The sequence below is a fragment of the Piliocolobus tephrosceles genome, chromosome 11 (genome assembly GCF_002776525.5).
Source record: "Piliocolobus tephrosceles isolate RC106 chromosome 11, ASM277652v3, whole genome shotgun sequence".
NCBI classification, from domain to species: Eukaryota; Metazoa; Chordata; class Mammalia; order Primates; family Cercopithecidae; genus Piliocolobus; species Piliocolobus tephrosceles.
In genome coordinates, this window is record NC_045444.1 from 107,507,358 (window position 1) to 107,579,446 (window position 72,089).

Genomic DNA, 72,089 nt, shown 5'->3' on the forward strand with positions numbered 1-72,089 from the left:
ATATTCAATTTTAATTCAATAATTAGGTAGATTCCTAATCTTGCCTACTAGCAAATATTTTCCAAATGTTGTAAGAAAAATTAGTTATAACCTCTATTAGCATTTTTATTTGTTTGTAGTTGTCTTGGGAAGCCAAGAACTGAACCCATATGTAATGGTGAACTTAATCAAGAAATGTATGTGTTCTGACTGCTCCACCAACTGGCCATTTCCTTGTCCATCTCCCTCTCATCACGCCTCCCTATTCTCTGAGACACAACATTATTAAAATTAGGTTAATCAATAATCCTACAATATCCTGTAAATGTTCAAGTGAAAGGACGAGTTGCATGCCTCTCAGTGTAAATTAAAAGCTAGAAATGGATAAGCTTAGTGAGGAAGACATGTGAAAAGCTAGGCCTCTCGCACCAAATAGCCAAGTTGTGAATGCAAAGGAAAAGTTAGTGAAGGAAATTAAAATTGCTACTATTTGAGCACACACATGATGAGAAAGCAAAACAGCCTTATTGCTGATATGAAGCATGTTTTAGTGGTCTGGATAAAAGATCAAACCAGCCATAACCCTCCTTTAAGCAAAAGCCTAATTCAGAACAAGGCCCTAATTGTCTGCCATTCTATGAAGGCTGAGAGAGGTGAGGAAGCTAAAGAAGAAAATTTGGAAACTAGCAGAGGTTGAGTTTGTGAGGTCTCTGTGACATAGGAGTTATAGAAATAAGCGGTTTCCATACCATAAAAGTGCAAGGTGAAGCAGTAAGTGCTGATGTAGAAGCTCTAAAAAGTTATCTAGAAAATCTAAGATCATTCACAAATGTGGCTACACTAAACAACAGCTTTTCAGAGTAGACACAACACCCTTATATTGGAAAAAGATGTCTTCTAGGACTTTCATAGCTTGAGAAGACAAGCAATGACTGTCGTCAAAGATTCAAAGAACAGGCTGATTTTCCTGTTAGGGGTTAATGCATCTGATGACTTTAAGTTGAAGCCAATGCTCATTTACCACTTCAAAAGTTCCAGGGCTATTAAGAATTGTGCTAAATCTACTCTACCTGTGTTCTATAAATTCAACAACAAAGCCTGGATGCACATTTGTTTACAGCATGGTGTACTGAATATTTTAAGCACACAGTTGTGACCTACTGATCAGAAAAATATGTTTCTTTTAAAATATTACTACTCATTGACAATCCACCTGGTTACCCAAGAGCTCTGATATCAATGTACAAGGAGATTAATGTTGTTCTCATGCCTGCTAACATAACATTTATTCTACAGCCCATGGATCAAGGAATAATGTTAACTTTCAAGTCATTAGCTAAGGAATACACTTCATAAGGCTAAAGTTGCCACAGATACTGATTCCTGTGATGGATTTGGTCCAAGTAAATTGAAAACCTTCTGGAAAGGGTTCATCATTCTAGATGCCAATATGGACATTCATGATTCATGGGAGGAGGTCAAAATATCAACATTAATAGGAGTTTGGAAGAAGTTGATTCTAGCCCTCATGGATCACTTTGAGGGGTTCAAGATTTCAGTGGAGGAAGTCACTGGCAATGTGGTAGAAATAGCAAGAGAACTAGAATTAGACCTGGAGCCTGAAGATGCAACTGAATTGCTGCAATCTTATGATGAAACATTAATCAATGAGAATTCACTTTTCATGGATAAGCAAAGTGGTTTTTTGAGATGGAAACTACTTCAGGTGAAGATTCTGTGAACATTGTTGAAATGACAATAAAGGATTTAGAATATTATATAAACTTGATAAAGCAGTGGCAGGGTTTGAGAGGATTAACTCTAGTTTTGAAAAATGTTCTGCTGTGGATAAAATGCTAACAAATAGCATCGCAAGCTACAGAAAAATCTTAGGTGAAAGAAAAAGTCCATAGATGCAGCAAACTTTATTGTTGTCTTATTTTAAGAAAATTCTACAGTCATGCTAACCTTCAGTAAACACCATCTTGATTGGTCAGCAATCATCAACATTGAGATAAGACCCTCTACCAACCAAAAGATTATGACTTGCTGAAGAGTCACGTAATGATGGCCCTTTTAAAAGGGCCATGTAATGATGTTTTAGCAATGAAATATTTTTTAATTAAGGTATATACATTTTTAGATACAATGCTATTGAACACTCATTAGACTCCAGTATAGTGTAAACATAACTTTTATGTGCATTGAGAAACTGAAAACATTATGTGACTCACTTTGTTGCAATATTTGCTTTATTGCAGTGACCTGGAACCCAAACTCAATATCTTCAAGTTATGCCTGTATTTCTTAATCTCTTGATTATGGAATGGCCTTGTGACTTGCTTTGTCTCAAAAGAATATGGTTGAAATGACAGCATGATGACCTTATGCCTTATGATATCCTGCAGTCTTCCCTTCTTCCTCTTGAATTCCTGATTGCTGTTAGATTAAGTCATAGTCGGTGCTTAAGAAAGGAGAAACAAAATCAAGGAGATCTCAACTGCCCCAGCCAATATCTTCCTACATAAGTCTACAGGAAGGTGACCTGCAGAGATGTGAGAGTCCAGTCAAGATCAGCAGATACTCTAGCTGACTTGTAGCCCATCACGAACACATAAGCAACCCTAGTGTATTAGTATATTCTCACACTGCTATGAAGAAATACCTGAGACTGGGTAATTTATAAAGGAAAGAGGTTTAATTGACTCACAGTTCTGCATGGTTGGAAGGGCCTCAGGAAACATAAAAGCATAGCAGAAGGGGAATCTAACGTGTCCTTCTTCACATTGCAAAAGGAAGGAGAAGTGCAGAGTGTAGGGCAGAAAAGCCCCTTATAAAACCATCAGAGCTCATGAGAACTCACTCACTTGAATGGCATGGCGGAACCACCCCAGTGATCTAATCACCTCCCATGAGTTCCTTCCCCTCTCCCACAACAGGTGGGGATTACAATTTAGATCACAATTCACGATGAGATTTGTGTGGGGAAACAGAGCCAGACAACATCAGTCTGCCCCTGGTCGCTCCCAAATCTCATCTTTCCCACATTTGAGAGCACAATTATGCCTTCACAACGTTCCACAGAGTCTTAACTCATTTCAGCATTAACCCAGAAATCCAAGTTCATAGCCTCATCTGAGATGAGGCAAGTCCCTTCCACCTATCACCCTGTAAAATCAAAAGCAAGTTAGTTACTTCCAAGATACAATGGGAGTACAGGCATTGGATAAATGCACCCATTTCAAATGAGAGAAATTGGCCCAAAAAGGGGGGCTACATGCCCCATTCAAGTTTGAAATCCAGCAGGGCAGTCATTAAAACTTAAAGTTCCAAAATGATCTCCTTTGACTCCATATTTCACATCTAGGTTATGCTGACGCAAGGAGTGGGCTCTCTTGGCCTTGGGCAGCTCTGCCCCTGTGGCTTTGCAGGGGATAGCCTCCCTCCCAGCTTCCTTCGCAGGCTAGTGTTGAGTGTCTATGGCTTTTCCGGGTGTATGACGCAAGCTATTGGTGGATCTACCACTCTGGGGCCTAGAGGAGAGTGGCCCCCTTCTTAAAGCTCCACTAGGCAGTGTCCCAGTGGAGATTCCATGTGGGACCTCCAACCCTACACTTCCCTTCCACACTGCCCTAGCAGAGGTTCAGCATGAGGGCTCTGTCCCACATCAGACTTCTGCCTGGACATCCAGGCATTTCCATACATCCTCTGAAATCTAGGTGGAGGTTTCCAAACCTCAATTTTTGTCTTCTGCACACCTGCAAGACCACATGAAGGCTACCAAGGCTTGCATGCTCTGAAGCAATGGCATGAGCTGTACCTTGGCCCCTTTTAGCCATAACTGGAGTGGCTGGGACAGAGGGCACCAAGTACCAAAGGTGCATACAGCAGGGGGACCCTGGACCTGGCCCAGGGAACCATTTTTCCCTCCTAGAACTTTGGGCCTCTGATGGGAGGGGCACAAAGATATCTGACATGCCCTGGAGATATTTTTCCCATTGTCTTGGCTATTAACATTTGGCTCCTTGTTACTCATGCACAGTTTTGCAGCAATTTCTCCCCAGAAAATGGGTTTTTCTTTTCTACTGCATCATAAAAAGACACATTTTCCAAAATTTATGCTCTGCCACCTCTTGAATGTTTTGCTGCTTAGATATGTCTTCTGCCAGATACCCTAAATAATCTTTTTCAATTTCAAAATTCCACAGATCTCCAGGGTAGAGACAAAAAACTGCCAGTCTCTTTGCTAACACATAGCCAGAGTTACCTTTATTCCAGTTCCCAACAAGTTTCTAATCTACATCTGAGACCACCTCAGCCTGGACTACATTGTCCATATCACTATCAACATTTTGGTCAAAGCCATTCAACAAGTCTCTAGGAAGTTCCACACTTTCCCACATCTTTCTGTCTTCTTCTGAGTCCTCCAAACGGTTCCAACCTCTGCCTGTTACCCAGTTCCAAAGTTGCTTCCATATTTTCAGGTATCCCTACAGCAGCACCCAACTCTTTGTGGTACCAATTTACTGTATTAGTCTATTCTCATGCAGCTACGAAGAAATACCTGAGACTGGGCAATTTATAAAGGAAAGAGGTTTAATTGACTCACAGTTCTGCAGGATTGGAAAGGCCTCAGGAAACTTACAATCTGGTGGAAGGGGAGTCAAACATGTCCTTCTTCATATGACAGCAGAAGAAGTGCAAAGTGGGGGAAAATCCCCTTATAAAACCATCAGATTTGATGAGAACTTATTTACTATCATGAGAACAGCATAGGGGAACCACCCCCATGATTTAGTCACCTCCTACGAGTCCCCTCCCCCAACACATGGGTATTACAATTCAGATTACAATTCAAGATTTGGGTGGGGACACAGAGCCAGACCATATCACCTAGTCTACTCTAAAAGAATCACCCAGTTGACTCAAAAACTCATAAGCAGTGATAAACATTTGTGTTATGCCACAAAGTTTTAGGTATTTTGTTAGGCAATAGCTCATTGGATATTGTTGTTTATATTAAAAAATCAGGAAGTGAATGGAAGGAAACAAAGATATGATTTTCTCTTTTCAAGAGGAAAAAATTTCTATGTTGTGTTTTCAGACTACCTATTATATTTGATGAGGGCCAGTGCTTATGTTCTGTTAGCTTTGGATATAAGAAATAACCATGACAAAGATGACAATAGCATTGAGAAATGACAAGCTAAAAATTCCAAAGAAATGTGGGTGGAGCTTATGCAGATGGGAGAAATTTTTGCATGCCTAGTCATATTTTGTAAAAGGATTTTCGAAACTGTACCATACATTCGGGCTATGCATCTCATTATGCTATACATTTCATTAGGCTATAGGCTTCATTAGACACTTGAATCAAGAATCTCATTACACACTCCAGACACACATCTCATTATGCCATGCATCTCATTAAGCTCCCAGCTAGGAACAGATGTAAAATAGACAAATTTTAGCAAGGCTTTGATTCCAGCCCACATGGCATTCTCATCAACAGCCGAGCAAGGGTGGACCAACAATTGGGTGATTTTTGAATGACACTTGACAAAGAGGAATGAGCTCAATCAGGCACTATTAAATAACAGGAGAAAAAAATAACTTGGTGTTACATTCCACTTTGCTGTCCACTCTAGGAATGTGTTTCTACTGTCAATCAGGAATCATCTATCAGTAAAAAGCCAGAGATGGGGTAGAAGAGGGCATGTGTCTGTAACACTGCAATCATCTGTCATGAGGCAGGCACTCAACAAAGGGTAACATCAATGTCACCTTGGGTTTGGCTTCAACACAATTGTATCTGTTCTGTGTCCCTAGCTGTAATTCATTGTTTGGCATCTTCAAGGATAGGTTCCCTGATGACGTTCCTGGTTAAGTAGTACTTTGGTCACAAATGATAAAAACCTAACTGACTAATTCAAGACTAGCATGTACTGTACTGAGGAGCCCAGAGGGGTGGCAGATTTCAAACCCGACTTTATGCAAAGGCTGAAACATCAGTAAGATACATGTCTCCCTATCTTTCAGTTCTCCTTTGCTTTGTGTTGGCTTCATTCTTATGCATGTTTTCCCCATGAGATGGTTTCAGGAGGCTGCAAGCTTCCATCATCCTAACAGATATCAGTTCCAGTGAAAGATAGTGTCTTCTAGGAAGAGATAATCAAATCCTAGGGGATGACTCTCACTGGTCAATTGTGGGTAAAATGATTGTTCAGCCACCAATCTCTTTGTGTCACAGGGATGGAGTAACCTGAGTTCCCAGCTTTGTGTTGTATGCCCTCTCTAAATGTAGTCATGAATTAACACTGAAAGGAGGGCTGGACAAACAGAGAATGTGCAGTCTGAGAACTTGTGAATTCTTTCCTTGGTCACCTAGAAAATATTTGTCATTAATATTCAAATAAGTGATATATTTTAAGCGATTAACAGGGTAGATAAGTGCCATGGATGTTTCTGGGGCTCTTGTGATGACACCAAATGTAAATATGGTCATTCTGTGGAAAGTAGGCTAGACAGTAAACCACCAACAGGTAGTATAATTTCCATGTGCCAGCAAGTATTTTATTTCGAAAGGCTAAAATATTTCATCTTACCACTGGCTTATGCTTGAATGTCTTTAGAAAGGGTTAAATTGGGGAACATAAAAAACACAAAAAAATAGAGGAAAGATAGTTGATTTACTTTCACACGCAGGTGCAATTGTTAAGTTGAATGCCTTCTTGAGAGTAAGTTTGGGTAGAAAAAGTAAAGGAGAGTCCTCAAGAATTTCAGATATTTAATGGTAAAGGTAGAAGGGCAGGTAAGAAGACGTGGAATAAAATGGAAGAAAAGAAGTGTGGAGAAGGTCAGACAGAACTGAAGGCAAAATTCCTCAGCTTTATGGTTTGCCGAGGGCTGTCCCCAGGTAGCACTCTGCAACTCTGAATAAATAAAAATTTAATCTGAAAGGAGAGTAGTTTTGTTAGATAGGACTATAAAATGATGTCCAACCAGAACCAGTTATTAAATATTTTCACTGGACTTTTCTAGACAGTATGAGTCTGAAAAGAGTGGGTATCAATACAGTCTTGACCTTCCGGGTCCTTGTGAAGCTCTTTGCCTGTGAAAATATTACAGTTTAAACATTCCCTCCACATTCTTTTGACATGAAGTGCTGTATCTCTGATTGCCCAGAGTAGACAAAGCGGTTTCCTTTTCTAGCTTAGTGGGGTTTTTTTTTTCTTTTCTTTAAAAGATTATTTAGCAGGAAGATGTTAAAGCAGAAGAGAGGTTGGAGTAACTGTTATGGGTCAAATTCTAACTTCATGTCATCATGGGCTCCCTCTGGTACCAAGTTGCACTGAAAACAAAGGCATGAACTACTTCTAATCTTCAGTTGATTTTTTTTTTACCTTAAGAACACCCTAGAATAGAGGAATTCAATACATTCATGGCCACAGAAGCAGCAGACTTCTCACATACTTAAAAAAAACTCTCAAGTCTTATTTATTAATAAATAATAAACACAAGGACTAATGAAGTACAAATGATAAAAATTTTTGAATGATCGTTCTTTTCCTTTTGTTTGGTATGATTTGTCTTTGAGCTCTATTGGTTTTACTCTTTCAATTAAAATGCTTGGGTTCTCATCACACCATTCCTGAATGCAAATATCAGTTGGTTTAGTATTTAGCTTCCTAGCTCTTTCTTGGCTCTTGGAAACATACCCTTATTCTCTGGTCCATTCCTCACCTACAGATGATTAAGAAAGAGAATTTTTATGTAGTTAAAAAAATAGGACACATGTTCCTTATAGACATTTTACTACAGATTCAGAATCAGAAGCAAGCTATTCTCCCATCTTTGTTTTATAAGTGCAATTTTGAACACACAGACTGAGTTGTAATTACAGGATTAAGGATAAAAGTCAATTTGTTTGCCTGTGAGATTTGTTCCCCAAATTGTCCTGAATACAAGGACATGAAATCCTGAAAGTCTATGCATGGCATATCACCTCCTTACTTCCAAGTTTCCGGACAATTGGGTAGATGGATTTTGCAATGGATGTTCATGATAGTAACAAGACAGCCCACAACTCCATTTCCAAATAAGGCATAGGAGATGATTATTTTGTTTTTCTCCTGCCATCTTCTTTATGCAGGAAAAAAAGAGTAAAGGATAAAATTAATGATTATGCAGCCAGTAAATTTCAAGGCAATAGTGAGAGATGAAAGGGTCTTATCTGATTGTCCATCTCATGCCTTTCAGGAGAACCTATTAACTTGGAACACAGTCACCTGCTGGTATATGTGGCACATACACATACACACAAATAAAATAGAGACTCTCTGGGTTTGGAGTCCTGGACCTATGCAATATCCTTGCTCTTCAAAACAGTCCCAGGATGGCACTTTCCTGTCTCCATTTTGTTGTGAAGCACTTGGATTTTATACTACACAAACTATAAATAATATTTAGACAATTAAAGCTAAAAGGATTTCTTCACTTAAGGTGGAAGCATATGTAGGCATTTAAAAAAAAAGGCATTCTGACCTTTGAGTGAACAGTAGAACTTAAAATGCTATTGTTAGAATGTGGCATGGGGAAAAGCATGATTTAAATGTAAATCTTTTATCTCAAAAGCCATAAAAGACTATGCCTTGGAGGTATGAGAAAATACAAGCTCTAATGTGAAGCATATAAAAAAAAATTAAAACATTTAGCACAGCACCAAATCTACTTTTCTGAACTGCATTCTTGCTCACAAAATACTTAGAGTAGACGGCATTTTATTTATGTTTAAAATGAACTGTTCTTTAACTGTTTAGTCTCTGGTTCCTTGGCCTGGTTCTAGAACTCAGGACATCAGTGCACCCTGAGAATGCCACCTTTCTCCTTCTCTTTACCTCCAAGCTCCTGATGTGCCTTTCAGCCTGTCCCATGAATGTCCCCATGGGTGGACCCACCCTCTGAAAACTCTCCAGTCTGTCTCTCACCTCCGGGAGCTGCAGAGATACCAGGAAGGACGGTGTCAGTGTTGAAGGTCATATCTCTATTTTCAAATTCCTTGACTTGCCCTATACCTTTGAGAGAAAACAAATAAAATCCTGCAAACATTTGGACCAAGGCTTAGGTAGGACTGGGCTTATGACAGGTTTTGTATATGGGCCACAGATTGGACACAGTTGGAACTGAGGCTCTTGCCCAGATTTCACTCACTATTTTCCATATGGCTTTGTTGGTGCTGATCATACCTTTTCCAGGACCAAATGGGCCCTCCCCTTTAGGAGCATCCTGCCGGTTCCTCATGTTTTCACCACCTGCTGGCTTTTCTAGGCCTGGCACCAGTTCCCCACGCTTTTCTCCCTGCTACCGCGTGTGGACCAGGCAGAAGTCTTTTCTCCCTGCTCCTAAAAGAAACCAAGGTCTTATGCAGCTCTGAGTCTGATATTTGTTTCCCTTGGGGTCAAGTCCTCTGGGAGCTCTTTGATTTAAAAATCCTGTCTTTTGCATTCCCTACATGGGCATGTAACACTTACTAAGTTTGTTTAGTGAATGAATGAATGAATGAATGTATTTCCCATGCTTTTGAATTTTAGATGTATTTCTTTAACCCTTTACATAACCTGAAGTAGGCATAAACTTTCAAATCATTTCCTGCTTCCTCTGCCTGGAATCCTCTTCTGTCCTACACCACCTTCTAATCACTGCCACATCCCAGATTAGAAGTGGTTCCCTTTTGTAAACTCCTACCACACCAGTGTGTTCCTTCTTAGCCCTAGTTCAGTTTATTAAATGATGATGTCTGCAATTTAACGTGGGTTGTTCTCTCACCTGTAGAGTAAGCCCGTGAGAACTAAAGATCATATCATATTCTTCACTTTATTTACACCACAAAAACAATGTTTGATGTATAAAAGATATTATTTTTATTAGATGAAAAATGAAGAATAAATCATTGACTTTCAAGGTGCATATATGTTTGATTGTTTCCTAGTTTGCCTAATATATCTTTAGTTATTCCTTCAAAATCTTTTGAAATTTTTCCCCAAATCTCTGCCACTGGCTCTGACTGTCTTTCTCTGCTCAGAGTTCTTTGCGCCTCAAGTTCTAACCCTTTATTTGGTTGCTATGCCCTTGGCTTTCACACAAATAGATTCTAGGCAACCTCAATATATTCCCCACGCATGTTCTTGTCCACTCATGAAATTTTCTCCTGAATTCTATCTTCATGAAAATGAAACATAGCCCAGAAGGTTTTTTTGTTATTCCTAAGTATATACAATAACATGCATGCCAATTAGTTATCACTTTATATTTAAGACAATTAACCCTTTGAGGTAGCCATTCATATCTATTGGGTAGTTAAGGAAACTGAGGTTCCCTAATATGCAACAGAGCAGTCACTGATTCCCTCCACGCTGTACCAAGGATGCTTAGGTCCAGTCATGGATGACCAGCCAGGGATGCCTAGGTCAGATGGCTACCACTTTCAGCGATTTGTACCAACGGCCATAAAAATGTCTATGTCTAATTACCCAATAATTCTCCTTTCAGGAATCTAACCTAGGAAGATCATCATAAACTGAAAAAAAATTTCACATATGAAAATTCTACACTGTGCTAGATTAGGTCCCAGGCAACACTATTCACAATAGTGAAAAACATGGAATCAACCTAAATGTTTGTAAATGGTAGACTGGATAAAGGAAATGTGGTACATATATACCATGGAACACTATGCAGCCATTCAAAAGAACAAGATCATATTTTCTGGAGGAATAGATGGAGTTGGAGGCCCTTATCCTTAGCAAACTTCCTCAGGAATGGGAAATTAAATACTGCATGTTTTCACTTGTAAGTGGGAGCTAGATGATGAGAACCAATGGGTACAAAGAGGTGGAACAACAGGCACTGGAGCCTATCAAAGAGAGGAGGATGGGAGGAGGGAGAGGATGAGAAAATAATAACTAATGGGTACTAGGCTTAGTACCGGGGTGACAAAGTGATCTGTATAAGAAACCCCTGTGACACAAGTTTACCTATATAACAATCCTGCATATATACCCCTGAACTTAAAATAAAAGTTAAAGATAAAATAAAATTTTAAAATAACAGAAAAAAGAATTTGGAAATAAACTAGAAATTAAATAAAGATATTATAGTAATATTAAATTTCCAAATGTTGAAAACTGGTGTTATGTTAGAGAAAATTCTTGCTTTTAGAACATATGCACTTAAGTGTTAAAGAGTAAAGGGACAATTTACTCTCAAATAGTTTAGGGAAAAAAAGTCATGTGCATGTGTGCGCGTGCGCGCGTGTGTATGCATGACAGAGAGAAAGAAAAAGAGAGAAAAAGAGGATAATAAAGCAAATGAGTAAAAGTATAAATGATTTGTAAATCTGAGTAAAAGTTATATGGGAGTTTCCTGTAATAAACTCACAATTTTTCTGTAAGCTTGAAATTATAGCAAAATTAAAAGTAACAAAACATGCTCTTTGCTTTGTTATTTATAAAAGTGGGAATAAAATGAAAACAACGCATGTTAAAAATAGAAGAAAGGGTAATTAAATTATGATATATCCACATGATGGAAAATAAAGAAGCCATTAAAATTCTTTACAAAAATAATTATTAAGGAAATGGAAGAATGCTTAATTTATAGCATAAAAAGAGTTGAATAAAAATGGCAAATATGCAATGTTGGTGATCCAAAAACAATAGAAATTGTTGATGGAATTATGGATGAGTTTTATTTATTGCTGTTTTGTTTTTATTACTTTTCCTTATTTTTGCATATATAAAATACTAAGAATATATTAACTATATATAAAATTTTCAATTTTTAGTCTTTTTTTCTGATTATTTGTTAAATAATAAGAAATAATTGTGGGCCGGGCATGGTGGCTCACAGGTGTAATCCCAGCACTTTGGGAGGCCAAGGCGGGCGAATAACCTGAGGTCAGGAGTTCGAGACCAGCCTGGCCAACATGGTGAAACCCTGTCTCTACTAAAAAAACAAAAAATATCTGGGCATAGTGGCATAAGCCTGTAATCCCAGCTACTAGGGAGGCTGAGGCAGGAGAATCCCTTGAACCTGGGAGGCGGAGGTTGCAGTGAGCCGAGATCGTGCCACTGCACTCCAGCCTGGTGACAGAGTGAGACTCCATCTCAAATAATAATAATGATAATAATAATAATTGTGCACCTTGTCCCATGAAATATTTCTCTAGAAGGGTGAGATCAGGGCCCAGTGATGTAATACAATCCTATGTCAGGATGTGTCAGTCAGTTTTTCAGTTGCATTTCCACGCCCATGCTTTCTACTCTCATTGTAAACTTCCAGTGTGGGAAAGCACCATTTTGCTATCATGTTCTAATAGCTCACAGTTGAATGCAGGAAGCTCCTTCTTGATAATGGAGGTGTTTTCCTTTCTGAGCCCTTGGCAGCATATTGAACATGGAGGCTTGGGGGCCAGGAAAATCTGAGTGTGAAAACTGACTCCTAACTAACCCTATGACCTTGAGGAAATTTCTAAAACTCTCCAAGCTTCAGTTTTCTCACCCCTAAGATTGGAATGTTAGTACTTACCTTGTAGTGTAGCTGTAAAAATTAAATGGCAACATGCATGTCTGAGTGGTGCCCAGAGCCCCTCTAACCTGTTAGAGATGGGTGTCGCTGTTGTCATCATCTTGATTTTGTACACCCTGAGATGCCAACAGGAAATGCACTTATAATTCCCTCTAACTGATGAGGAAGAAATTAAAGCCTCAAGGTCTGCACACACATCCTATGTTGGTTTTGGTCATTAAAGAGAGCACAAAGGAGGGCAAATTCGAATTATCATATTGATAACTTTGAGGTTTCAAGAAGTCATATTCTTTCTTGAAATTCAAAACCACTCACCTAACTCTAAAGGAAGAGTGCTTCTGTGCCTTTCGGATAAGTCAGGCCATTAAAAAAATCCACAAGACTAACATAGGTCTCTCTTTATTTCCAATAATGCTGCTCATAGAGGAGCTACTTACTGACAGTCTCCTCCTTTCATACTTTCAGGTTTTCATGGCACACAATTGCTTTCTCCAGAAGATCACACTGGAGTCTACCAAGTTTCCCGACCAAAGCAGCACATCCCTCCTGCTGAATAAACTGAGATGCGGCAGACAGGGGCCACAGACTAGTGAGCAGAGGCTGAAGACCCCTTCCTCAACACCCCACCCCAGCCAGCAGCATCATGCTGCATCTCCTCCCAAGTCATCTGGGTGAGACTGAAAGAATCTGGAAAAGGTAAGAATTTAAAGACCAAAAATGTAAACATTGCAAGCCCTTTGACTTATTTTCATTTCTCTCTGCAAAAGAGTACAATCAATTCATAATGTTTCTTAAAGAAATAGTGTAACCATTTGGCTTGTAGAAAAGCACAAGTAATATTTAGGTTCCTAAGGAAGATGAGGTCCCTTCTTAGTTCTTTTTGTTTTTTTTTTTTTGTTTTTGTTCTTGTTTTTTTTGACTCTGTCGCCCAGGCTGGAGTACAGTGGCATGATCTTGGCTCACTGCAACTTCCGCCTCCTGGATTCAAGCAATTCTCCTGCCCCAGCCTCCCGAATAGCTGGGATTACAGGAACACACCACCACACCCAGCTAATTTTTATATTTTTAGTATAGACGGGATTTCACCATGTTGGCCAGGCTGGTCTCGAACTCCTTACCTCAGGTGATTCGCCTGCCTTGGCCTCCCAAAGTGCTGGGATTACAGGTATGAGCCACCGTGCCCAGCCCTAGTTTTTGTTGTTGTTGTTGTTGTTGCTTGTTTGTTTGAGGCAGAGTCTCACTCTGTCACCCAGGCTGGAGCGCACTGGGGCAATCTCGGCTCACTGCAACCTCTACCTCTTAGGTTCAAGCGATTCTCATGTCTCAGTCTGCCAAGTAGCTGGGATTTCAGGCACCCAACACCATGCCCAGCTAATTTTTTCTAAAGAGAAGTTTTCACCATGTTGGGCAGGCTGGTCTCAAACTCCTGACCTCAAGTGATCCACCTGCCTCAGCCTCCTAAAGTGCTGGGATTATAGGCAGGAGCCACCATGCCCAGCCCCTTAGGTTTGAATTATTGCCATCTACTGATAAGAAACCATCTTTTGCATGAAGTAGAACACCCTAGCGTAGATTCATCCAAAATTGTGTCTGGAAATCAAATCATTCAGTGATGGAAGCAGAGTGACCGAATAGCACCAGTGGTCAGGAATGTGATAAGAATGGGGTTCCTGGGTACAGATCATAATCCCAGCTTCCAGGGCCTTTCTGCCTCACCAGAAACTGTTTTTCCTGGCGTCTCAGGTTCACTCTGCAAGTTACTAGTTCCTGTCCTCTCACAGATCAGCTGACAGTCTATAAATTCCCCATAAATATTAGCTAACAATAATGATGTGCTCTGCTTCTCCCGAAGGGCATTTGCATCTAAGAATAAATAAACTTTCATGATCCAAGAAAATGAAGCTGTAATGATAGAATAATCAGCACTGAGTCTGAGATTTAATATTATGCTTATTCATTCCACAAACTTTATTCTAGGTATTTACATAGGCTCCAAATCTCGAGGAACTATAGCATAGTGAGAGAAAGCTTATGCTCTAGTCAGAAAGTATTTTACCTAGTGATAAAATATCCTATAACCATCTTTAGTACAGATATGTGCAGGGTTACACAGAAGACGGCACCTGAGATGGGGAGATCAGCAATGCTTAAGGGTTATCAACCAGCTGCGGTGACTCACACCTGTAATTTCAGCACTTTGAGAGGACGAGGTGGGTGGATCACCTGAGGTCAGGAGTTCAAGACCAGCTTGACCAATACATGAAACCTCGTCTCTACTAAAAACACAAAAATTAGCAGGGCGGGGTGGCATGTACCTGTAGTCCCAGATACTTGGGAGGCTGAGACAGGAGAATTGCTTGAACCCAGGAGGTGGAGGTTTCAGTGAGCCAAGATCGTGCCAATGCACTCCAGCCTGGGCTACAGAGGGAGACTCAGTCTCCAAAAAAAAAAAGAAGAGTTATCACAGGGCACTGTCACGTGGGGAACATTGTCAATTACACATCTCTGTGAGCATTCTTAGGGGCCTGCATCAGGTGTCATGTTCATTTCACAGGTGATTATACAGAAGCACAGAGTGGGTTATTGGCTTAGCCAAAGCAAAACAACCAGTCATGACGGCGCCACTATTGACACAAATCCATGCCGCTTCTAACTACCCAGTTAGGGCCCATTTTCCCGGCCATATTGTGCGTTCAGCCCACCCTCTTCTAAACTCTGATAAGTGTATATACACTCATGATAGGATTCAGACTTCTTAGGAACAGAATCCATCAGTTTGGTTTAAGTGACTCAAAAGTTTTAGGACAAATCTAAATAGAATAATTGTAATATGGACTAAGGCTTCTTTTATTTTTCTTCTGGAAAACAATGGGAAGTGGTAGTCAAAGAAGGAACACTGCATGGTTTAACTCCAACCCAACCCTTGTTCTAGAAAAAAAAAAAGAAAACAAACAAACAAAAAACCCTGACTTACTGGAAAATAAATGATATATTAGTCATACTTATAAATATAAATCAAAATGAAAATAACAATAATATTTTTATTATTTCTATTTTAAAGAAAAAATTAGGTGAGGTGTAATTTTACCAAAACCCATGAAGCAAGATCATGACGATATCTTCATTCTTTAAATTCTGCAAGAGTCCATTTATTTAGTCCTTTAACAAATACTTGAAGCCTACTGTGTCCAGGTAGAGGCACAGGCCACCAGGGTTAGAAAGATTCATGCTATAAAGTTCTAGGGTTCGAATAACCCAAATCCTGATGGCAGAGCATCCAGGGAAAAGTAAAACTCAAATTCAGTTAAGTTAGTTAAGTTCTGTCAGGGAACATGCTAGTGAGTAGTCACCTGATCTAGACCTGGAGGCATGGATCAAAGTGAACCACCTAGGCAAGGAGGTGAAGCTGACACATGGGTAGCAGGTAGCCAGATGCAGAGACAGCAAAGAGGTGCTGGGCACAGGAGCTGCAAAGAATTGAGGGGAGGCATTAGGAGGGACAAAGCAGGACGGGAAACTGAGGCCAGTAACAAAAAGTTGCAGCATCTGAACTTTGTGTTGAGATCCACGGGGAGCCACTGAAAAATCGAAAAGAGACATGCAGCATATCAGATGTTCAGGGTTTTTGTTTTGCTTTGTTTTTTGGGACAGACTCTTGCTCTGTCACCCACACTGAAGTGCAGTGGTGCTATCTTAGCTCACTGTAACCTCTGCTTCCCAGGTTCAAGTGATTCTCCTTCCTCAGCCTCACAAGAAGCTCTGGGATTACAGGTGCCCACCACCATGCCCAGCTAATTTAGTAGAGACAGGGTTTCACCATGTTGACCAGGCTGGTCACAAACTCCTGGCCTCAAGTGATCTGCCCACCTCGGCTTCCCATAGTGCTGGGATTACAGGTGTGAGCCACTGTGCTCGGCCCAGATTTTCACTTTAGACAGATTACACAGCAGAGTTAGGGAGGACAACAAACAATGACACAGCTGATTGTAGTGGGAAGAGTTACCACACTCCATTCTGTGGGTAGAAACTGCAAGAGAAAAAGAGACAGTTCTACCTAGATAGAATCAGACCCTGCTATTAAGAAAATTGGTATGACTCAACCTAGATTGAACTAAAATTTACCTTCCCATTGTTGCACAATTTAAAAAGTATTTAAAGTGAGAAAATACTGTGCAAACAAGATTGCTGTGAGATTGTTTTTAAAGAACAAACTCTTTTCCTGGTTTTGTTGAACAAGTAGAGTATTCATTTATGTCTCAAAAGTGTCCTCGGATAATTACGAATGAGTATTATTTATTCATTAAAGCAGACTTGACAGTTCAGTGATCTTAAAATTATAAAAGTGCATTTTTTAAAAAAATAATAAAGAACATTTCAGTAATTTGGACTGGCTTCTCTCCAATTTGAGGATTTACTCTATCAGCTTTAACTGATTTATTCACAACATTAGCAAGCAATTTTGGAATTGTGTAATCAAAATCTAAATAGATCTTAATAGCCCCAAAGAATTAATATGCCTGCTACAATGTGAGCAATTTATTCCTTTCACACCAGTAGATTATGGTTCAATGATTGTGAAATTCCAGATTATTTGCAGGAAAAAACATTATATGAACAAAGTCATCTTTTAGATTTGTCTTTTTTGTTGGATTTTGTTTATCTTTGTTGGGTCTCCTCCACCAATAGTAAGACATTCATTTTTCAAATATTGGGCATGACTATGTACCAGACACTGCCATTCATTGCAGGGACCTGGATGCGGAGGGCTTGGCTTCTGCTTTTAAAGGAATCACCATCTGGTGAGGGATACCAGGATATAAACAAACCACTATTGAATGATGCAATCAGTCCCTTAATAGGAGCTTACTTCAGGAGTTATGACAACGTAAAAGAGTAAGAACTTGACTGTCCAGAGAGTTTAGGGAAGGTTTCTCTGAGCAGAAGTTTCCTTTGAGGTGATTTGAACAGCCTGATGAAAAGATGTAGCAGATAAATAGCATTTCAGGGAAAATAAATGAGACATGGAATAATACTGGACGCATTACAGAAAGTATGATTAGTTGAGACTGGACAGAGATGTCTTATGTAGACAAGATATGGGGGGAGAGAATAAGAATGTAGGTATAACACCTTACAATGGGCTTCACATTTCATAGTAGGGATCTTGAAGGCAGCTTTCAAAGCATCTATGTGCGAATTTTATGCAGGCCACTACTTTCTCTACTCTTGGCGTGTTGTCTGTTTCCGTCCCCATCATTCCCACAGGTGTTAACATCCTTATCAAATGACGGCAGTGATAGATTCTGGAATATTCTGGAGTGAAGCTTGGTGTCTGCCCTCACATTGCTTACAATATTATCAAATTGTGCTCAGCATATTTCAGTTATTTTTCAGTCCCCCAGTGTGCCCACTCAGAGAAGATGAATTAAAACTTTTTTTTGTTTTTGTAGAGCTGGGGTCTTACCATGTTGCCCAGGAGTTGGAGACCAATCTGGGCAACATACTGAGACCCTGTCTGTACAAAACATAAAACAAATGACATGAATGTATTAGTCTGTTCTCAGACTGCTATAAAGAACTGCCTGACACTGGGTAATTTAGAGAGGAAAGAAGTTGAATTGATTCACTATTCCACATGGCTGGGGAGGCCTCAGGAAACTTACAATCATGGCAGAAGGGGAAGCAGGTATGTCTTACATGGTGGCAGGAGAGAAGCATGTGAAGGAAGAACTGTCAAATGCTTATGAAACCATCTGATCTCACGACATCTCCCTATCAGGAGAACAGCATGGGGAAACTGTCCCCATGATCCAATCACTTCCTACCAGGTCCCCCTCCTTTGACACCATTCAATGGACCTTGCTTGTGAAACCATTTTTCCCTCCTAGGTCTCTGGGCCTGTAATAGGAGGGGCTACTGTGAAGGCCTCTGATATGCCCTGGAGACATTCTCCCCATTGTGTTGACTATTAACATTCAGCTCCTCATAACTTCAATTCCTTTCCAGAAAATGGGTTTTTCTTTTCTACCACATGGTCGGGCTACAAGTTTTCCAAACCTTTATGCTCCGCTTCCCTTTTAAACATAAGTGTCAATTTCAGATCATTTCTTGCAAGTTCAAAGTTTCACAGATCACCAGGGCAGGGACAAAATGCCACCAGCCTCTTTGCTAAAACATAGCAAGAGTGACCTTTGCTCCAGTTCCCAGTAAGTTCTTCATCTTCATCTGAGATCACCTCAGCCTGGAATTCACTGTTGTTCTCATTATCAGCATTTTGGTGGAAACCATTCAGTAAGTCTCCAGGAAGTTTCAAACTTTCTCACATCTTTCTGTCTTCTTCTGAGCCCTCCAAACTGTTCCAATCTCTGTCCGTTACCCAATTCCAAAGTCACTTCCATACTTTCTGGTATCTTTATAGCAGTGCCCCAAGCTCCTGGTACCAATTTTCTGTATTAGTCCATTCTCACACTGCTATAAAGAACTGCATGAGACTGGGTAATTTAGAAAACAAAGAGGTTGATTTGACTCACAGTTCCAAATAGCTGGGGAAGCCTCAGGCAACTTACAATTGTGGCAGAAGAGGAACTGTCAAACACTTATAAAACCATCAGATCTCATGAGAACTCACTCACTATCAGGAAAACATCATGGGGGAACCACTCCCATGATCCAGTCACCTCCCTCCCACCAGTTCCTTCCCTCAACATGTGGAAATTATGGGGATTACAATTCTAAATTAAATTTAGGTGGGGACCCAGAGTCAGACCATATCATTGAGTGTGGTGGCATGTACCTGTAGTCCCAGCTACTCAGGAGGCTGAATTAGGAGGATCACTTGAGCCTAGGAGGTTAAGGCTACAGTGAGCCATGATTGTGCCAGCACACTGCAGCCTGGGTGACAGAGTGAGACCCTGTCTCAAGAAAAAAAAAAAAGAAAAAGCAACTGAGATTTAATACCAATAATTTTAATCACAAAAAAAAGCATAATTAGAAATAAGAGCAAATGAGGTGGGAAAAGATATTCAAAATCACACATACGTGTGTATGTGTGCGCCTGTGTATATGTGTGCATGCATATGAACATATGTACACACGTGTGTACATGTGTGTGTTTACTTTCTTTTGCACCCAACTATTTAAGCAGAAGTAGGCTTTTTAAGGTGTGCTATCTTTGGAGTAAGGTATTAACTACAAATATGCAAGGAAAAGCAGTATCAAAGTTGATTTAAATATTAAGACCAAACATAATGTGGGAAAACCCAGAGAAAAGTGTTTATGTTATAATTCTAAGAATGAGAAAGAGTTCAGGTTGATGCAAGAGCTGTTTTCTGGCCATCATATAAAGATATTTAAATCTTCTTTGTGAAGAAAGAGAGAGGGAGAGAGAAAATGGAGAAGAGAGCCTAGTGTGACATTTCTGGGGTTGGATTTCTACCCCTGAAGCTGTGTCTCCAGTTGTGGGATAAAAGAAGCCCCTGATATATTCTGGGAGATCGTAGATTACAAATTTAGCCAGAGAAAGAAAACCTTCTTAGAAAAGCCACCCATTCTTAGAAAAGTCAAGCCCTTCTCCTGCAGGTGGGAGAAAACTGGCAGAGCAGACCTAACTGAAGAAGAGACTGAAAGAATTCCCAATTTTTCTATGGCCACAGAACAATATGAAAAAGGAGACAAAAGCTTTCTGTGTCCCCCAAGAGCAATACAGAGAAATCTGGAAGGCCATCGACTAGTTGAAACTCATGGTGGGGCAAGAAGGAAGCAGTGTGAGAACCCAACACAAGTGGCCACAGCAGGAGGGCACAGTGACAGCTGAGGCAACACAAGTAGGGAGTGATGACACAGGACTGGTCACTGCTCAGAGAGGCCATTGTGTTGAAAGATGTGCACAGACCAATGCAAACCTGCCCCAGATCAGAAGGACTAGGAGAGAAGGGACACTGAATTGACTGAGGAGCTGCCCAAAAGTGCACTCACTTTTAAACCGGAAGTGATTGAATTACCTTAATTTGTTAAAACTGTTATCCGCCACCAGTAGAAATGGGATCTTACGAGCTGAGTTGACCTCAGTAACACAGAAATAAAGTAAGTTTTATTTTGCACACCTGAGCTCATCACTGCACAACTTATCTCCACATCACCTGTGTATCATCTTAAAAAAGGCAAGTGGGACACCCAATATTGTATCCTCTAAACTAAGTGAAATATCAAGAGGCTTAATTGGTAGGAGTAAAATCAGTGCAGACAGCTATGCATTGGCAAAGCAGGAAATGAACAAGTTCATTCTAGAATCAATCCAACAAGTTTGAGTTCATTGACCCTTTCCTGTAATACTTTTCAAACTGGGTTAGCATCAGACTGTACTTACAATGAATGATATTTTATGATAACGTATTCAAAGGAAAAATGACATTACCAACAAACAGGATGATGGGTATGGAGGACGTTTTTAATAGCTGTAAGAAACAGTTACTGTCTCTCTTAATACTGACTTGTACCAGTGATGCTATTGAAGATAGAAGTTCTACTTGATGGTCCGGTCATAGAAATCCTCTTTATCTAGGGTGGAAACATGAAATAAGAGGCCTTAAATCTCTTGACTTCAGCTGGTCCCACTCCAATCCTGCCTTCCTGGTAGGATGAAGACACTTAGGGGCCAGAGAAAATAGTCAATTGATTCCACATGTTGCCTCAGGGGCTGTGGGTAGAATAAGATTATTTCATCCCAACTATCTGAAGAGTCCTCCAGAGATCTAATTTCCTAATGGTCACATCCATGATCCCTCCCATTATGAGACATAAAACACTTTTGAAAAGGGTATGGAGGAAACCAGTCCCATCTTAAAAGACAAGCAAAATGTACAGTGGTTTTGGAGGTCTGTTCACATCACACCTTTTGTAATAAGCCCAGATATCAACAAACACCCTTCTGTATGACACAAACTAACCTTGCTGCCCAAAGCCAAATGTGCCAAACAGAAAAATTCATTCCCACACTCTAAATATCTAAGGTGTAAACCAATTGCCAGGGGGAAAAAAGGTGTCACGAAACCTTCCATTACTCTTAACTAGAAAGCAACCAGGCCAAGTGGTCAACTATAGAAAGATTTTTTTTTTTTTTTCAATGCAGTCATTGTGTTTTAACTGGAGAAAACGAAATTGATCTGTACAAGTCAGGACCTAGAAACAAGTGTGTAATTACTAATTATACACTTAGGGGTTTATTCTCCCCTAGATACAGATGCCCAACTCCCACCAAAATTAATCCGAGTCGCATTCAAGTGTGGAGGGGAGGATGGCTTTCATGGCTGCTCTGCAGAAGTAATGAAATTCCCTTATAAGCCCATGTTGCCTCATAATAATACTCCAATATTGAACCTCAAGTTTGTTAAGTAGCAAAGACTCAATACAACTATTCACTGAGAAGCTTTCCAGGGAAAAGACCCCAGTGTGTATTGAATATTTCAGTATTTTCTCAGAAATGATTAGCTTTTTAATTACTTTAAGTAAGGGGAGGAAAATTCCTTTCATGATTATTCAGGTAAGTAGTGGAGTCAGGAAATGAGCAGAAACAGAATTTTACCAAATCCTTAATTTGGTCCTTTACTTTTCAACTGCATAGAATCAAATATTTCTTAATGAAGAAAATAATGAAATAATATACTGAGAAGTGTATGAGGTGAAGAAATTGTTGCATACTGTCTACAATGGAGACTTGGAGAGTGGAAACAATGTAAAAAAAAGAGAATAATGCTGTTTTTTTTTTTACATTTACACTTTATCGGTGGATTATTCTATTGGCCTATCGGAACCTCTCAAAGAAAGGAGCACATTCTAATAACACATTCTCAATGTTTGCTTACAAACACTTTTCTGTGTCAAACTTCTCCATTCACTGAAAGAAAGTTTATAATGCATCCTAAAGAAGGGATGCTTACTTTTGCCTTTTTTCTTTTGCTTTATTGATGTACATACTCTAAAAATTACCTTCGTTATCATGATTAAGTGAACTGCTGTTTAATTTTTTTCTAATGTTTTACATATTCTTTATTAAATTTTTTTATTTTTATGGATTTAGGGGTACAAGTGGAGTTTTGTTACCTAACTGTATTGGATAGTAGTAAAATCTGGGCTTTCAGTGTACCCATCACCCAAGTAGTGTACACTGTGCCCAATAGGTGGTATTTCATCCATCACCCCCACAGCCTTCCCATGATTTGTAGTCTCCAGTGTCTATTATTCCACTCTGTATGTCTGTGTGTACCTACTGTTAGCTCCCATGTATAAGTGAGAACACGTGGTTTTCTACTTTCTGCTTGAGTCATTTCACCAAGGATAATGGTCTCCCGTTCTGTGTTGCTACAAAAGACATGATTTTATTCTTTTATATGGCTGAGTACTATTCCATTAGTGTGTGTGTGTGTGTGTGTGTGTATACATACACACCACATTTTTTAATCCAGTCACCCATTGATGGGCACATAGGTTGATTCCATGACTTTGCTATTGTGAATAGTGCTGCAGAAAACGTACATGTTCAGGTGTCTTTTTTATATAATGTTTTCTTTGGGGTAGACACCCAGTGGTGGCATTGCTGGATCAGATGGTAGTTTTATTTTTAGTTCTTTGAGAAAGTCTCTGTACTGTTTTTCATAGAAGTTGAACTAATTTAAGTTTCCACCAACAATGTATTCCCTCTTCACATCCTCACTAACATCTGACGTTTTTTGACTTTTTAATAATAGCTATTTTGACTGGCATAAGACGGTATCATTGTGGTTTTAATTTGCATTTCTCTGATTAGTGATGTTGAGTTGATGATGATTCATGAGTAAATTTTTTTTTCTTAGGTTTTTTGGCCACTTGTATGTCTTCGTTGGGAAAATCTCTATTAATGTCCTTTGTCCACTATTTAATGGGGTTGTTTTTCTCTTATTGGGTTGTTTGAGTTCCTTTTAGATTCTGGATATTAGATCTTTGTCAGATGCATTGTTTGCAAATATTTTCATCCATTTTGTAAGTTGTCTACTCTGTTGATATTTATTTTAATAGAAACTTGAATTGCCACTCACTGTACCTAAGCATATTTTAAGGTAATTATTTTGTGCTTGTGGATTAATACTCATTGGGGAGAAATGGGAAAATACATAGAAAATAAACCTGTCTTAAACTCTTCCACTCAGATTATCAATGTTAATATTTTCTATCTTCAACTATTTTTTATGCTTTTATTTTTACAAAATTCAGATGCTGAATCTATACAGCTTTGTAGTATAATTTTGGACATTAAATAGGCACTTCTATTATATGAAATAACCTGTTAAAGCATTATTCTAATTAATGTGATTATTGAAAGCATTATTTTATTTCACCAGCTGGGTCATTTGGGTTATGTTTCTCCTTTTCTTTTGTGCTAGAAATGGGGTGGGATCTATATTCTTAAAATTTAATCTGTCTCCATAAAACAACAGCATATTTCTAAAAGCGAAATTCCATAGCAAGTTGTTTTTATAGGTTCTTCTTTTCTTTTCTTTTTTTCAAAAAAGCAATGGAGGTCCATAAGGAGATACTTAGCGAGAAGCAGGAACACGTTGAAAAGTCAGTTTCCTTCCCACCCTTGGGCTCCCAGTTCATTCCCAGAGACAACTCGGTTTCCAGGTTCTTACATGTATTTTCAGAAAAATGACATGAAGCTTCACTTTAAAGACTTTTTGTAGATTTGTACCAATTTCTTTAGCTCGTTTTCTGTCATAAGCAGTACCAAGAATGACGTACAGGTGGATGCAGAATTTAATGGTAATGGTACCTATTGTTTCCGTCAACCACACATACTTTCATTTTCCAGTTCGTTTGGCACTGCTCAGTTGCAGCACTGCAGACCTTGTATGGCTGGTGGCCATAAAGACAATGAGGCCAATTCACAAGCAGCAGAACTAAGTAGAAGACAGAGCATTACACTGGCTTCACCTGAACCCCCCCCAAACCAGGGGTGGTATCAAGCCACTAAGGCCAACAAACCCACTTTACTTTTTAAAAACTGATTTGAGTTTTGGTTTTGTCACATAACTGGAAGAAACACAGTAATATGCGACCTTTCTGTGTGTAACAATACCACACAGAAAAAGGGAGATCCCAGACATCATCCCTGATGGATGCTAGGAGAAAATGCAGCTACAGAGATGCTTTCAGAAGCCCTGCCCCTGTGAAATAATACACAGTGCTTAGCAGTGACTTGGAAACTGAAGCAACGTGTGATGCAAACATTATGCTGTGCACTATGTGTGTACAGATATTCGTGTACCCTGGAAAGCAGAGAAGCTCTCACAAATACCCTACCTGGTACAACCTCCGGAGTGAAACTGTTCAGCATGTATCCATTCAACTTAGCTCTATCTGGCTTCTTATCTTCATATAAGTTTTTGTTTTGATTTTCTTTTATTTAGTTTTTTGAGACAGAGTCTCGCTCTGTTGCCCAGGCTGGAGTGTAATGGCGCGATCTCGGCTCACTGCAACCTCCGCCTCCCAGGCTCAAGCAATTCTCCTGACTCAGCCTCCTGAGTAGGTGAGATTACAGGCACCCGCCACTACGCCCAGCTAATTTTTTGTATTTTTAGTAGAGACAGAGTTTCACTGTGTTAGCCAGGATGGTCTTGATCTCCTGACCTTGTGATCCACCTGCCTCTGCCTCCCAAAGTGCCGGGATTACAGGAGTGAGCCACCGCGCCCGGACTGTTTTGATTTTAATTTACCTGAATCAGGGAGAGAAGATGGAGCAATGATTTTGCAATATTGAGCTCCAGAAACATTTAAAGAGAACTTAAACACAGCCTGCCTTACCAAGTGGGAAGTATCCATCTCTAGCGGTCCTTTCTTGAAATTTGAAGTTGGAGGGCCCAGGAGCAATCTAACACTCATTCATCTGAGAGTGAGATCTGCAGTGCTCATTCTAGGACTTTGCTAGGGCAGGCTAGTGGGGAGAATCAACTCAGCTAACAAAGACTTAACATATACACACATGCTTACACACTCACGTACACACCTACATATGTGTACTCATATACACATGCACACAAATGCTCATACATTCACATTTACAAATATGCCAGCCTTGATAAGTCAATAAGGCATCATAGTGATAACAGGTGCTCACTGCGGGAGAGAAAGAAAGAACTGGAACCCACCCGTAAGCTCCAATGTTGCATGTGAACTTGAGTTTACACTATCAAAGAAGGAAAATATGCTAGCATTTTGCCATCCCCTGACTATGATTATTTGTAACAAATCCTTAAGTAATTTAGACTCATTAATGCTCAGACACCCATAATCTATTTGCTGTATTTAGTTGAGCTATTGAGTGAGGTCTAAATATGCCCTCACCCTCCCACATTACTGCTTTCTGTCTTCTTGATATGAATTGTAGGAGCAAAGTAAACAGAGGGCTCTGTTAGAATTTCCTTTTTTACAAATGAGCCATAAAATTGTCCATTAATCAGTCCTGGCTCCCAGGGACCAGTTTGCATTGTGGAGGTTTCCTTTTCCTTTTCTGATCCCCGTTTTGTTGAAGAGATTACTCAAAAGAAAAAAGAAATCACACAGCAATAAGCCCCGGAGAATAGGCTTAACAAAGCCAGCCTTTTTTCTTCTTCTTCTTATAAGCTGGCTTTGGCTGGAGTCAAATTCTAATCATTCAGCACCATTAAAAACTTTAACATTTGCTCTGCTGGCTTTAGAAATCTTTTAAAATATAAAATATTCCTTCTTTTCTCCCCAGAGGGCACGGCGTTCCCATCTACTCAAACAAGTACTTGATGTAAGTCCTTTAGCACCATGTAAAGACCTCCTCAGGATCTCTGAGACCAGCTTCCATGGGCACAGAAGTAAGGAAATACTGGGGAAATTTACTCTGAGCTTGCCATCTCAGGCCTCCCCTCACATAATTCCTATACAAGGTGTCGTTTCTGACAGTTTTTGAATTTATCTTGAGGGTGTTTCCTTTAAAAGATGGAAGGAGAAAATACATATCAAGCTTTGAGCTGTCTGAGAGGAGAGAGGTCCTCCTGGACTGCCTACCTTTCAGGCTCCTTGGGTGGCTATTACCTGGGACCAGCCCAACTACCTTCATTTTTCCCATGAAGTAGATTTTGTACCTTTAGGAAGATTCCCCACAAATATATGCATGGTATCAACATTATCAATATATAGGTGATTTTTAAATATATATAGTAAGATGTATATAGTATATATTTTTAAAAAATACATAGTAGTCATATGTATCTATTTATAGTCTATATATAGTAATCATATGTAAGCGTAGTAATAAAAGAGACAGCAAAAATTGGCTTTAATGGAATCGTAACCAAAGCACGGTCTGTGTTTAGTTTGGGACTAGTTTGCTGGTCTCGTCGAACCCCTACTTTTCCTCCCTCTAGTTCTTCCTTTGTATTTTGTCCTTTATTTACATTTAGTGTAAAACTTCCATAAACTCCCTTAAGGGATTTCTTTATTTTTTCTTTACCTTTAAAAAAGAAAAGAAAAGAAAAGAAATGCTAAACTGTTTGTCTAACCTGGGGACTTTGGCAGGGAAACGAAATAGCCAGTAAAGATTTTTATTTCTAGAGGAGAGTCACCCTGAGGTTAACTTGGAAGCTAAACAGTTTTAAAAGTTTATCTCACAAAAGTAAAAGCAAAATGTTATTGTGTTGAGTCCCCTGTGTGAAATATAGCTATTTCTCCTAGCAAGACCCCATTCTTGATCTGTGAGATGGCATCTAAGGTTTTAAATAAGCTAAGTGTGACTAACCAGGAATTCCTCTTTCTGTCATGAACGTTGTTTAATTATCACCCTCGGTAAATTAAATGCATTGGTCTGAATTGATTAATTGTCCCAGAAATCTTCTGAGGAAGTACATAGGCTTCATAATTATTCTATTTCTTGAGAGCTCCTCCAATAACACTGCACTTATGCACATAAAATTTCAGGATGCCTGGACTTGTATTTGATGTGACTCACTCACACCTAGAAAACCATTTCTCTCATTCAGAGACTGCAGAAGTGTGAGTTCCTTGAATCATTGATTTGATTAGCACAAACATGTTGGATTTTGCTAACATACCTTAAGACTTTATTAGCCTACCTTATTTTATATGTCCTACAGGCTTTGGCAGTTTTGCACATTTAATTGAAATGCATTGGCTTCTATAGAAAAGAACTTGCTTAAATCAAAAAGGAATTACTCATAATCCCTCTAATATTAACATTTGGACGTTTGACAGTACCTGCTGCATCCCACGGCGTTGCATTTATGCAGCTCAGATGTGAGGTCTCGTCTGACTTAGTATTTGTTTCAGTCAAGCTGTGTGAAATCTCTTGGCTTTCGTGTACACAGACAGGAAGGTCTGCAGGGGTGTGGGGAGACAAAACACTGTGTCCAGAGTAGCAGCCAAGAGAGACCTTCATTATGCATATTTCCACTGGTGCCCGTGTCACCCAGGAAAACCACCCTGGAAAGGTAGTAAATGAAAGGCCTGCTGCACGGACAAGGGGGCTGCCTCTAGAAGAGAACCTGCCAAGTCAGCTCCCTCCATCTGGGCAGGCCCCACTGACTCATGTGGCTTCCTAAGTCACTTAACCCTGACTCACCTCTGGGCTAGCCAACTACTGCTGAGATCCTCTGCAAGGCAAATCACATTATCCTTTCTTGAAACAAATGATGCATTTTAGGACTAACACATTCAGGCCCTGGCCTCATTCTCTGGCACGATATTGGAAACCAAAAGCGATTCCTGCTAGGACAAGGTAGCCTACTAAAAGTAGGTGAAAATCTCAGATAATCCACATTCCCCATGTAGCCATTCTACTAATTCTTTCCTTATTGACCTTCACAGGAGAGGCTAGGTTGTTTCTGGATAGGGATACGGGGTTGCAAACATACTCATACTTGCCTCAGATGTGCAGAGGAAATGTATCGCCTTCATTCCTCCGCAGATGTACTCATCTTTGTCACAAACCCATACAAATGCTTGTTGAGATATTGAGAAGAACACCCTACATAGAGTGCAAGTCAGCAACTTAAACTGTTTCCTTAGGGACCAGGTTCAGTTTTTCGAGTTTCTTTTTATTCCCACAGTGCCTCTTCAAGATGGGGTTTGTGGGTTTAGGGAAGGAAGCTGTCTGTCACCTTATGGAGTGGAGACTGATGACGGGAGACAGCTGAAAAACTTTTGGTCTGCTCCTCTGAGGCAGGGTTCTGAATGGCCTCCACTACCTGTCCTGGGTGAATGAGTTATTGTTATTGCTAACATTATTGAGTATAACACCAGTGGAGCTAGTGCATTATAACCCTAACCATTACAATGCAAGACTTTTAAAAACTTAACTACACAAGAACTATCAACTATTAAAAATATTCCACTAAACTCACACTATCACTTCTCCAATCCAAGTTTCCCTTAGTCAGATACTAACATTGACTACCGACACTTCAGTGACATCTGATAGGAGAGGAAGTTGTTCATATGTCTTACTCTTGCAAATACATCACTAGGGCTCATTCTAGGTCTCACAGCTCAAGAGTCATTAACTTTTTCATAAATTCAGCTCTAGGTGGAATCTGAAAAGCAAATCCTTACAGACACCATTAAACATAGTATTACCTAAATCTAAAATGAGAAAATATTTATAATAACGTGAAAGTGATATAATACAGAAGCTCCATTTTACAAATGCACATACAGGAACACATGTAGACACACACACGTGTATATACACAAAAACAAATGTCAGAAAGAAAAATCTGAAATGTTAATAAAGATTATTTCATAGCGGCCCAGTTACTAGATGATTTTTATTTTCTACCACGTACTTTCTTATTTTATACATTCTCTTTTGCTATTGTGTATTTATTTTATATCCAGGGAAAAAAACCTTGTTTTTCAAGATAAACTTTTATTTTAAAAATTGCTAATTAAATGGCTATATAATAAGTTCATTTTATAAGCATGAAGACAATGGTGATACGTAATAAGGATTTAACAGAAGTTTTCAACTTTTTTTTTCCCAAAGAAGATTAACTTTATTTTTCCAACATTAAGTTCCAAATTGAAAAAAAAACAAATTTATTTTATTTATTTTTGAGATGGAGTCTCCTTCTGTCACCCAGGCTGGAATACAGTAGCATGATCTCAGCTCACTGCAGCCTCCACCTCCCAGGTTCAAGCAATTCTTATGCCTCAGCCTCCGGTGTAGCTGGGACTACTGGCATGTGCCACCATGCCCAGCTATTTTTTGTATTTTTTTTAGTAGAGTCAGGGTTTCACTATGTTGGCCAGGTTGATCTTGAACTCCTGACCTCAGGTGTTTCACTCACTTTGGCCTCCCAAAGCGTTGGGATTACATGCATGAGCCACCACGTCCGGCCAAAAAATCCAATTTACTTTAAAACAGTATCTTTAATTATTTTTAATCGCTTGAAAAAATACTCAAAAAACAGAGAAATGCAAGATTCTCGCCTCTGCGAGCAAAGTGAGACAACCAACTTGACTTGCCAGAATTCCTGCCAAAAGCAAGAAAACGTGATCATGCACTGAGTTAAATCAGGCATAATGATATTATTAGGGTCTTTAATATGTTGAAAATTACTTGCAGATTTTCCTTTCTACCTTTACAGAGAACTTTAAATTTGGTGGTACCCCTGAAAGTGGCTGTGATAAACTGTTCAATGAAAAAAGCAGAATAGAAAATTGTGATTGTCCTTCAATTTCTGTTATCAATTTGGAATGCATTTGGCTGTGAGGAACAGAAAACCCACTAAGCAGAACTGAGCACTAGCTTCCAGGAATGTAGGTTTGTGTGTTAACTCACCTAATCCTCATCACAACCCCAGGAGCACGTAGAATTATCACTGATGGCGAAAAGGAGGAATACAGAGGTTAAGAAGCACATCCAAAGATACATGGCTATTAGATGTCAGATCTGGGATTCGAACCCAGCCATTGGACTCTAGGGTCTCACCCTTCTTAACCTCTGATATTCTGTTTACAGAAAAGGGAGGGACTTCCCCTAACATTCAGAAACAGATTCTTTGTTACCTGGGTCTCTTCATTGGTTCTTGTACACTGGGAATTTGGGGGAAGCATCAGAAACCCAGAAGTCAGTGTGTTTGCTTTTTTTTTTTTTTTTTTTAATTTAAAATGGGAGCCACTTGGGAGTTTTGCTAATGCAGCACTTTTTCCACCTTTCTGTCTGCAGCAAGGTTGAAAAGCCTTCTTCCTCACAGGAAATAACCCGCAAATGAAATCATGAGACACCGTTGCTCTCCTTGGTGAGCTGTTGGAAGGGCGGACGATTCCTGGTCCATCCATTACCATGTAAATAATTAAACACCCAGAGCCTGCAGCCCAGGGTGGGCGGTCTGTGGTGGCAATTTGCTTTAAATATTGGTGAGCCTAAACTCGGTCAGTCATTAGCTCCTCCTAGTGGCATTTTGGGCCTTCAATCAGGAAGCAGCTGAGGTGCTGCTTTGAGTAACAGAAACCCTGACTGATGAGTAGCTTGAAGTTTCTTCTGAAGTGACAAGACCTTTCGTCACCTCTCAAGCCACAGGACTTGACTCCTCAGGGAAAGCTGCCCCAGCTCTGAGTGCAAAATCTGATTTGGTCAACAAACTACTTTTACACAACCAGGGCAAAGCATGCTATCATCTATGTATGTGACATTTATGATAACAATCAATACTGTATGTATAATTCTGTCCAAAAATAGAGTCCAGGCTGGGTGTGGTGGTTCACGCCTGTAATCCCAGCACTTTGAGAGGCTGAGATGGGCGGATCACTTGAAGTCAGGAGTTCGAGACCAGCCTGGCCAACATGGTGAAACCCTGTCTCTACTAAAAATACAAAAATTAGCCAGGTGTTGTGGTGCATGCCTGTAATCCATGCTACTTGGGATGCTGAGGCAGGAGAATTGCTTGAACCCGGGAGGCAGAGTTTCAATGAGCCGAGATCACGCCACTGCACTTCGGCCTGGGCACTAAGAGTGAAACTCCGTCTCAAAAAAATAAGTAAATAAAAATAGAGTCCAACCACAATTATTTTCTCTGTTAAAGATGCGTAGAAACATGGAAAACAAAAAAGACAACGCATTGAGAACTTAAATTTGGCTTTTAATTATGCTCTGGTCTTGCGTGTGAATAAAGCCACGTCTGCCAAACTAAAGTTTAATGATTTCAAATAAAGCAACAAGGCCACACTTGAAGAGTAAGAGAAAACGTGGAAGAAAAGGCTAAGAAGCTGTTCACCTTCCCCATCCTGCCCTACTACTCAAGTCCTCTGTGGAAATGACTTCACATTGTTAATCAGCAGAGATCTCTTTCAGACTGATGCCACGTGTTACCATTCCCCAGACCTTTGACGGATTAGGTGAAGTTCAGTGTTTCAGTCTCAAAGGATATCTTGACAATAAAACTAAACAGAAGGAGCTGAGATGTCAACAGAGTCCCAAGTGTAGAGTAGGCATCATTTGTAACTTAGAAGGACATTTGTTCTTGGACAAACCCAAATTAGAATAATCTACCTATAAGTTGGGTGTGGTGGCTCACACCAGTAATACCAGCGACTCAGGAGGCTGAGGTGGGAGGATCACTTGAGGCCAGGAGTCTGAGAATAATCTACTTACAGATAATCCAGATTACTGACACAAAGGCAAATGCAAATCACATTGAGAAAAAAATTCAGGTATCTACATTGCAAGTATAATCAAATAGGAAAAGTTCCAGCTCTAATTTTGCTGCTGTAAGTATGATCTCATAGTCTGATACATGATCCATAATCTACTCAACACTGAGTAAATATACTATGAATTTTATTATTGATACCAGTACGCATTAAAATTCCACCTTTTTAATGTACCCTGCCAGCATTGATTACAACACAAGGACACGGACACACACACACACACACACACACACACACACACCCTACTATGGAGCAGCTTTAGAGCTTTAAGAATAATTTGGGCTGCCTCAGAATACCAGAAGCCCTAGAAAACCAGCAACTACACTGGAAGATCTTGAATAACAAGGGTGGTTGTCTAGAAAAAAACTACAGGCTCTGGAGTCAGGAATAAATCTAGGTTAGGATCTTGGCTCTACCCTTGACAATGCTTCCCCTTAAGCATATCTGATGACATCTGTAAGCTCTAGTCTAAAAGAGTGCCACTAATACCTAATTCACAAATCTGCCCGTGAGAATGGAATGATCCCATATATAAACTGCTTAACAGTGCCTGGCACAAAGCAAGCTCCTCAGAACACTTCATTTCCTGCTATTTTCCTCTCCTTGACAAGTGCTTGTTCTGGTGAATCTCCAGGAGGTTAAGTAAGCATGGACACACTCCTGAGAATTTTTAAATCTTTGGGATTGTTTATTCCTCCTGACAGTCAGTACTGTTGACTGGTTTGCAACCTCTTGAATTTTTTTCTCAAATCTTAGAGTATTTTTGGACTTTATAGATCAGTGTCCTCCCAAAATGGCTCAGCCTGACCTACCCCCAGCCTGTCTCCAACACTCAGTCTGTGTTTTCTTGAAACCTGCGATTCTTTCCTGTTCCAACTACATGTTCTTATTCAATCATCTCAACAAGTATTTACCATATGCCAATCCTGTACAAGGTGACTAAGACAGGCTTGGTTCCACCTTCAAGGAGATGATGTTCTTGCAGAGGACACAGATGAAAAGTAAGTGGGTACATAAATGCTTTAATTATAACTGATACTGTGGCAAGTGCTGCGATGGGGGCTGCAGTAGAGAACAGAGTGGTAAGTGTTGAGGCTGTGGGTACCACCTGACATAGGACATCAAGGAAGCCTCCTTGAGGAGGGACGAGTTAGGCAGAGGTGAGCTGCATAGGGAGTGAGAGACCTCAGGCAGGAGGGAGGCAGAGAGGCTGTATAGCAGAACCTCTGAAATAAAAACTATTGGCAACAGGGCACTTTGTCTCCTTTTTCCCTCCTTCCCTCCCCTTCTTTTTCCTTTTGAGACAGATTTTCACTGTCACTCAGGCTAGAGCACAGTGGTGCCATCTCAGCTCAGTGCAACTTCCATTTCCCAGGTTCAAATGATTCTCCTGTCTCAGTCTCCCAAGCAGCTGAGATTACAGGCGCCCACCACCATGCCCGGCTAATTTTTGTATTTTTAATAGAGATGTTTGAGGGGGTGGGGTTCACCATGTTGGCCAGGCTGGTCTGGAACACCTGGCCAGATTCTTGTTTCTAGATTCAACTCCATTCTTACAATCCTGAACTCCTGAGGATTTAATTGCATATATAATCTTAGGATAGATTTGTGACTTCTACCTTATTTATTTATCTATTCATTTAAAATTTTCTGTCTATATGTCAAGAGATCTACTTAATAAACTAGATTCCTTTCAACTGAAAAAAATTAGAGAAGAGTGCTGCCTGGAGCCCAGCCTCCTTGGCGTTGTGCTCTACTTTTTTATCTACACAGGACTTATGTCAATTTGTTGGTCTTACAGATGCTCCTATTGTGGGGAGGAAACCATGGGGTGAAGACAAGGGCTGCCTGACTTCCCAGTTTCACTCCAGCTGGTGGAGGCCCACATCACACCAGCTTCCTCTTGGTGCTGTAGACAGTCACAAGGTGTCCGCCTGTGTCTTCCTCACACCCATCCGCTAGGAAACAGGACTCTTCTTTCTGCTCTGCAGGGTGAAAAATGCGGCCACAGGCAGTCCCTTGGAGATGGCTCCCACACTCCATGAAGGTCACCATGGGCATGAGACCTGCCTGGCTGCGGTGGCTGCCTGTTTTCAGCAGAGGTCTTCAGCCAGCATTTTCTCCTGCAGGGTAGCACTGAGCTTTCTTCCAGCTGATGGCTCTGGAAGGCACCACAAGTTCTTTTTGGCACATTTTCCACCTTCCTCCTCCTCTCCTCCCACTCCCCTCTCTCTCTCCTCACCCCACACAGATCCTGTGCTGATTGACTGCCGTCACCAGGCTTCTGTACCAGGGAATCAATCAAAAGAGACCTACCCACGCAGAACAGCCGCCGCCCCTCCACCAGGCTGCTGCCTCCGACATTTCCTGCGTGCCTGGAATGAGCCTGTTTGGAAGGCTCCAGCCTCCTCCTATCAGTCTGGGCACTCAGAGCTCTGGCAGCAGCTGCCGCTCTGAATGCTGACACCCTGCCACGTCAACACTGGCCGGACCGATGTTCCTTCACACTCATCTGCTGAGCCCAAATTTCCCCTGCTGGCGGGCTCTCCCTGTTTGAATGGGCTCCCAGTCAGAAAGGGCTCCCTGAAGTCTTAGCTCCTTGAAGCTCGCACCTTGCAGCCTTCCGGCTAGAGGATGTGGATGTTGGATCAGCTCAGCGATCCTTGGTTCACAAAAAAGAAATTCAATTCAGTGTGGCCTTTCCCAAACCCCCTCAAACAGCCTTCTATGCAGATTGAGCCTGCTGGCCTTGGCATTGTCCTTCCGACTTGATTTTTCAGACTGTCTTGCCTCTTTTCTGTGAGGATATCGTGGGGCTTATGGACCTGAAGGAATTAGTGCATGTATTTCATCTGAACTTTGCTGAAGCTTTTTATTTTAAGCCAAGTGCTTCCTCTGCTGTCTAGAAAAAAAAAAAAAAAAATTCTTCTCTTGCTGTCTCTTTTGCCCACACAGATAGCCACTTCTCATTTTTCTGGTTCCAACTTTCAGGCAGTTGTATACTAATTGCAACTAATTCTTGAGTGTAGACTAATTAGGAAATAACAGAAAACCACAAGAAGTAAAGTTTAAAAACCTCCTTAGGCCAGACGCGGTAGCTCACGCCTGTAATCCCAGCATGTTGGGAGGCCGAGATGGGTCACTTGGGGTCAGGAGTTTGAGACCAACCTGGCCAACATGATGAAGCCCTGTCTCTACTAAAAATACAAAAATTACCCAGGTGTGGTGGCGGGCACCTGTGATCCCAGCCACTCAGGAGGCTGAGGCAGGAGAATCGCTTGAATCTGGGGGGCGGAGGTTGCAGTGAGCCAAGATCACACCACTGCACTCCAACCTGGATGACAGAGGGAGACTCCCTCTCAAAAAATACATAAATAAATAAAAAAGAAAAGAAAAATGTTTTGTATCTAAGAAGCAAGAGATAATAATGATTAACATGATAGGATATATTCTTACAGTTTAGTTCCCTGCATTATACACACAAAGAATAAACACATATGGATGGCCTTTCTATTCATGATAAAAGCACCATCACGTGACACATCCCAGAACCAGTTCTGATTTAATATTTTATGAATGTGAAAGGCGGGATTACTCTTTGACCCACCAATCCCCCCCCAGAATGGAAAAGTACATCAAAGTCTATGCGCCAGGTGGTTCATCACCACCTTTATCATATCAGCTCCAGATTAGGGACAATTTAAATTCCCAGCAATGAGAGATTGGTTAAATAGATTGTGGGGTAACTACGCAATGTAATACTATGAGAATGTAAAAAATGGTGACATACACACATAAATATACACATACAAACATGGGCATGGAACACTACTAATACAAAGGTCACAAATTAGTATGCATAATATGTTACATGTATGCATCTATCTCACTTTGGAAGATGATATCCAAAATACTAATAATATTTATCTCTGGCTGGGGGTTTTGTGAGCAATATATGACTTGAGGTTGTGTGATTATGTTAGAATTTTTTAATGAACACTTCTGCTTGTGTAAAAAGTTAATAGGAGAAAATATATTAGAGATGATTTTTCCATATCATTGTTTTTCTCAAAAATGACTATTAATGGTTCGATACCACCATGTGATTGTTTACTTCCCTATTTGAACTGCCTTATTGTATACTGAGGACGGGAGTGGGAGGGAATGAGGCTTAGAGGCAAGAAGACCTGACTCATTAGGAACAAGCCTGGACTAGAATCCAAGCCTCTGTTTCAAAGGTATAACTCCTATGCTGCTTTCCAGTTGTTATAAATCTAGGAATCTCTAATATATCCTACAAGTATACTGTGTATGTGTGAGTGTGTGTATGTAACACATACACACACAATATTTGACCATATTATTTTTAAAGGGAGTTGAAGTCGGCTCATAAAATGGTTATACTTTTCCAATTCCCTTTGAACTTGGAAATCATTTCCTACTCAAACCTCATCTCAATTTTCTCTTCGCCAGTTGTTCTCTGAGGTCCCTCATCAGCAGCAAAATCACATGGGAACTTGTGAGAAATGCAAATTCTGCCTCAACCTAGCCCTGTGAAATCAGAAACGCTGGAGAGGGGCCCGCCACTTGTGTTTCAACAAGTCCTCCAGGTGATTCGGATGCTCGGTTAGGTATGAGACCCTCTGCTCCACATAAACCAAAGCAGCAATGACGGCAGGCAAAACCAGCACAAAACAAAAACCAACAGAAAAACTGCAGTGCTCTGTGTTTCTTACTACTTTCCTTCCTCAAGTTGCCTTTCCTTCTGCCTCCTCTACCCCTAAACTGACCTAGAAAAATGTGAAGAATGTGGATTCCAAGGTCAGAGTGCCCAGGCTTAAATCTCAATTTCATCCCATATTAGCTGCATCATCTTAAATGAATTATTTAGCATCTTTGTGTCCATTTCCTCATCTATAAAATAAGGTGAAAATCACAGTACATACCTCCTGGCACTACTGTATTAGTGTGTTCTCATGATGCTATAAAGAACTGCCCGAGCCTGCATAATTTATAAAGGAAAGAGGTTTAATTAATTCACAGTTCTACAGGACTGAGGAGGCCTCAGGAAACTTACAATCATTGCAGAAGGGGAAGTAAACATGTCCTTCTTCATATGATGACAGGAAGAATTGCCAAGCAAAGGGAGAAAAGCCTGCTATAAAACTATCAGATCTCATGAGAACCCACTCATGATCAGGAGGACAGCAGCATGGGGGAAGCCACCCCCATGATTCAATTACCTCCCACCAGGTCCCTCCTATGATATGTGGGGATTATGGGAACTACAATTCAGGGTGAGAGTTGGTGAGAGTTCAGTGGGGACACAGCCAAATCATATCAACTACTAAACATCCAGATTTGAGTGTCTAGCTATGCTAAATATATAAAGGTGTGTGTAAATTATCTCTATGTTCGCTCTACCCATCAGAAGCACTACATGCTTCCAGTGTCCCCATCCCTGCTCACACTTACAGGTTCCATGTTTAGTCTCCCAGGTTTTCTAGGTTGCTAAGAATCTTCTTATATCCCATGTGTATTAATGGATTACTAGTAATTGTGGGTTGAATGGAAAGATTTTCAATTTCTAACCCCCAATTCCTGTGAATGTGACCTTATCAAAATGATTGCCTTTGCAGATATAATCAAGTTAAGGTGACATAATACTGAATTACGGAGGCCCAATAGCTGACGTCCTTCTATAACGAGAGACGCTTACGCAGACACACACAAGAAGGCCATGTGAAGCAGAGGCTATGCTGCCAGAAGCCAAGGACAGTCAGGACTCTCAGTAACCACTAAAAGATAGGAAGAGGTGAGGAAGGATCTCTCTCCAGAGCCTTCAGAGAGAGCACAGCCTTGCCAGCACCTTGACTTTGGACTTCTGGCCTCCAGAACTACGAGGCAATACATTTCTGTCATTTTAAGCCACTCAATTTGTGGCAATTTGTTATGGCAAACCCAGGAAACTAATATGTAAGTAACTTGATATAGGAGTCCTATAGCTCATTGTATTAGTTTGTTATCTCATTGTTCTAAAGAACTACCTAAGACTGGGTAATTTATACAGGAAAGAGGCTTAATTGACTCACAGTTTCACAGGATGTACAGAAAGCATGACTGGGGAGGACTCAAGAAACTTACCATCATGGCAGAAGGGAAGGAGAAGCAGGCACATCTTACTATGGTTAGAGCAGGAGGAAGACAGCAAAGGGGAAGATGCTACGTGGTTTTAAGCAACCAGATCTCATGAACAACCACATCTCATAAGAACTCACAATCACAAGAATAGCAGGGGGGAAATCCACCCCTGTGATCTAATCACCTCTCACCAGGCTCCCACCCCAACATTGGGGATTACAATTTGACATGAGATTTGGGTGGAGACGCAGATGCAAACTACATCACTACTTATCTGGAAGACATGCTTTCAGTATTTTCAGCAATATGGAAAACAGTCTTCGTGAACCCTAAACTTGAAGTCAAAAGACCAATGTCTAAATTTCAACTCTAATACTTGCTAGACTTGTAAATTTTTGTAGATTTCTAAACTCTCTGAACTTAATCTTCTCACATGTAAGATCACCAGATAAAATGCAGAGCACACAAATATGAATTTCAGATAATGAGCAAGTAATTTGTAGTGTAATTATGTCTCACATAAGTATGTCCCTTAAGACATAAAAATGTGTTTATTTATGGGAAACACAGTATTAACTAGAAATCCTGCATTTTTATTAGCTAAATCTGGAAACCCCACTCACATGAAAATATAGTTGATAATATCTGATTTGCACTCTTATTGCAAAAATTAAAGGGAAAATTACATGTAAAAATGCTTGCTGTGTTTTAAGTGTTCAATAAATGTATGTAATGATAAATCTACAGAAATGGATGATCTTTGAGAGACTCAAATAGAAAACATAAGCTATTTCATAGAAGAGCCCTCATATACCACCATATGAATTTTCATAAGCATGATTTATTGGATTTAATTAGAAGAAGAATGTTAGAGGTGAGAGCATGGGTAGCAGTTATATATATATATATATATATATATATATATATATATATATATACACACACACACATATATGCAAATGTATAATATACACACATAATATATGTTTATTATACATTACATCTATTTATTTGACAGTAAAATGTGTGAAAAAATAATTATTAAAAAGCAGACACAAATACTCTGAAGAAACCAGTTTGGAGTCAGGTAGTATAGTGGGAAGCAACGTTATACAGCAAGAACTCCCAAGTACATCATGGTTTCGTCAATCATGGTACGGTGATTAATGATGATAATTACAATTCTGTGTCATTGGATAAAAATTAACTTGTGTCTGTTATGTTCTCTTTGTGACAGCAGGGCTGTGTGTAGCATTTCAGAAATATCTCTCTCCAAAACAAAAGAATAATCTTCAGTCATCTAGACATTTCACTCCTCTGCAGATGAAACATTCGCATATTTTAAGAGTGGTCCTCTCTGAAAGTTTAAGAAAATGGTGCAAGTTTCCAGTATTTCAGACAGTTAGGGAGCCCCTCCATTGGCAATTGAAAGATGGTTATTTGTTTTGCTTCCTCAAATAACTGGTCTGGGAAAAGAGTTTTTACATTACTAATTTCAAGTCAAAACAAAATTACTGAGTAATTCATTAACTAATACCTAGTGAAAAAAAGTGAGAACAATATAAGGAAGAAAAGTCTCTTGAATATAAGTCTAATGGAGTCATATTTTTCCTATCTCTAAATGCCAGAATTCCATTCTAAATGTGGTGTCAATTTTTATGAACCTCATATTTGCAGAACCCTTCAATAGTTTCAACCATTGAATAAAAATGAGATGGAAAACATGGTCTCTTAAGAGTTTAGAAGAAAAGAACATATGCATCCATAAAGCCATGTTGAATCACCGAATATTAATCCCACACATAATGGAATTTTATACTTCAATCTTGCATTTTCCCAACTTAATTGACAGCAGAAATCTTTTATTTTTATTTCAATGAATTCGTATTAATATTCAATGGAACACATTTTGGGAAACACAAGCCACAGGGCACCTGTCACTATTGTCTAACCATTGACCAACTTTTCAGTATTATCTATTGGCTCTGCTACCTAAACATCTTGAACTTGAACTGTATTGGAACACTTACTATTAAGTTTTCTGAAGCAACAGGTCTTCAAAGTGAGGTATGCATAAGCCAAGGACTGCATAAGAATTTATTGAGGTATTAAATAAAATCAGACTTTCTGTTCCTATTTGTCTAAAAAATAAAATAAATTCTACAAATATCTAATATGCAGATTGACACTAGTACATGCATATAGCTTATCAATGATGTGTGCATCATGATGGCCAATACTCAAAATATTTTTTTTCTGAAAAGGGTGTGCAATTAAAAGTAGATAGACCCTTGCTCTAAAGATCCAAGGCTATTTATTGTTCATGCCTTTCTCATTCTTCTAAAATCTTTCCCTAGTTCTCTCAACACAGACAGAGCTAATGGATGTCAATGCTGTTCCCATTGCCTTTTTTTGTTTATTTGTAAATCTAGTCCACTAAACCGTAAGTTCCTTAAAGGACATTTTTATCCCCTTGAACTATTACAGTATTAGGTATTCATAAAGGTTTGTGGAATAAATGAACATGTGAACAAATGAGCGGCCAAACTTAGATAGTTAGCCTGAATCACACACAAAGACAGCCTGAAATAGTAAATCACCTTTCTGCAATTTAGATCCCTTCTGCCAAATTCATGTCTTATCCAGCCAAATATTCTTTACCTTTCATTTGTCCAGTTTGTTTTTCAGAGATGATAGCTAGGCAATTCTCTTTGTAATGATTTCTATCTGTAAAACTTAGATAGGTGAGAACACAGAAGATAATCACAGCTAGAAATCATAAGCTATGGGAACATGTAAAAATTGTAATTCTTTATTGAGGAAAAGGTAATTAACTGACAGATGCCTTGCCCTAATTATAACACTCTGTCAATTACTTGGCCCCATTTATCAAGATCTCCAACTTCTCCAGATCATTTTGCTGCTCAAATTAGTACGTGCAGGGATATTTTTTTATTCTCTTCATTAGACTAATGTGATTCTCCCCTTGGAAGTTCAGAAATGATAGCTGAATCTGGTTTCACCATATAATACTTCTCAGAGCTCTTTCCCATGTCAGGAAAGCCCTTGAGGCATCCCTTAAGATTATTTGTATCTGTATAGAACTGAATTTTTCCCTGGATACTTTAATTATTTGAGCCAAAAATATTAAATTAAGATCATATCCAATTGTTCAAAATAAAGACTGAAAAAAAAGAAAGGTCTGCTGGAGAGATTGGTGTTAGAGGAAAGATTCACTATCAACCAGACCTACTGAGTAATAAAAAATAAGAAGCACTGCCCAAAGATTTTGGTTTAGGTCTTTCAAAATAGGATACATAAGTCTAGAAGTGTTTATCTTTAAATTTGCCTGTAGGAAAAAGTAAATGAGTTTTCAAGGTCCTTTCAAACACTGCGATAGGAACACTGGCTATGCGTGAAGACTACTAAGGACACAGAAGATGCACAGTGGTGATTTATACATTTGTTTGCATTTTATATTGTGCTATGGAGTCAAGAGAGGAGGGCTAGTTCTGTCTTGAATTATGACTTAGGGAAGGCATTGAGTTGTGGGCTGGTGAAATCACCCCTAGAATACCACAGTCAAGTTGGGGCATCACAGCTCCAGAAAGAAGGCAGTAGATAAAAATTGGAGGGAGTTCAGAGACAAGCAAAGAGAATGATAAACATATTGGAAGACATGACTTATGTGGCAAGATGGATGCACCAGACAATACATTCACAAGTGTGCTTGCCAGAGTGATGACTAAAGTGGTAACATGATAATACTTGAAAAGCATGAACAACCAAGGAGCAGGAAGAGGACTGGGGTTCGAGGTGCTCATCACTTGAAGAGATAAATAATGAGGGTTTTCAAGGATGGGAAAGGAAAGGCCAGTGAATATCAGGAAAAAACTATGTTCACAAAGAGCTAAATTAAACTGATTGGGCTTTTTAAAAAATCAATATTACATGATTGTCCTTAGATTTTTGTGATGTGCTAGAGAAACAAGGAAAGAAATAAAGCCCCTGGGTTATAAGTGGAGGGTAAAACTACAATTACTATGTCTTCTCAGACCACAGAGTCTTTGCAGGGAACCTGCCCAGCAAAGAAGAACTAACCAGGATTACTTCTTGCAATTACGTTGTTGGTGCCAAATTTTCCACAAATGACTAGGAATTCAGTACATAAAAACATCTGACATTTTTATATAACACTCTTACAGGTATATAAAACATAGACATAAACATTTGAAGGAATATAAGGGATAAAGTATCAGAATTCATAACTCTTTTTAAGGTTGCTTGTTCCATAAAATATATATTTGAATCTCTAGACCTCAATTTCTTCTTCTGTAAAATAAGTGCCTAAGATAATCTATAATTTCTTATTTACTTCGAAAAGGATACAACATAATGTTTCTAAGTCACTGATCTTCTTTCAATAAGTACTAATGCTCAAAATGTACTGTAACCATGTATTTCTTTCTGTCTTCCAGATATCCTTATAATCCAGGGATCAGCAAACTTTTTGTAAAGGGCTAGAAAGTAAAAATGTTAGGCTGTGCATGCCATATGGTCGCTGTAAGAAGTTCTCAAATCCACTGTTTTAATGAGAAATCAACCATAGACAATGCATAAATGGATAGGTGTAGCTGCACTCCAATTAAACTTTATTTATGGATACATATGTGAATTTTATATAATTATCAGGGATTATAAAAATTGCTTTTCTTTTGATATTTTCCCTAACCATTTAAAAATGTAAAACCATATGTTTAGCTCAAGAGTACCACAAAAACAAGCAGTGGGCTAACCTAATCAAATTGCTAAGTAGTGTTTTTCATTTTACTTCTGATCAGCATTATTTGTTATAGAACTAAACAACTTTTGACTCTAAAATTGGCATTTCAAGATCTCTGGATAAAAGGAAGCCAGGGAGAAAAAGTCCTTCGGTCACAATGCACTGTCAGAAATTTATGAAAAGCAATAATGATGACCCCGGTGATAACAAGAAAAAAGTCATTACTATGTGGAATTATCCTGGGGCCTCCGTAAATTATCAACTACTTTTGCTTCACCAAAATGATCCAGTAGACTTCCCCAAAAAGAAAGAACAAGGGGAATAAAAAATGAAAATGTATTCTATGCTGCTCTTTTTCCAGGTTTCCCTAAAAGGTTTTAAAAAATCCTCCTCTGTGCTGCAGAAGAAAAATAGAAAATAGAAATTCTTCCCTAGCCACCTAGGCCTTCTTTTCAGATGTTTAATTCATTCCGGGATCCTTTCTGTAGGTTAGACAATCAGTTGACAGGAATTGGGTATTTCCTTTTACTTTTGAGTCAATAGGATATAAATTAAATGTGACTAAAATGAAAATTAAAGCAAATAAAGCTAAACTCACAATTAGGATTAATTAGGTATTCCTATAAATCAGAATGTCCATCAAAATGTACAGTTGAAGCACTCTAAAAATAAGCCACAATCCAAAAGGGGAATTATTGTCTTCAAATTGATGCCTCCAGCTCAGATAGCAACTCATCAGTGCCACAACCAGAAAGGTTATCCCAGTTTGTCTGGGAGAGAAAGGAATGATTTGGGTTCCTGATGCTGTCAATTCACTTGAGTAAAAAGGCACACAAAGGAATACATGTATATATTTGCAATTAAATTAAAATTATTGTCTCTTTCAGCTTTATACAGTTGAGTAAAAATAAGTTGGGACTTCACAACTGCAACTTTCACTCAGATTTATAGGAACCATTTTATGTTTATCAATGACTTTTAATAGGTTTACAGCATCAAAACTGGCAATGTTTTAAAAAGTCAATAAATAGCTGCATTATAATTTTGAATGTTTATGTCACACAAAGGTAACAAATTCACTCCTTGTGGGAAAAATATTTCACAGCACATGCAAAAAGGAAAAAAGGAAAAGAAAGGTACCCATGCTTTAACGGTTATAAGGCCAGTTGAATTACTACCATTTTCTAACTCACATGAAGCAATGCGAATTTATAATAAAAGAATATTGTCTTTGAAAAATGAATTGCAGATTTTGATCACTGCCACTACTTTAACTGCCACAGACAGCAAGTAGTCAAATAAGAAAATACTGTATTGTCGATTCTAGTAGAAAATGCATACTAATTTCAATAAATTTATATGGGCTGTGAAATAAAAGTATATTAGCTACCAGATCTCCAGGAAAATAAAACTGGAAAATACATAAGTGTGAAAACACACGAAGTTTCAGATAAAATGGAATTGGTTGACTCATGATGTATTAGAACAGTGACACAACAAGAAAGTGCTCAAAAAAGTGGGCTTCTGGAAAGGAAGGGGGGAATACCATTGAACAATATAAATCGTAGGATCTACTGCTCCACTTCTAAATATTCAGAGCCGGACTTCATAAAAATTGTTGTAAAAAATGAAGCTGAGTCTAATGTTTACAATCATGAACTTGGGAGCCTGGATTTAACCCCAAACTCTGCTACTCACCAGCAGTATGTCCCTGGGCAAGTTACTTAACCTCTCTGTGCCTTAGTTTCTTCATCTGTAAATGGAACTCATACCTACCTCATGAGGAGTCACTGAGTTAACATTTGTAAAATGCCTTGTTTAGCTTTCACTTACCATCAAACAAGTGTTTGATCATGAAATAAAAGTCTTGGTCTCTTGACTTTCATTACTTCTTTTCTGTTGAGGAGACAAGTCCCCTAGCTGATTACAGAAGTCCTTCATGCTCACCTTGAATCCCTCCAAAGGCCAGTCCAGTCTTCACCCATTTCCTCATTCAGTAACTCCTTCCCTTTCCTCTGATCAAATCTTGCTTTTCCAATCTCATTCTTTCAACTCGTTAAATCTGATAAGCAACTAATCATAGCTAAAATTTTTGAAGTGTGAACTATACTCTGGATACAATGCCAAATTCTTTCCATATATCAACTCATTTAATTTAATTTAAACCTGTGGGCTAAGGAGTCTTCACAATCTGATAGCAGAGGGAAGTAAGACTCAAAATGGTGAATACATTTTACAAGATCACACAACCAGCAAACGACAGGCACGGGGACTGAAAAAAGGCCACAGTACCAGGGCTGTGCTCTCTTTCACAGTGCATTGCCACATTCCCTCCACTGCAAATCTAATCAGGAGCCAGTGTGGAAATACTCTCTGTTCTGGGTACACGAATGCATTTTAACAAAACCTTCTGCAGACAAAACCTAAATTCAAAATTTCAGTTTCTAATAAACTACTGGGGAAGTGTTGGGGAATTACAGACACTGCTCAGATTATCCTCTCTCATGTGACTCTACACATCATTTCTTCTGCAAAGCTTATAGACTTTTATAAGAACTAGGATACATTTGTTACAGGGCAGGAACCATGAAGGGTGTTCTTGTTTCTTTCTTAATGGAAACAAGGTCTCTTCCAACCCTAAATCCCATAAGGAAAAGTATTAAGGCTCCAAAAGAAATGGGCAGTGGCCTCATTCCTCTCTCCCTTCCTTACACTTTCCCCATTTTTAACCCTGGAATCTAGATTTAAAAAATAGACCTATTATGTTATTTCCTCCCAGGTGAAATAGACAAATATAAATGCACAATTAGCTATGCATTTCTTCACTGAGTATCTTCCTGATAGCTGTTTAGCTTCATCAGAAGGAAATAAAATCACTACTTATTTCTGGAGTATTCTGTGTTATTGGATCACCCTTCACGAGGAGAAAAAATAAATGTCATGCTTTTGAGGTAGGAAGCAGCAAGTTGATGAGGGGAAGAGGGACTCCAGTTAGCAAAGATGGATGAGGGGATACGTTTAGGAAGTCGAGCGAGTGACTGAGTCATCAACATACTTCGGTTGTGACCATTTTTCTAATCTTTGCATTTTCAGATTCTGAAGTGTTAGTTCCTTAAGTCTTCTCAGTGTCACTGTATGCTGTAAAATCCTACGGCTTATAAATTCAGTTTCAATTTGGAAACAACTTCTCAAGCATAAGTTTTTGACAGGGAAAGTTAAAATACAAAATTAGGGAAATACATATTATCCTCCTCCTCCCCGACCAAGATGCTGACCTGCAGAGGCCGCTCCGTAAAAGTCGCCATATACATAGGCACCCACCTGACCCAGTTGTGTCTTTCTACGTTACTGATCATTCATTTGCTTGTAATTCATCATAGTGTGTTTAATTTTAAAATTCCCCAGCTAATTTCAAGATTTATGGCTGAGCCTTTGCCTCAAAAGCTGACTACATCATGAAAAACACTCAATTGAAAAATAATTAATCTGGTGTCTTAAACTGTCTTCGCATTGAGTTTAGATGGGCAAATTATCAGTTCCATACACTGCATGTAATTTTGAATACATTGAAAGCAAAAAAAAAAAAAAAGCAAGCAATCATTTTAAACTTCCAGTAGGTCAAAGCCTCAATAGGCCAAACATGTCTTTGATTCTGGAAGAAAAATTGTCTCTACCAGAAGGTTGCTGAAGAAAGGAATTCCAAAATTTAAGTGTCCTCAGTATACTGCATCTCATTTAACTATTATGCATTGTCTCTGGGGAAGGTATTGTCAACTACATTTTATGAGCAGACAAGGAAATCCAGGCACAGAACAGTCATACAGTTTGCCCAAGGACCACACACAACTGTAGAGACCATGGTTCCCTCTCCGGCCACTCTTCTTGTTCTATGTCACACTCAGAGGCTCATTTCAGGGTTCCCAGGAATACGTAAAGCTCTTTCTGACTTAGAGACTGTGCGCTGTTCACTCATCTTTGCCGGATTCTTCTCCTGGCTCCTTCTCATACTTCAGGTCTCAGTGTAGATCTCTTAACGCTTTCCGTGTCCGCTCTATCTGAAAATAGAGCTCCCTTTCTATTTGGTCTCAGCGTGTTGTTTGCTTCACAGCAGTTGACTTTAGAAAACATGTATTTGTTCAGATTTTTTTTTTTTTTTTTTCATTTCTCCTTCACCTACCCACTTAACTGTAAACTTCAAGAGGGCAGTTTTCAGGTTCTTTTTGTGTACCGAGCATCTGGAATGGCCTCTAATACATCACTACAGGTCCCCAGTAAGTGTTTTTTAATGGATAAAAGACAGGAAAAATAAGTGGGCAGATAGAAAGGAGGACTGAGTCCAAATTTGGTCTGGCTGTGGGATGTCAGCGTTTGTATAACTTTGTGGTCTAGGTGGACACACCAGCTGGGATCCCTTGCAGTAGACAGAAAACTCTGCCATGAGGAGTGAGAGATGTGTGATTTCACCAGGGACAAAATCACCAGCAAGGATTGAAGAGTTAAGTCCAAGGGCTCTCTGTCAGTCAGTGCTTCATCTGAAGAACTGCTCTAGGTTCAGGGAGGTCCCATGCCCACCAGCAGGAGCACACTGGACCTCTGAGACCCTGTCCAGCCAATGATTTGTTGGTCTCATTATGAAGTTCAACCTTCATCTTTGTACTATTTCTTTTTCTTGAAGAGTCTTCTTTATTCTCTTTCATTCTTCTCTTTGTTGCTGTGTTTTCAAAGCATTCATATTTTCCAATCATCTTATTCTAAATTGTATTAAATTTAGTATCATTTAGGCCTATCGTGCTTTATTATTCTTTTTGATACTCTGGTTGGTATTTTTTAACTGGAAAAAAAAAAAAGGATTTGGAACCTTTATTTTGCTTCTATCAGCTACTTGTTTGGATTAGTCAGTTCAGGCTGTCATAACCCAATACCATAGACTGGATGGCTTAAACAACAGAAATTATTTCCCATGGTTCTGGAACCTAGAAGTGTGAAATCAGAGTGCTAGCATGGTTGGCTTCTGGTGAGGGCCCTCTTGCTGGCTTGCAGACAGCTGCCTTCTCAGTAAGTCTTCTCATGGTGAGGAGAGAGACAGAGAAACAAAGATAGCAAGGTCTCTGGTATGTCTTTTTTGTTGTTTGTTTTATGTTTTTGTTTTTTTGGGGACTTTTGAGATGGAGTCTCACTCTGTTGCCCAGGTTGGATGCAGTGGCACAATCTTGGCTCACTACAACCTCTGCCTCTGCCTCCCGGTTTCAAGTCACTCTCCTGCCTCAGTCTACCAAGTAGCTGGGACTACAGGTGCATGCCACCACGCCCAGCTACTTTTTTTTTGGGTGGGGGGGATTTTCAGTAGAGACAGGGTTTCACTATACTGGTCAGACTAGTTTCGAACTCCTGACCTCAGATGATCTGCCTGTCTCAGACTCCCAAAATGCTGGGATTACAGGCATGAGCCACTGTGCCCAGCCAGATGTGTCTTCTTATAAGGGCACTAATTATTCCATTAGGAAGTCCCCGCACATGACCTTTTCTAAAACCTATTACCTCCCAATGGCCCCATCTACAAATACCATCACACGGGAGTTAGGGCTTCAACATACATATTTGGGGATGGGGAGCACAATTTAGTCCATAACACTAACTATTTTATGACTGTCTTTCTGTTTTTTCATTTCTTTCAACTTTTTTTTTTTTTTTTTTGCTTTGTAGTATTTAGTCATTAGTATGGAATCTCATTTAAACCTTCTTTTTGTCTCCTAGATGTGGCTACTTCATTTTTCATTTTCAGTTTTATTTTAACTATTTAATTTTATCCCTGTTTTTATTTCTATTGTACAATTATGTCATTTAATTTTTTAAAATTTCCATTTTATGATTACATTATTTGCCTATGTCTTATTGCTTTATTTTTGTGATTGAGATTCTGAGGCTGTATAGATGGAAGCTCTGATGACAGTTCTTTTTCTGAGGAACAGGGATCAGTTCTTTTTCCATCTCCAGCTGATCATTTATCATCTTAGACTCCACATTCCCTCATCCTAGACCAGTAAGAAAAAGATCTCCACCCGCTCTTTCTCTAGTTCTGCTAACTTCAGGGAAATACATCTGAGTGACTGGAAGGAGATTACCATCTCACATCATCAGCCCTCCACACCTTCTATGAAGAAAAGCATGATGCATGATACCTGAGCTCTGCTATGCAGCCACCATGCCCCACAGAGGTCATGACCACAGGACTTAGTCTGTGAAGAGGAAGCAACAGGGTAAGAGATTCCATCTGGGGAGGTATCCTCCATGCGGTCTTTGTTGGGGACTTGTTGCATGACCTGTTTCCCCTCTTGAGGACTGCCCAATCCGTGCCCTCGACATAGAATATTCCCTTTTAATGGAAGCTGGGTGCCGAGGGAAAACTTGGCACCATATTCTTCTTCCTTATTAAAAGAAATCTTTTCTTTATTCTGGGCACACAGTGAACTTCCTTGTATTGCTTTGGCATATGCATTATATGGTACCTGGCCAGTGCCGCCAGTATATCTGCCCCTATTGGAAGAAAACAGAGTCCCTCTGCTGCAGCATGAGAGGGGTGTATGCAGTCCATCCCTCTACATCAGCTATTGGGATGAACCCACTAGCCATAGGAGAGCAGCACACACCACACAACAGATTTTGCTGTTCCTCTCCTTTCTATGAGTAAAACATTGTTCCAGCCAGTGCCTTGTATGTTGAGTGCTCCTTGACAGCTCCAAACCAATAGTTGATGCAGTGGGCCAAGGTCTGTGGGCTTCTGTTTCTGATGGTTAACATCATCATCCTCTTTGGATGCTACATGGTGGTAATCCTTACTTGGGATTGGCAGATGAGCCTGACTGCTCAATAGTATTTTAACAAACGAGCAAGTAGTCTTGAGCCTCCATTTATAGCCCTTGAAAGAAAGCATGAAAACCCATAAGCAGGGGCAGGGCTCAAAAATCTTTCTATAGTTAATAAAAATGAGTATTTCTATAGTTAATAAAAATAGATCAATTTGACTGCAGTATACTAATTTTCACATAGGCTACATGTTCTTGCAGTTGCTTGTTATATAGGTCTCCCTAACTCCCCCACCACACCCTATAAGAAGAAGAAGAAGAAGAACAACAACAACAACAAATTCAATGTATTTTCTATTACCTCATCTCCCTTCATCAATTGCTTGGTTTAACTTTGAACAATTCATAATTTGACAGAATTTAGTTTAATATTGTACTTTTGTCATTTTCATCCCATTGGCTGACAGACCAAGTACAATATATTTTTTGAGCTTTCTAATCCCAAGGTAATGGTTAATGTATGTGTCAATTTGATGGCCACAGGGTACCCAGATATTTGGTTGAACATTACTCTGGGTGTGTCTGTAAGGGTCGTTTTGGATGAATTAACATGTAAATCAATGGACTAAGTAAAGTAGATTATGCTCCCCAACATGGGTGAGCCTCACCCGATTTGTTGGATGCCTGAATAAAACAAAAGGCAAGGTAAGAGAGAATCCTCTCTCTCTGCTGGACTGTTTCATGAGCTGGTACATCTGTCTTCTTCCAAACTTGGACTGGAATATACACTATTGGCTCTCCTGATTCTCCAGCCTTTGGACTCAGACTGAAACTACAACATCAGCTCTCCTCCACTTGACAGATGGCAGACTGTGGGACATCTCAGCTTTCGAATCATGTGAACAAATTTCTTACAATACATCAATCTCTCTCTCCTTTTTCCCCTCTCCCTCTCTGTCTCTATAGATAGATAGACTGATAGACCTGAGATGCATTCACACACACACACATGCACACACATACTGTATTATTGGTTCTGAATCCTATTAGGTTGATGCCAAAGTAATTGTGGTCTTTGTCATGGCAAAAACTGAAATTACTTTTGCACTAACCTAACACCATCCCTTAGTTACCTCATCTCAGAAATACTAGTCATGATAGTATCTAACTTATTAGGTCACTGAGAAAATAAAAGGAGAAATAAAATCAAAAATGCTTACCTGTATTACCAGTGCTCAGTAGACACTAATGTTCATTATTCAATAGCTCTAGAAATTTATTGAAAATCCTCACAGTAAATTCAATTTATTTACAGCATTGATGTCATCAATCAATTTCAGTCCTCCTTTCAGAATGTTTGCTTCTTAGAATGTCCTGGTAACTCTCTCAAGTTATCAGTTCACGGCTATTCTACAGAAATCATATCCCAGTGACATCATCGTATGAGGTTGGGGTGTTTTTTCCATCTCTAATGTGATTTGTCTATTTTGGGAATCACACACAAGAAGAACTCAGGTCAATAAAGGACTCTCAGAGAGCTCCCGTCTTAGCTTCCCCTGGAGATCCTGGCAAGGGTGGCAGCTGCTACATTCTGAGTTTTATATCAAAACTTCTCAGCCTGCACCTGGCACCTAAAGAATGCTCATCATGTTGAGTCTTTGATCAAAGGACCACAAGGTCAGGGAAAGAAGAGAGAGGATGCACTGGGGATGAGGAACAGATGGCATTTTCTTCCACCCATACAAAGGAAAGTACAAAGCAAGAAGATTCCGCGAAGCAAAGGAAAATATGAGTTCCAACAACACCTTGTGTAAGTGTTTCCAGTTGCCATATTTTGTTTGTTTGTTTTTGAGACAGGGTCTCACTGTGTAGCCCAGGCTGGAGTGCAGTGGTGCAATCTCAGCTCACTGCTGGGACCTCCTGGCTCAACCTTCTGGGCTCCAGCAACCGTCCTGCCTCAGCCTTCCAAGTAGCTGGGACTACAGGTGTGCACCACCATGCCCAGCTAATTTTTGCATTTTCGGGGATGGGATTTTGCCGTGTTGCCCAAGCTGGTCTGGAACTTCTGGGCTCAAGCAATCTGCCCACTTCGGCCTCCCAAAGTGCTGGGATTACAGGCTTGCACCACTGTACCCAGCCAGCTGCCATATTTTTTAACATACCTTTTAAATACTCGTCAAGAAAACCCATGGATAGGTCATACAAATTTTTTTTCATAACTCAGATATATTTCCTTTACAAGTTGAAGAAATATAAGTACTTACTCTTTTATTTTCATGCCACAACAAAGGTGTAAATCACTTAGTTGCCAGCTATCTCCCTGACTTTCCATCTTTTCCCCTTAGTAGCTATACAGTTGTCATTTATCAATGACCAGTTGGCTTTATAGGCTTATTATCTGAAGGGGAACTCAGTCAACTATTATCTAACTCAGTCACATGTTCTCTTCAAATCCGTGAACTCCTTCACATACTCGAAGTTCAGAAAGGTCCCATATAAAGTGAGAGAACTATCTATTGGATTCCTTTCCAGGTCATTCTACATGGCCGCCACTATGATTAAACAATGGAAGTGTGAGAAGTCAGGGGGAAATAATTAGGCTGGATAAATAGTATGGCCCCTCACACTATGCTTCATGCCATGAAAATGTTTCAGGCCAGGCACAGTGGCTCACACCTGTAATCCCAGCACTTTGGGAGGCTGAGGCGGGTGGATCATGAGGTCTGGAGATAGAGACCATCCTGGTTAACATGGTGAAATCCCATCTCTACTAAAAATTCAAAAAATTAGCCAGGCATGGTGGTGGGCACTTGTAGTTTCAGCTACTCGGGAGGCTGAGGCAGGAGAATGGTGTGAACCCGGGAGGCAGGGCTTACAGTGAGCTGAGATCACGCTACTGCACTCCAGCCTGGGCGAGAGAGCACTGTTCACAATAGCAAAGACTTGGAACGAACCCAAATGTCTATCAATGACAGACTGGATTAAGAAAAGGTGGCACATATACACCATGGAATACTATGCAGCCATAAAAAATGATGAGTTCATGTCCTTTGTAGGGACATGGATGAAGCTGGAAACCATTCTCAGGAAACTATCGCAAGGACAAAAAACCAAACACTGCATGTTCTCACTCATAGGTGGGAATTGAACAATGAGAACACTTGGACACAGGAAGGGGAACATCACACACTGGGGCCTGTTGTGGGGTGTGGGGAGGGGAGAGGGATAGCATTAGGAGATATACCTAATGTAAATGACGGGTTAATGGGTGCAGCACACCAACATGGCACATGTATACATATGTAACAAACCTGCACGTTGTGCACATGTACCCTAGAACTTAAAGTATAATAATAAAAAAAAAAGTTTCAAAAACCTTTAAGCATACTAAGTTTTAAAAAAGCAAAAATTATACTCTACACATAGCATCTGGCACCCAGGTCTAGATTACAATGTTAACCAAACAACGGATGAACAGATCCAAAGTTCCCTGACTGTTCAACAGTAAGCAAGACTTTTTTAAAAGCTAAAAACTACAATAAAATTCATACTAACAAGATGTCTTGTATTTAGTAAGCACTTGATGTAAACGTGGGGATGGATTGCATACTGTAAGTCATTTAAACAACCAAATAGCAGCAACCAAAGAAGCAATATAATCCATCTTGCCCCAAAGGTAGCTCCACTAGTATGGCTAAAAACACAAACCATAATTCCATGGGATATTGAATTTATAAAGAGGTATAGATAATGCAAGGATGGAATATATCTTCCTGTGTTTTCTACTTCTCTTACATTTGCTTCATCATTAAATATTTTGATAAACGTAACAATACAAACTGTTAAACATAATTTTGTAAACAATTAAAGGAATTTAAAAACTTCCTAAATATTCATGTACCATATTGATGCTTTAACATTGTAAACAAAAGCATGTTTTATTTTTTTCCCAAACACACAGTTAGATAGCAAGTGGAAATTTAATTTAAATGGGATTTGGGGGTTCTGTAGCTTTTGATGTATTAATACATGTGGAATTTCTTTTAACCAAACGCATTAGTTGCTTTTTAAACCAGGTACAATGAATATATTTAAATAATTTTTAAGAATATAAGAAACAGGAGGATATTATAGAGAGATGATTAGAAAGAAATGAAACTTATTTTTCTCATGTGTTCTATAAAGCTTATTCTGAAAGCAATTAAGAGAGATTTTAAAATATATATATCCTTAGCATCCATGGAACATACATTTATCAGTGTTCCAATTTTAGCCTCCAGCCAAAAACTACCTCATGATCTTAACCTAACTTACCCTAAGTTCCAGTTTCCTCATCTGTAAAGATAATAATAGTATTTAACTCATAATTTTATGAAGATTTTAAAAGATGATAAATGTCAAAAGTTTGGCATAGTGTCTGACTTACTGTAAGCACGTAGTACCTTCTAGCTGCTTTCATTTTTGTTATCATTATTAATCCCTTTCAAAGTTTATTGGACTTGTTAAAAGTCAGTATTTTTACTTGGTATCAAGCAACTTCTGATCTTACCTTTTTAATAACATGGTAGTAATTTATGATGGGTAACCAGATTATTTGGACAGACTATTCGGACAGGCTATTCCAGTAGCAAACTTCACTGCTTTTCTAATATGCAGATAGAAGTATTTCAAAAAGGGAAAATATATCAGCAACATGAAGAAAACGCATGAGGAAGTGTGTTCATAATTTTACGTCAAATTAGGAAAAGTTAGCACATTGTAACGTTCACAGTACTGAGTCAGTATAGAGTATGCAGGCACTACAAACATTTTTATGCTCAATATTTTGGATTCTCTCTTTTCATTTATGAAGAAGGAAAGAGTAAAAGAATAAATGGCACCATTGACTTGTTACTTACGACCACATGTTAAGCACTCAAGAACAGCCTGCAAGAGGCCTTTGAATCCTTACTCAGTTGTGCTGGTTTAGAAATCCTTAGGGATTAGCTGCTCATTGACAACTAAGCCTGGGAAATGTCTGGAGGGTTACACTTAGTACCCGTTCTTGTTAATAAATGTTATAATACTTCTCTAGAAAATTAGATACAAATCCTGAGCAAACCAAAATCCAATTCCAAAAACAGCTTTCAAGTGTGAGAGGTTTTCTATCTGTTCCATGAAAGCACAAGGAGTAAGAAGCATTAATTGCAAAGAGCATTTCGATATAAAGACTCTATGGAGCATTCAGTATTTCCTCATGTGAATTTTCAGTAGGAAAAAAAAAATAGGTCTTTCATGAAAAACAATCTCAAACTATTCCCTTCCACTCAGAATTCATAATTATGCTTAATCTGCTGCTCCTCTTGGCTCGCTTACAGGTCCTGTTGGCAGGTAGTGAATACAAAATCAATTTAATGGGGGGTCCCCTGGGAATGGAGCAAAAGTTTGAGCATTTACCGGTTCACAATGGAGAAAGGCCAGCTTTTGGGAGCCCTGAGCTCCACAGCCATGGCTCCCCCAAAGCAGCCACGCACATGGATGGCTGCAGGTCAGCAACCTGGGAAGGAAGAGGCAGACGCTGGGCAAAGGACGGCCCTAGTGTGAGAATGGGAAACAAGACTGCAAAGCTGCACGGCTCACCCGCAACAGAGCCATTCAGGCAATCCCCGGTGAGATGTGGCGATGCCCAGCGTGGGGTGTGTTCCTGTCTGCTTTCCTTTGGCAGAGGGCTGCCCCAAGGGCAAGTGCTAATGAGAGTGAGACGCCTGGAGATGGGAGATGCTTGGGTCCATCAAAGGGCTCATTCAGAGCTGCCCTGTCTCCACCACCCACTCAGGAGCTGCCAAACCAGCTTAAGTTACTATCCTCTTCACATTCCCAAAGGTATGGTTACTTATAGATCCACCGGACAGCCTGGGACTAAAAGAGAAAGCATTTCTCACTGTGTGTGTGTGTGTGTGTGTGTTAGATACTGACATTTTGTTGTGTGTATTTTGTTTGTGTTTATGTGTACTTTAATTTATATTTAAAACAGATTTGAAGGAGAGATAATGCTACCAATTGCAAAGAAAGCTTTGTTTCTATCACAATCATTCACTCGCTCATTCATCCATTCATGCATTCATTTAAACATTCTTCAGTATTTAGCGCATTAGATTATAAATCACCTGTGCCCTTTTTAAAAATAAAATTGTCATCAAAGAGAAATTTCTTTCGCTGTGGTTTATAAAAACACTCATTCTCAAGCTGCCAGCATTTTGCAGAAGTATTCCCTGTTTCGCTTTATTCTTTCTTTTAGGAAAAAGATTGTTTTAAATGTCTTCTTTTTCACTCCTAATTTCTGTAAGCCCTTAATCCTATACATAACATGCATGTATGTATGTATGTTTGTATGTATGTGGATTTATTCATTCATAAAATTATTTATTAAACACCTACTATGTGTTGGGGTCTGGCCTAAATGCTGGGTATGGAAAGAGGAGTAGGATACAGTCCAGACTTCTGAAACTCTCTCTGACAATGAGAAAACGTGCATGTCAACAAGTCCAATCCTGTAAGTTATTAAAGCATCCGAGAGTAGTGTGTATTAGTCACCACAACAACCCCCACAATATGATGTTTTGCATTGAGGTGGGAGGATCTTAGATAGAAAAGGATGCCTGACTTGGATCCCACTGTTACACTTCAGTTTTAATAAGAAACATCAATAACTATGCATTTTCTGGATTTATCTCCAGCATCTCTATTTTATTGTCAACAAGCCCCATAATAAAGTCACAGTTAATAAGGGTCACAGAGTATTTAAAGGGCAATAGCCACACTCTTAGTGGGGGCCATAGAGCTCTGGACTGCTCAGATGAAGAGGCTGGACAGCATGAACTCCTATGTGCAATTTATACATGAAAAACCTGAGGCCCTCACAGTGAGAAGAAAGGATCATTTGCTTGAGATTAGAAGGTCTAGGATCATTTGCTTGAGTTCTTAGATATCTTTAGATTCTATAGAGACCCAAACAGTTCAATATTCAATTAAAAAGAAAAGAACAAAATCCCAGATGATTAGAGCTTGTTTTATATCATCCCTGGGAAATTTACAAAAAACCAAATTGGACAAAGAGCAGGATTTAACATTTTTTCATTACAAAGAACATTTATTACATATTTTGGGGACCTAGCACTTTTTGTAAGAATAGCTGGTTAGATGAAATACAACACATACACCATTTCTCAACTAACACTAAATAATGGCTGTTAAGTCTACCACCCTATCCTCTCAGGTGGTGGTGGTTTAGCTGATACCTGTGTCTCTGCAGCCTTGCCAGTTTATTTACTCCTTTGTTCAACAAACATTTATTAAGCATCTCTTTTGTGCCAGGCACTGTGCCTGTAGCCTTCAAGAAGTATATAGTTGAACGGAAGAATCAAAAATTATATGTGTTGGACAAATTGTAATATGAAGTAAAAGAAAAATATAGCAATGAAAATATGAACGACACTGATACGGTCATATCAGTGACTCTGTAGCCCCACCCAAATCTTATCTCAAATTGTAATTCCCACGTGTCAAGGAAAGGCACCTGGTGGGAGGTGATTGGATCATGGGTGTGGTTTCCCCTATGCTTTTCTCAGAGTTCTCACAAGATCTGGTTGTTTGATAAGTGTGTGGCTCTTCCCACTTCTTTTCTCTCTCTCTCTCCTGCTGCCTTGTGAAGAAAGTGCTTGCTTCTCTTTTGCCTTCCACCATGACTGTTAAGTTTCCTGAAGTTTCCCCAGCCACGTAGAACTGTGAGTCAATTGAACCTGTTTTCTTTATAAATTATCCAGTCTCAGGTAGTTCTTTATAGGAGTGTGAAAATGGACTGATAAAATAAATTGATACCGGGAGTTTGGGGTGCTGTTATAAAGATACCTGAAAATGTGGAAGTGACCTGGGGCAGAGGTTGGAATAGTTTGGAGGGCTCAGAAGAAGACAGGAAGATGTGGAAAAGTTTGGAACATCCTATAGACTTGTTGAATGGGTTTGACCAAAATGCTGATAGTGATATGCACAATGAACTCCATGCTACGGTGGTCTCAGATGGAGATGAGGAATTTATTGGAAATCATAAAGGTCACTCCTGCTATGCGAGATTGGAAGCACTGTGCACCTGCCCTAGAGATCTGTGGAACTTTGAACTTGAGAGAGATTATTTAGAGTATCTGGCAGAAGAAATCGCTAAGCAGCAATGTTCAAGATGTGACCCTGCATTTCCTAAAAGTGTATGCTCATATGCATGAAGAAGAGATGGTCTGAAATTGGAAGTTATGTTTACAAGGGAAGCAAGCATAAAAGTTTGGAAATTTTGCAGCCTGACCATGTGGTAGAAAAGAAAAACCCTTTTTCTGGAGATAAATTTAACCCAACAGCACTAATTTGCATAAATAACAAGGAGCCAAATGTTAATAGCTAAGATGATCAGGAAAATGTCTCCAGGGCATGTCAGAGATGCTCACAGCAGCCCCTCCCATCACAGGCCCAGAAGTCTAGGAGGAAAAAGTGGTTTCATGAGCCAGTCCCAGGGCCCCACTGCTCTGTGCAGCTCTGGGATATGTGTCCCAGCCATTCCAGCTCCAACCATGGCTAAAAGGGGCCAACGTATAGCTCAGGCCAATGCTTCAGAAGGTGCAAGCCCCAAGCCTTGGCAGTTTTCATGTGGTGTTGGACCTGTGGGTGAACTGGAGACAAGAGTTGAGCTTTGTGAGCCTCTGCCTAAATTTCAGAGGGTGTATGGAAATGCCTGGATGTCCAGGCAGAAGTCTGCTACAGGGATAGAGCCCTCATGGAGAACCTCTAATATGGCAGTGCAGAGGGAAAATGTGGGGTTGGAGCCCCCACACAGAGTCCCCACTGGGGCACTGCCTAGTGGAGCTGTGAAAAGAGGGTCACACCATCTTCCAGGCCCCAGAATGGTAGATCCTCTGAGAGGCTGCACTGTGCACCTAAAAAAGCTGCAGGCACTCAATGTGAAAGCAGTCATGAGGTCTGTACTGCACAGAGCCACGGGGGTAGAGCTGCTCAAGGCCTTGGGAGCCCACTCTTGTATCAGTATGCCTTGGATGTGAGACATGTAGTCAAAGGAGACTATTTCAGAATTTTAAGATTTAATGACTGCCCTGTTGAGTTTTGGATTTGCATGGGGCCTGTAGCTCCTTTGTTTTGGCCAATTTCTACTGTTTGGAATGAGAACATTTACCCAATGCCTATACCCCTACTGTATATTGGAAGTAACTAACTTGCTTATGATTTTACAGGCTCATAGGCAAAAGGGATTTGCCCTGTTTCAGATGAAACTTTGGACTTGGACTTTTGGGTTAATGCTGGAATGAGTTAAAATTTTGGGAGATTGTTGGGAAGGCATGATTGTGTTTTGAAAAGTGAGAAGAACATGAAATGTGGGAGAAGCCAGGGGCAAAATGATATGGTTTGGCTCTGCTTTGTGGCCCCATCCAAATCTCATCTTGAATCGTAATCTCCATGTGTCAGGGAGGGACCTGGTGGGAGGTGATGGATCATGGGGGTACTTTCCCTCATGCTGTTCTCATTATAGAGTCCTCACGAGATCTGGTTATTTGGTAAGTGCATGGCTCTTCTCCCTTCTCTCTCTTTCATTTCCTTGTGAAGAAGGTACTTGCTTCCCCTTCCCCTTCCACCATGATTGTAAGTTTCCTGAGGCCTCCCCAGCCATGCAGAACTGTAAGTCAATTAAACCTTTTTTTAAAAAAATAAATTACCCAGTCTTAGGTAGTTCCTTATAGGAGCGTGAAATCAGACTATTACAAATGCTTATTAGTTTTATTAATAATAGTAAGGCCATTGTATAAAACAAATATCCACACTGGTGAAAATAAATCAATATAGGAAAGGGAAAACAAACAAATAGGAATGACTAACAGACAATTAGTGTCCATGCATCAAGAGCATGAGAGCTTTGAGAATTTGTCCAAGCTGGATTTGGATGTTTCTGTCTTTGCTTATGACCAGTTTAGAAAGTACAAGCTAGGCCGGGTGTGATGGCTCATGCCTGTAATCCCAGCATTTTGGGAGGCCGAGGTGGGTGGTTCATGAGGCCAGGAGATCGAGACCATCCTGGCTAACACAGTGAAACCCTGTCTCCACTAAAAATACAAAAAATTAGCCAGGCATGGTGGTGGGCACCTGTAGTCCCAGCTACTAGGGAGGCTGAGGCAGGAGAATGGCATGAACCCGGGAGGCGGAGCTTGCAGTCAGCCAAGATTACACCACTGCACTCCAGCCTGGCGAGAGAATGAGACTCTACCTCAAAAAAAAAAAAAAAAAAAAAAAAAAGAAAGAAAAAGAAAAAGAAAGAAAGAAAGATAATCTTCATTTGCTGCTGTTTCCTTCTGCTGCTCCAACTTTTTCAGTGATTCTGTTTGAACAAGATCTGAATGGAGTTCTTTTACTGTGGCATCTTACAAACCACTGTGGTTTGGTGTGTTTTACTCCTTCTAATCTCATGTTGAAATCTGATCCCCAATGTTGGAGGCAGAGCTTAATGGGAGATGTGTAGGTCATGGGGATAAATCCCTTATGAATAGATTAATGTGTCCCTGGCGGAGTGGTGGTGAGTCTCACTCTATTAGTTCTCTCGAGAACTGGTTGTTAAAAAGAGCCTGGCACCTCCCCTCTCTCTCCCTCTCTCGCCATGTGACCCATACACACCTGCTCCCCTTCTCCTTCTGATATGAACAGAAGCAGCCTGAAGCCCTCACCAGAAGCATGTGCTTGTGCCATGCTTCTTGTACAAACTGCAGAACCATGATCCAAATAAACTTCCTTTCTTTATCCATTACCCAGCCTCAGATATTCCTTTATAGCAACACAAGTAGACTAAGACAGGTAGCAAGGAACACTTGTGTAGAATCCAACACTGTGGCCAGGTTTTATACAGGTTTCTAAAAGGCCTCTGTTAGAAGTAGAGGTGCTATCATCTAATCATTAATTCTGCTGCACAAGGAAATGATAAGCTCTTCTCTCTATGACCTTTTAGTGAATAGGACTCAGGCTGCATTGTGCTTTTTCTTTCCTGAGGTATCCTCTCATTGAGGTTCACATTTATTCTTACTAGGCTAAGACCAATCTCTCTCAGTAATGTTTGGGATGATGACTGCCTGTAGGAGCCCCTCAGTGTTTCCCCTATATTCTCTAACACAGCTTCTCCAGCGTGAGAAGATCTGAAATAGTTTCCACTTCCCTCTACTGCTGCCATGTTTCCGTGATCGTTTTCTGTACCTTATTTCCCCTACACTCCCACAGTGTGTAACTGCTGAATCACAAACACTTCCCCTTGGATGGTCAGCAAAACCACAGCTTGTCTTACTATCTGTTACTCTTTGCTTTGGTTCCACTGAAAAATCAGTGCAAGAAATGATGTTCTCTGCACTGCTAGCAGATGTCCCATGCTGAGACCCATGACTGGACTTCCTTTGTTTCTCCTTTGCAATGCTATCTTTTCCCTTTGCCTGCCTGTCTCCCACCTGTTGGTCCTTTTAGAGGATACTCATCTACCAGTCTAGGTGAAACTCAAAGCTTCTGTGACAATGACAAAAATATATACAATATTATCTACACAGAAACATTTGTTCATAACAATATTGCTGCAAGCTTCTTCATCTTTGTGATTTCATCAACATCATTTTCCTTCTCAGGCCTCACTGGCTTCCATTCTGATCCCTGAGCTTGACCGGGCATCCCTGCCTTTGGACTCGCTGTTTGTTCTCTCTTCCCTCCATTCTCTCATGATTCTTCCCTCTGCATGGCTGTCAATTTCTTATCATTAGAATCTTAGCTTAAAAGTTCTTCTAGAAGATGCGCTCCCTTTAGGACTGGGCCAGAGAATATAAAAGATGGGCCTGGAAGACCTTGTGGTTCCAGAAAGTAAGGAAGTATCTAATGATAGAGACATGTCCAGAGGACACAGGGTCTAGCACAAAGGAACTTCCACTTGGACATTCAGATCATCAAAATAAATAATAGTAAACAATTACAAGACACTAAAATGAGAATTCAAGAATCCACACTGACATAAATAAATCCAGAAAGGAATTGGGAAACATAATATAGAAGGAAAGATGGGATTAGAAATTAATATTTGGAAACTATCATAATAATAATTGATTCAGGCAAAAATTATAGGAACTATGATTATAGACCTGGGTGAAAGTTTGAGAAGTAATGGTATTTATAAACTATCTCCCCACAAAATAATTACTAATGCAAAGGGAAAAATAGTACTTTTACAATAAAGAAACATGTGAGATGCTACCTTAGCCAAGTGATCAAAATTCACATCATTAGTAATGGGACAAATTGACATCACGTGCCCATTAATAGGATGCCCAATATTGCCTAATGGTATTCCTGCCAAAAGTGCAGACTCTCAATCGAATCATAAGGAAACCAGAAGACATTCCAGAACAGGATTGTCTTGTTACTCTTCAAAAATGTCAAGGTCATGAAACACAGGAAAGATTGAGGAACTCGCTGAATTAAAGGAGACTAAAAAGATATGACAACTGAATGCCACACAGATTCCAGGGTTTTGTTTTGCTGAAAAACATTATTTGGAAAATCAATCAAAACTGAAGAAAGCCTGTAGGTTAGGTAAGAGTATTGCATCAGTGCTGGTTTCCTGATTTTGATAATTATAAGATTGCTATGTAAGAAAATGTCCTTTCTTTCAGAAAATGCAAATGTAAGTATTTAGAGGAAAAGGGGCATTATGTCTGCAATTTACTCTAAAATGGTTTAAGAAACAGAAGGCAAATATGTTTGTATGTCTCTGTGTGTGTGTGTGTGTGTGTGAGAGAGAGAGAGAGAGAAACAGAGAGAGTGGAGAAGGCTATCGTGTTGAAATTTCAACACTGGAGAATTTGGGTGAATAATTCTAACCTTGAAACTTTTCTGTAGGCCTGACAAGTCACAAAAATTGAAATGTTAAAAGGAGAAAGAAAAAGAAAAATTTTTTTCCCTGGTCACTTAGTGACTTTACATACGCTATTTCAGTTCTCTTCATGCCAGCTGTCACTACTTGATATGATTCCTGCCTTCTACATTTCCAGTTTATCTGTATATTTTTTTGCCTTCCCCACTAGAACGTAAGCTCTCTGAGACAAGAAACTTGCATATCTTACCTTTGGTATAAATCACCACTAAAACATTCTATTTCTGACCCAAAGTTTCCTTAACTATCTCACTCCATTTAGTATTGTCATCCCAGGTTAAGCTAAACTCAATTTTTTGATGGAAGAATTTAAGGTCCTTCTAAATGGGTTCTCTACTTCCATTCTTCCTCTGGTGTAGTTTTCTAGCAGCTATAGTCATCGATATATGTAAATCAGGTTCTCTTTTTTAAAAGAGTCCAATGGCTTGCCTTCAGAATTAGAACAAAGCGCAAAGTCTAAACGGTGGCCTATGAGACCCCTGGCCTCCACCTAGATTTTCTATTCTGTTATTTGTCATTTTTCTGGCTCAGTTTTACATAAATTGCTATTTCTTGTGCCTCAAACACTTCTTTCCCACAAGCTCCCCAATTCACTCATACCCCTGGCTCAGATATCTCCTCTATCACTCCTGATCTATTTAAATAGCCTCCGTCTCCCTACCAAACTAGTTCTTATCCCGTAATCTGAATCATTTGAAAGTATGTTGCTCCTTTACCTCTGAATACTTTTTCTCCCATTATAACCTGAAAGCCATTTAATATGTATTCATATGCTTGCTTGTCTCTCCTACACGAAGTTAAGTGTAGTCAGAGCAGAGATTTTGTCAAACGGTTGAACACTTTATCCCCAGCCTGGGCACATAGTAAGTAATCAATTAATTTGTATTAAATGAATCAACATGTAATGTTTACTGTAGATGGTAGATATAATAGTAGAACGCTTATAAACATATAATATCTTCTTTAGAAAGGCAATTTCTATACCCATTGAGGTGAGACTCAGACTTTTTGATTAGTTGGCTATAAATGTATTAATGGTAATCACAGATGCTCTTATAACCTCCTCTAATCCTGTAATCACAGTGTCATATAATTACCTCTGGCTAGGTTGTTAGGCTTTGAAAACCTATTTATATCCCATGGCCACAGGTCTTGCCTGGTTAGGCCCATCACCCAGGACTAGTCAATTCAGGTTTAGGCCAAGAACTCGCCACTTGGGGCCATCACACTTTGATGATTTCCACTAATACTCCAACATCTCTTAGAATGTTCTTGGCATTCTGTGAGAAGTTCATTATTTTCCCTCCATGGTTTGGGACTGACGGAAATAGTCACTGTGGCAAGCATCACAATTGTATAACTTTCTTAGAAAACAACAGGCCATTTTTTTATGGCCTTTCTTCATTCCTCTCTCAGAAATTTTTCCCACATTGATGGCAGTAGGACCAACATCTGTGCTTAATATTCAAAAGCCATGGCTTGTATTCAAACGGCTGTAATCCTAGTGAGGGTAAAACATAAACTGGTAGCACCTGAAATCCTTTAACTCCTTCCTGCCCCATTACTTTATTTTATGGGCCCATGTACATCGGGATCCCACAGTCTGGTTCTGCTAATGATCAGGCAAATATACACTTTCCTAAGGAGTCAGGATGGCATATTGGAAAGGGCATAATTTTAGAGCCATGCAGATTTGGTTTCTAACCCTAGTTTTACTACTGTGTCTGACTAACAAGTGAACTTGGATAAGTGACTTAATCTCAGTGGCCTTTCGATTTTTCAGAGGCTTTAACTTCTGCCTCAGAAGGATTTGGGGAAGATTAAAAGAGGAAACAGATGTGTGCCACCCAGCATGGAGTCTGACACATAGTCAATGCCCATTGATTAGAACATGCCCATTGCATTAGTCTGGCACATAGAAGGAATTAAATACATATTTTCAGGATGAATGGGTGAATAAAACCCTGCAAAATGTGAAGTTCATGTGCATTCCTCTTGCCACTAGTTCTGGACCAATTCCATCCCCCAAATTTTCACAAGAATAGAAGTAATAATATACACTGAAATTCATCAGTGTGAATGATTTTAAATTGCTTCATATTTACTCACATCCATTGCCAGAAAGGTTTTAGGGATATATTAGCTCACAGAGATAAAACAAACAAAAAACAAAGAGAAAGCAACACAATTTATTGTCCATTAGCAAAAGCCTCATTTCAGTTGGAAAGCTGAATGTCCTAGCAGGTGGCTCTTCCAGAAAGAAAACAACAACAACAAGTAATCCACAATTAAATTAAAATGAGATCTTAATATATAAAGCTAGGGCTGTCCATCACTGTCACTTATTTTACTCTGAGCTGTTTGACGTCTAAAGACAACTCGTGTAAACTGCATTGATAACAGGTCATTATATCAACTAACTGGGGCAATCATACTCCCTGATCCCATTGTTTATGGCAGAGACTTATGGATACTCCTTCAAATCTGTATTGTCTTATTTATCCTGACCACACAGCTAGACTACATTTCCCAGGCTTCATTGCAGTTAGTTATTGCTACAGACTAAATACTAACTAGTCAATGCAAAGTGAGTAAAAATGAAATGCATCACTTTCAGGTATGGTCCATTGAAACCTCCCACTAACACTGTCCACGTGTCCCTCTTTCTGGCTAAAAGAATAGAGGCAACCTCAGGGCAACCTTAGAAGCTACATGTTGAAGATGGCTGCACTTCTCTAATCCTGAGTCCCTGAATGCCTTTGTAGAGGTCAAAAATTTCACCAACCTATTTATCTATGTATCTGCCTTGTTATGCAACCAAGAAATAAACTTCCATTATATTGAATCATAATATATTTGGCGGTCAATCTGTTATGGAAATTATTCTGCTCTATGAATACACTGAAAAGAGACAGGTTTTCTCTATCAATCACCACCCTCAGAAGTGAAAGAATTATAAAAGCAACCAATATCAAAGTGGGTACTCAGCATATACCTAATTCTTCAGTTGTTTTATCTTAGAATTCCTTATCCTTACAACACTTTCAGACCAAGTATAGAAATCTTCCATCAGTATTTGTTTTCTCACATTTTATAATGCCTCAATACATCTTACACTGAGCATTATTTAAACTAATACTAAGATAAATATTCATAATCATTTCCACATTTCTATGATCAATCCTAAGTGTTGCTTCCTTAAAAATTTTGCAACCAATACGTGTTTTAAGAATCTTTCTATTCTTCCTTCACTCCATCTGATGAATTACTTGAAAGCAGGGTCAAAGTATTTTATCTATGAATGTCCAGTACACAGAACAATGCCTGGCATATAGGGGAGTACTTGGTAGGTATCAAGGTCCCTGCAATTCGAGAAACATAGTCATAGGAAATATATTTTATTATTAACTCAACGTTTCTATACTTTTGGTCAATCAATGCCATATAATGTATATAAACTGGTCACACAGTAATAATGCAAACTTTAAATTTATGCCTAGTGTTCCATTATTGGAACGCTAAGCATGTTGGCGTTATTTATATCCTACTGCTCAAGGTCATCCCCAAGGTCTGATTTTGCAATTCAAAAAATTGCAACCTCAGGGATAAATGGATTAAAGAATAGGATAAATGAAACAAAATAAATGGCCTCGCCTCTCAATAATAAGCTCCAGGAAAGGCACACCACCACAGTGGTACTGAGTTGCAGGAGGCAACCCCAGTAAAGGGCATGAGCCAAACGGAGGAAGAGTCTATCTTCCTCTGGTTTTGTGCCCGGTGTATTTGCACACCTTTCTAGTTCTACTGTTGTTCTTAAAGGCTATTTTAAGACTCAGCAGCTGTAAGTCTTTTTTTTTTTTTTTTAAGAAGCTTTTCTAAGCCCTTTTGTTGCACAAAGAAAAAGCTGTTTCTCAAAAAATAAAGAGTTGCTGAAAGCCAGAAGCTTTTTATTTAATAGAAAACTCCAAACTCATCAATTTTCATCAATGCTAAATTGGGAAATCTCAGAATCTGAGGTTTCGTATATTTCTTAATATCCCATGTTTTAAAGATTATTTAATTAAATCAGCTAACCTGAAAAAAATAATAAAGAGTCAAGGAGAAAATACAGAGAAATGTCTCAGGGCTTACATAGAGGATTCTTTTATTCATTGCAAAAGCTGCAGGTTCAAGAGCCTATAATCCAAGGAAAATTAGTTCATTCATCTTTAACCATATGCATAGATGTGCCTCTCATATTTTTACCCTACCTACACTAATTCATAACTGTCAATCAACTTTTAAAACCTTGATTATGCTTGATGGTCTTGGTGAGGTTAGCTGGCCATATTATAAAATCCTACTAAAAATCATTATATTTCCTTCAATGTCAATGCTCACCACCTAAATGGAATCTTCATTTCAAATTCATACTCCCTGTTCACTACAAGTCAATATGAGAGGTTTTGTAATTATTGTGAAAGTAATATACACTTACATGAAAGTTTTTAGAGAAGAGAAGTAACCAATTTCAATTAGTAAAGCAATTGAAATTCATAAGTTTCCTTAATCTTCTTGAAAGTTTTAGTAGTTTATGTTCCTTATTTAATATGGCAGAAAATTTATTCACTAACTTCTAAAACTTCTAAAACATTTTGGATTTTGTACAGGAGCTCAACCTTGACTACAAATGACCTACACATCTACTCCAACTGTTCAACTTAGTGACTGTATGTGGATGTCACTGTATTTTCAATCTGCTTTTGAAAGCAAAAGTTATCATGCTTGACCTTGTATTATGTACACATACTGTTTTATTTTTTGTTTGATGAGGTTTTACTATTTGTTTAATAAAAATATATCTCTAACATTTTGTGTCAGATGATTAAAAATTACATCTCCTAATTTCACATTTTAAAGTCTATAAGTTGTAGAATAAAACATTTCCCTCTTATCCCTTTTTCTAATCTATCGCCCCACTTCCCAGGTACCCACTATTATTCATTTCTTGCATATTCTTCCAGAGCTTCTTTGTGCACATACAAACAAATGCAAAATACCTATTGTGATTTCTGCATTTTTGACATGAATGATCACAGGCTCTACATAATCTCTGGTATCTTTATTCTCATCCTTATGAAGGAACACTTTGAATATTACTCATAATATCTGAAACTTTCTCCTCCAGATATTTTAAATAACAACATTATTTAAAGAAGAAGAAAACAGTGAAAAGCAAAACACTGTATAAAAGGCAAAAAAGGAAGTGAAATTCTAATGTTGAGACAGAGCAAAAACAACCTTGGCAGGCAGGTACCTAGACAATGATTCCACCTCTTCCACCAGCTGGTGACTCCCTTAGGTGAACCACCAAAGTTAATTTTTTAAATTAAGGTATAAACAAGAAGCACACTTTTTAAAAAGCCATCTAACAAATATTGGATGGGCATCTACCTATTTTGTAACAGTCCACTGCTAAGGAAGATATTAGTAGAATAAATGGAAAATCTCTTCTCACAGAGTATATATTCTAGTGGGAGGAGTTGAGTTACTTGAGATGGGTGGTGAGGGAAGGTCTCTGTGTGGGCAATATCTCAGCTAGTTCATGGGGAGACCTGTGGGCAGATAGTGTCTGGTGAAAAGAATCACGAAAGTTAAGGAGACAAATAAAATGGCAGCAGTGCTTAGGAAATGAGATGGAGAAGCAGGCAATGTCCAGCTCTGATAGGAACTCGTGGTTCTTGTCAAGGAGGTAGATTCTTTCACAAGTGTGATGGGAAGCCACTGGAGGTTTTTAAAGGGGGAAATGACATGTCCTTATTTTCTCTAGGATGATGTTCATAAATGAATTCCTTATAATACTTTTGGTAATTGAGTTTTCATGTAGAGGATTTGAGATAGAAAAAGAAAGTCCTATTAATGTGACTTTCCCAAGAACCTGTAGAGAAGGCAAGACTCCCATCACCTTTCCTTTATAAATGCTGATGAAATTAAACAATCTATCCCCTCCATCGTAAGGGCCTCTATGATTGTTTTATAAAATGTTGTAATCCAATAATGTTTGAATCTTGGCATCTGCTATGATCAGCCATTTTGGCTATCACAGTAATTCTTTATCCATTAGCTTTTCAGATTAAGGGAAAATTAAGGTGTAAACTTATAGATCAATAGAAATGATCCAGAGGTTTATGTCTCATTTTCTACAAAATTTGATATACTTGTGGTGATTTAAAAAACTCAGTGGTTCTTTAAGAATCAAGAGTCACATTATTGAATCAGATCTCTTTAGAAAATCTAAACTTTTCTATTTTACTACATATCTAGCAAAGAAAAGATTTCCATGAAATAAAGTGTAGGGATTTACAACATTTTATTCCTAGGAAAGGATGATTTTCAGTTTGCTGATAAGATAAACATTACCGGAATATGCTTGTGTTAATAATAAAGATATGCCCTCATAAGTCAGTCTGGAGCAAAAGGAACCAAAGGCATGTATTCCTCAACACAATAAAAATTCAAACTATTTTCCAATAACAGGAGATTTATTTATCACCTCTGAATTTCTATTAATTTGCTAATGATAGCATTTCTTGTGTCAAATAGTGTAGCAACTAAAAGCATTAAGACAAGTTAAAGTAAAGTCTGTATGTGTGCATGTATACCCTTGTAGGCTTCTCCAAATATAAGATTATGCTTTTAGGTAGAAGATCAAATTGAATACAATGGTTCATTCATACAGCAGTATTTCAATGTAGGTAGAGAAACCAATAATTTCTAGTCTTTGACATCTGCAAGGCTGTGTATGTGTATGTATTCACTAATTTAAGCTGATATTGAGTTTCTACTATGACTCGCATGCTATGGTAAGCACTGGAGCACAGCAGTGAATAAGACAGAGAAGACCCCTACCGCCATGTGGCTTACATTCTAGCAAAATCACATTATGAAATGTAATGTATTGCTCATGCAAACTGCACATGTACATTTGTCCTATATTTCTTTTTATTCCATACTTAAAATACTTCAAAAAAAAAAATACAGTCATCATTCTACCCCACTTTAGTTTGATAGGCTCCAATCTCTTAAGAATGAAAAGATGTGTAGGCTTATAATAGGTGACAAATATATTTTTAAAGAATATGTTAAAAATTTTTGTAAGTATCTAAAAATGTCTAAGCAAGAAGTTCAGTGGATTTAAAATATCTTGAGATGTTCACCCTCCCTGTTCCTCCATTTGTGTGTGTGTGTTTTTTTAATTCCTTACATAGCTATATCTATAAGTATATATGGAACAAGATAATGACTATTCTTAAATCAGGTATGAAAAGCATAAAATCAAATCCCTAAAGACAAGCACCATTTTCATGGATTTGTTACAGTTTTAGAGTCATGTTTAAAAGTTCGTTTTTTAACCACTTTGTGCTCACTATTCTTCCCTTACTGTAACCTTTTTCTCAAAGGTGAGGTAGGAGGAGAGAAGAAATACAAAAGTTGCAGGGTTTTTTTTTTTTTTCCTTTGTAAAGAAAAAAAGTCTAGACTACCCTATAAACAAAATGGTCAATTGGTTCTAACTACAAGAAGATTTTTCTCTGGCCACTGGGTCTGATCTCAATGTGTCATTTGATCAAAACTTCCAAAACAATCATTGCATTATAACAGGTACTGGTCTTACACCACAGGCTACAAGCCCAACATCATCTGCATCTTCACCACAGATGCCATGAGAAACGTGGAGTCCACACGTCAGATTTCCAGTTCCTACGCTACTTGATGTTATATTGAGAATATATATATATATATATGCAAAAGCAGGCTGACTTTCCTTCAGAACAGTAGCTAAATACGTGACACAAACCAGTATTGGTATCATAAATAGTAACATGACTAGAAACTTCTCCAACACTCAAAGCAGCAGAGGAATTCTTATTCAATTCTTATTCAAAGGAATTCTTATTCACGTAGCTAAATACGTGACACAAACCAGTATTGGTATCATAAATAGTAACATGACTAGAAACTTCTCCAACACTCAAAGCGCAGAGGAATTCTTATTCAAAGGCATGACTTAAAGTGAGGACTTTTCAGATGACCTCCAAATGCATTGTGAATTACTAAAGAGTAGGCCTTCCCCAGTTTCCTAATGAGTCAGGGTCAGGTATCAGCAGGATTAAGAGTAGAAGGTCAGAGAACCTGAGAAGCTACAACAGCAACACAGTATCAAACCAAATTCTTTGGATAAAGCAGGGAGGATGCAGGTATAGGTCACTACCAACTATTCATGTCTAACAATTTTCTTAATCTCCCCATGCCTAGTTTAGAAAAATACTTTCCCCTCAATCAAAATAGATCACTTAATCCATTCATATGCATGAGAGTTTGCTCTATGACTTGGAATGGAAAGAGAAGAATTCGGTGATGAGAGATTAGGAGAGGAGTGAGGAGGTTTAGACTTCATGCCTCACTGTGAGTGGCTGAATTGTTCTAACTAACTACAGTAAGAGGAAAGTAGAGGCCAAAGTTGATAGTGTTACTCAGAGATTTCATGTAGAACTAGGTATAGGGTGATCTCCAGGGCCTTTAACAGAGTGTGGAAGAGCACAAATCTCTTTCAACTGTGTGTAAGTCCTGTGATATCTGAGTACCTACAGTCTGGGAAGCTTTGGGGGCACCCAGGGACACTGGAATTAGCAGTACCGTGGCCGTGGAGAGTTTCCTAAGGAGTGTGAGTATGGATGAACACGTGGAAGATAGAGCCAGAGAAAGTACCAGGGCCAAGTCAGTGACTCCTGCTGTCAGACCACCTTGGGGCTCATATGAAGCATTCCTTTAAGCGCATCCCAAAATAACAACGGGGCCTTTGCCTTTCAGGCAGGCCTAAAATGCAAGACCTACTATTAGGAAGACCGACCTATTGAGCCAGTAGCTGTTTGTACTAAAAGGTGGTAGCACAAAAAGGTGACTGTGAACTTACACAAAAGAACTTGAACTTAAAGAATATCAGACTGTACTTTGAGAGCTGATTGTAAGATGGACCTGATGTGATCATCTGGAAGACGTGAGAAATCGCTAGAAGAATATTAAATAATTCTTAGACCTGCAACCCTTGTTTAT